The following is a 64,982-nucleotide window of genomic DNA, read 5'->3' on the forward strand; positions in this document are numbered from 1 at the left end:
AGTCCAGTACCTTAAGACTACTGTAAAGCGATCTTTCAAAGAGGGATTTTAAATGCACAAATAAAATGCCAGTATCATGTCACAAAAGTAGAAGAACGATCAGTATTCAATGGACAAATGAAATGGAGATGGCGTTATCGCCTTTTCTGCAAAATAAATAAACTACTGCAGATAATGCTGCTGAGCTAAATGTTATAGTTAATAGTGATTGTCAAATAAAGTATACTGGATTAAACATTACATTTACTGAATCACTGAGTTGAGTAGAGAGTAAAAGTTGCTTATATCTTGATACTCACTAAAACTATAAAGTAGGCAAATAAATCAAATACATTACATTATACATTATACATTATGCTCAAATACTTTACAACACTGGGTAACATACTGTTCCAGTTCCATACAGAGTAGGACAGCTATTGGTATAAAGGGGATAATCCACTGCTAGGTGTAATGTTAGTGAGTTCACTTGAATTAAAGTTAAATGACTTATTACACCTTTCTGTAGACCCCTTTGAACAATCATGCATGCATTACATTTAAATAAATACCTTGTCTCCACAGAGAGCAGACCAGAAATCAGTGCAAGAAGAATAGTAAACGGAGACACTCGAGGACAACCCATCGTTTATTTGATTTTCTCCATGGTTCTTTTATTTTTCATGTGACCTTCTGCAATTTTGACGATTATGGCACCAGCATTTCTAAAGTCAGCCACTGAAGTATTTGTAATGAGTGACCCAAAAGTTAATAATAAAGGTTTAATTTATTTGTTTAAAATAAGTGAGTTTGTCTTTATTGTTGCTGTGTTTTCATTGAAACAATAACAATGAACCATAAACTGAGTGAATGACATCTCATTGATAGCAGCTTCATATGTAATGTATCATGTAATTGGCTATGCATCGAGATTAGTGATGGGTCGTTCAACGATTCGTTCGTTTTGAACGAGTCTTTAGTGCAGGGGTCACCAACGTGGTGCCCGCGGGCACCAGGTCACCCGCAAGGACCACATGAGTCGCCCGTGGGCTTTTTCTAAAAAAATATCTGTTTCCTACCTTGTTAAATTATTGTTGATAATTATTGTGACAAATCATGAACATGATCAGTGTCTTTACCTAGATCAGGGGTGTCAAACTCAGTGTCACAACCGGCCCGACGTATAATTATATCCGGCCCGCGAGATGATTTTATATAGATCTATTATTATTGTTATTAATGTCCCGGCGATATGAAGCGCTGATAAACACAAACTACAGATCCCATAATGCAGCGCTTCAGCTGCCTTACCGAACACTAGACTACCTGGGAACATTCCAGCATCAATCAAGTCGAGCTTCTGTTGATGACTTTACCCCAATTTTACAGTTATTGTGAAACAGCGCCTCACAGTGGTGAAGAGAAAAGTTGATTCTGAGTAGATGTTTACTGACACTGGCGGTAAACACGTGTGTGTTATTAGTGGAGCGAATGTGACTGTAATTAAGGAATTGAACTAAGACGCTGAAGGAGAAGCTGAAGAACCTGAATGCAGAGCAGAAGATACAGAAGTAGAAGAGTTAAAGAAGAATCTGACATTTCAGCAGATGTTTTTCACCAGAGCAAAATCACAAAGTGAAGCTGGAGTGAAAACAGAGGAGAAATCAGAGTCTCATCAGCAGCTTATTTACTGAGGGAGAGTTTCTGAAGAGCTGCATGATGAAGCTGTGAGACGTCTGGTGTTTGACTGGAGATATTTTGATGGAGAGCCAAATATTTTAAGTTATTTAAAGTTTAAGATTATTTTTTATAAAATGGCATAAGAGCCAAGAAATCTGATTGTTTTGATTTGTTGACGTTTTTACTTTAAAGCACAATTTATATTTATTTGTTCAGGTTTTTCTGCAGCATGTTCATATTTCTAACTTGTATAATTTGGACAGGAGATATTTTTATGAAGAGCAAAATATGTCAAGTTATTTAAAGTTTAAGTTTATTTATTCTGGAATAATATTCCTGTCTGTTTTTATTCATATTTGTGTAAAAAAAAACATTGTTTTATTGTGTTCTATAAATGTTTATCCTGTTCATCCCGCGACCTAAAGTGTGCTTTGAGTTTGACACCCTGATATAGATGAATATAATTAATTATTAATAATAACTTATAATTAAAGGTAAATTGAGGAAATTTGGTATTTCAAAAGTGTGTATCAAACTGGTAGCCCTTCACATTAATCGGTTCCCAAGAAGTAGCTCTCAGTGTCAAAAAGGTTGGTGACCCCTGATTTAGTGTGACTCAAAAGAACGAGTCATCTCAAAGAGTGATTTTTTTTTTTTTTATACTGGACGCGGATGAGCAAAGCATCGCAAAAACTCAAATTTAGAATTGAGTAGTTTACTTCTCGACTCTTCTACTCCGAGGAATTCGTTCTTTTATAGCTTGACTCACATATACGCTATGCAGTTATATTTACAGATATAAATGATTGGCACTAGTCAAAGTTTGTATGTAGACGTGTTGGGGGATCTGTTTATTGAAATGAACATTTAATTTTTGATCAAAGGAACGAAATGAACTAAATGATTTGTTTATTTTAATAAAAGAGATTCAAAAAACCAAGTCACTAAAATGATCCGATCTTCCCATCACTGATTGGGATGCGAATCGCATCGGTCTCAGTTATGGTTTAAAATGTTCCTTTGACAACTAACCAGCAGTAGATGGCGCTCTTCACTCACAACAAATCAACTAAAGCAGCTCTGTTAACTACTGAGTCAAGTATATTCTGGAGTGAGAATTAAAGCTATCTAATCTAGCTAATCTATTATTATAAATAACGTTGTTCTTTTAGAGAAAAGGTAGATTGTGCATAATTTCTTATTTAGATTTAGAGCAACCCATTCTGTGTGTTGAGTGTTTTTCCTGCTCTAGCACACCCACTTCACCTGAGGGAATGCTGTTTAATAGGTAATAGAGTAAATTAGGAATGTTCAGGATAAGGATAGTGTTCCATAGCAGAGTAAATATTAATCTCTGATTCCAATGAAATTGTATTCATTCTCTGTTAAAATGAACACAATCAGTACTTAAGTTTGAGACAAATGTGACAACAGGGACACATCCGCTTGTAGGTTTCTGTGGAAATAATACAAGAGGTAAAAAAAAAAAAAAAAAAAAGGACTTTGAGGTGGTTACAAAAAGGTTTAGCTATAACCATTAGAAGTTCTTGTCTGATTGGGTCAAATCTATACTGGTTATTTTACAAATAAATAAGAACAACCAACTGGTGCAGTGCAGAAAATATTGTCTTATACTTTGTCAATTTTAGCATTTTGGTGCTATTGACATGAAATTTTTACCAGATGTCGGTAACAACCCATGCAATCCACACATGCAAATAAATCAAACCATACATGTCCATAAATTAGGTGTATTAATGTAAAATTACACAGGGAAAAAAGTATTAAACACAATGTTTTTAATACTTTGTACAAACCTCCATACCTTTGTTGGTAATGACGGCTTCAAGCCTCCTGTATGGAGAAACTGGTTGCATGCATTGCTCAGGTGTGAATTTGGCCCATTTATCCACACAAACATTCTTCAAATCTTGAATTTTCTGTGGCCTCTTCTGTAAACTCTGATCTTTAGTTCTTTCTATAAATTTTGAATGGTTTTAAGGCAGGTGATTCATTCTAGCAACTTTATTTTATTTCTCTGACACCTATTGAGAGTTTCCTTGGCTGTGTGTTTGGGATCGTTGTCTTGCTGAAATGTTTCATTTGTGTGTGTGTATTATGGCATCCAAAGAGTTCAATTTTGGTCTCATCTGACCAGACTTTATTCTTTCTTTATTTTACAGGCTTGTCCAAATGTTGTGCAGCAAACTTTAAACAAGCTTCAACATGCTTTATCTTCAGAAATGGAGTCTTGCTTGGTGAGCGTGCACACAGAACATGGCTAATGAGTGCATTACTTGTTGTTTTCTTTGAAACAATTGTATCTGCTAATTTCAGGGGTTTTTTTGAAGGTTTTCACAAGTGGTCCTTGGCTCTTGGACAACTCATCTGATAATTATTTTTACTCCTCTGTCAGAAATCTTGTGAGGAGCACCTGGTCATGGCCGGTTTATGGTGAAATAATGTTCTTTCCACTTCTGGATTATGGCCCCAGTGCTCACTGAAACATTCAGAAGTTTAGAAATCCTTCTGTAACCAATGGCATTAGTATGTTTCGCAACAATAAGGTTGCGAAAGTCTTGAGAGAGCTCTTTGCTTTTACCCATCATGAGATGTTTCTTGTGTAACACCTCATTAATGGGACACCTTTATACGGGCCATTAGTTGGGTGTGTGTGTGTGTGTGTGTGTGTGTGTGTGTGTGTGTGTGTGTGTGTGTGTGTGTGTGTTTAGTGGTATGAGTGGACCAGCCTCAGCGGTGGTGTCTTGTAAACACCTTAATTTCATTTCTGCCTTGAGAAACAGGGCACCACTCAAATCTCTCTATTTCACAGCTGGTCTAGAGACCATTTAACACTCATTCATTCACTCAAAGATGAGCTGATCTACTGCTGGTGTACCAGCACCATATACATACAAATTCTGTAAAGCTGCTTTAAGACAATGTCCATTGAAACTTGAACCTTGACAAACCATATTGACATAACACATCATCATACCAGTGTCATTGGTGTACTGATTCAAGAACTTTGAGGATGATTTTGACTGTAACTCATATCAACAGCCTGCTACAATGGCTCAGGATCACATGTTGCATGAACCATTCTGCATTTAAACATCAATCACTGTACAGCACGCATCAACACTGATGAAAGTGCTATGAATGGACATTCGTTGTTGAGGATGAAGATGGGTTTCCTTTTGAGTCTGGTTCCTCTCAAGGTTTCATTCTCATTCCATCTCAGGGAGTTTTTGGTCCTGGCCACAGTTGCCACTGGGATTCATTAGGGATAAACTTACAATTAAAAGGAACAAACTTATACATTCTTTATAACCGCATTATCTCTGTAAGTCTGCTTGGAGACCATTTCCTTTGTTAAAAGTGCCATACAAATAAAAATATTCATCATTCATTCATTCATTCTCTCCCGCTTATCCATAATTCGGGTCGCGGGGGCAGCAGTCTAAGCAGACCCCCGCCTTCGACTGCTGCCCAATCCTCACAGCACCGTCCCTCACGGTCCCTCCTGCAGGTGGTGAGCCCACAGGAAGGCGGCCCCACGTCACTCCGACGTCACGGACCTTGATATTTCCCTCGTAAGGGACCTAATAATAAATTAAAATAAAATAAAATAAACCAAATAAAAATAAATGTAAACAATTTGAGATATTCCCAGTCTTTATCCTGTAGAAACCCAGTCCAGTGTAGTTTTGCTCTAGCACCCCTGCTTCAACTGAAGAAGGGCTGTTAATAAGCTAAATTAGGTGATTATGGTGAGGTAGAGCAAGAAACATCTGAAACATAGGGCTCTCCAAAATAAAGGTTGGGACCTCGTAGTGCGGACCATCAGACCGGCAGTGACGTAGCACCAGTCACGTGTAGTGGGGTCATTTATTTTTTTTAAAAGACGCTCATTATTAAAGTAAGTGGTAATTACTATGATTTAATAATTGTGGCAATAATTCTTCTAAAGTTTATTCTAGTTCTAAATAAATGTAACGAAAAGAGAAATCAAATATTAATTAAACTTTGCGGATGTGACGTCCATTATTTTAAGCTCGTCTCCATTGTGACGTCTATGTAAAAAATAACCGTTACTCCCAGATAGAAATAATAGAACTTATTAATTTTACTTCAGTTTGTCGAAATGGACGTGAGGTACGTATCGGATAAAAAGTTAGCTGGATTAAATGAATGTTTAATATATAGCTCGTGGTGGCCTTGAGTCGGGGAAATCCCCTCGTCGTAGCATCGTTTAACCAGAAATTCTAGTAAGCGGAACAGGTTTAAAACAGGTTTAACTATCTTTGATTAACTTTAATGTATAAAAACGGAACTTGCTTTTTTTCTATTGTTTTGATTACCCAAACCACGCCTTGTTATCTACTGGGCCCATGATAAAAATATCCCATAATATTTCCCATCACCTATTAAATCCAGATGTTATTTATTTGTCCAACATCACTCCTTTTTTCAGTTGGCGTCGTTCAATATAGACACGAAAATGTGTGCTGGAACTATGGAGTTTGAGGTTTATCACCTTTTATCACCAGCACCTTATTTATTTAAAAGCAAGATTACAAAATTCTTATCACAAGCCTAAGCATATCCATTTCACCTCTCGGTCCTACTAGGAAAAGAGGTACATATTTCACAGGAAAATTTATTTATGTCTATAAACCAGGAATAATTGCTTAAAAAAAAAAAAAAAAAAAAAAAAAGAGAGATTAGCTTGGTGGTGACCCAAATATCTACCTGGCATTGATGAAGAACATCTGCCAGACACCTGCTGATGGTGAACACTAACACTATATACTTTGCAGTTGAATAGTAATAACAGTAACTGTAGTCTGTACCAGTTCTGTGCTTAGTCAAGTTCATGGTGCCATAGAGGAGGGTAGGCCATGTTTTATTACTTAAAAGTGATAATATCATGCTTAAATGACCATAATTAATAATAATAATCAAAAAATAATTGTCATCAACATTAACAATAGTTGTCATGTTATTTAGGACCAGACAGTTTTACCAAAACGTGTACATTTCTGAGGGCATTAAGTCACGTCAAGTTAATTTATATAGCGCTTTTCACAACAGACATTGAATATCATTAGAAAATATCATTGGCTAATGTGCAATATATACTAGTATATATGGACTGATGGGTTTTATTTGATGTCAAATTTAGACATTTACCATGACATAAAGCAACTAAGCGCTTTTAAACGTCTATATAAAATGATAAATCTAATGAAAAAATCGATAATTTCTTAGCCAGCACTTTAATTTACAACTCCCTGTGCATAGGGATAAAAAATAAAGGTCTCTCATTTATAATCTACAGAGGAGTTATATTAACTTTACGAATATTACCTTTATAAATACCATTATGAATATTCTGTAATTCCACTCTGTTGTTTTCTTCCTCAGGTGTTTAATTTTCATTGCTGTCCTATTGCTTAAAACCAAAGGTAAGCCCTCGACTAAATTATCGCTAGTTGTATTTAGGGTTTTTTGTCCTGCACCCAGAGCTGAGCTCCCGTGGCATTCGTTTAAAAATGCTGTATTTTGCTGTATTTTGTTGCTGAAATGACATTAAATTTGTTCCTAAACTAATTTTTGACCCATTTGAGCAAGTAAAAGTCCAGGTCCATGTCCAAGTGGTAACTTGGTGGTTAAAGCATTAGGCAACGGATCGAAAACTTGCGATTTCAAATACCTTGAGCAAGACTGTTTAGATGTATTTTATCTCCGTTTGTTTTTGCAGTTTCGACAAAGAGTGTTACTGTTGACGCTGTTGTTGGACGTAACGTCATCCTGCCATGTTCGACCGAACAGACTGCACAGAACGTTTACTGGCGACACAACGACAGCACAACTGTGTGCGACATCATCAAAGGCAAAGTAGATTTTACTGAGCAGCACTCTGAATTCCAAGGCAGAGTGGAGACTTTTCCATCGGAGTTTGCGAAGGGCAACTTTTCTATCCAACTGCGTAAACTGAAAAAGTCTGATGCGGGGATTTATACCTGCAACTTTCCAAAGACACTTATTCCAAATACAGTTTATCTCAAAGTTACAGGTATGTGTATGACTTAAATCTAATTATTACTCATGTCCCTCCTCTGCACATGTCCAAACCATCTCAATCTCGCCTCCCTCACCTTGTCACTAAAACGTCCTACATGCGCTGTCCCTCTAATAAACTCATTTCTAATCTTGTCCATCGTCGTCACTCCCAACAAAAACCTTAACATCTTCAGCTCTGCTACCTCCAGCTCCACCTCCTGTCTTTTACTCAATGCCACTGTCTCTAATCCATACAACATCTCAGGTCTCACCACAGTCCTATAATCTTTCCCTTTCACTCTCACAGATACTCTTCTATCACAAATCACTCCTGTCACTCTTCTCCACCCACTCCACCCTGCCTGCACTCTTTTCTTCACTTCTCTAACACACTCTCCCTTACTTTACACTGTTGACCCCAGATACCTGAACTCCTCCACCTTCTCCACCTCTTCTCCCTGCAACCGCACCCCTCCACTGCCCTCCCTCTCATTCACACACATGTACTCTGTCTTACTCCTTCTGACTTTCATTCCTCTTCTCTCCAGCGTGTACCTCCACCTCTCCAGGCTCTTCTCAACCTGCTCACTACTCTCACCACAAATAACAATATATCATCCGCAAACATCATAGACCATGGAGACTCCTGTCTGACCTCGTCAGATGCAATTCCTTCTGTCCTTCTCTATACTTCTCCATCAACATTCTCAAAGCAAATAATGCGTCTGTGGTGCTCTTCCTCGGCATGAAACCATACTGTTGCTCACAGATGGTCACCTCTTCTCTCAGCCTGGCTTCCACTACTCTTTCCCATAACTTCATGGTGTGACTAATCAACTTAATTCCCCTGTAGTTACTGCAGGTCTGCACATATCCCTTATGCTTAAAGATCAGTACCAGCACACTCCTTCTCCATTCCTCAGGCATCTTCATACCTTCCAGAATCTTGTTAAACAATCTGGTTAAAAACTCCACTGCTATCTCTCCTAAACATCTCCACGCTTCTACCGGTATGTCATCTGGTCCAACCGACTTTCCACTCTTCATCCTCTTAATCACTGCTCTCACTTCCTCCTTACTAATACTATCCACTTCCTGCTTCACCATCTCCACATCATCCAACCTTCTCTCTCTCTGATTTTCCTCATTCATCAGCTGTTTAAAATACTCCCTCCACCCTCTCAACACACTCTCCTCACTAGTCAACACATTTCCATCTTCATCCTTTATTGCTCTAACTTGCAGCACATCCTTCCCAGCTCGGTTCCTCTGCCTGGCCAATCGGTACAAATCCTTTTCTCCTCCTTTAGTGTCCAACCTCTCATACAGCTCCTTATATGCCTTATCCTTGGCTTTCGCCACATCCCTTTTAACCTGCTGCTGCATCTCCTTGTACTCCTGCCTACTTTTCTCATCACTCTGTCGATCCCACTTCTGTTTTGCCAACCTCTTTCTCCTTATGCTCTCCTGCACTTCCTCATTCCACCACCACGTCTCCTTGTCTTGCTTTCTATTCCCAGATGTCACACCAAGTACTTTTCTACCTCCCTTATCACTCCTGCAGTAGTTTCCCAATCATTCAGCACCTCTTCACCACCACCGAGCCCCTGTCTGACCTCTTCCCTGAACCTCACACTACACTCTTCCTCCTTAAGTTTCCACCATCTTATTCTTCTTTCAGTCCTCACTCTCCTCCTCTTCTTCTTCGCCTCCAAAACCATCCTACAGACCACCATCCGATGCTGTCTAGCTACATTGTCCCCTGCCAACACCTTACAGTCTCCAATCTCCAGGTTGCATCTCCTACATAGAACATAATCCACCTGTGTGCACCTTCCTCCACTCTTATACGTCACCCTATGATCCTCCTTCTTCTTAAAATACGTGTTCACCACTGCCATTTCCATCCTTTTAGCAAAATCTAACACCATCTGCCCTTCCACATTCCTCTCCTTAAAACCATACCTACCCATCACCTCCTCATCACCTCTGTTCCCTTCACCTACATGTCCATTAAAGTCTGCCCCAATCACCAATCGTTCATTTCTAGGTACACCTTCTACCACTTCATCTAATTCACTCCAGAATATTTCCTTCTCCTCCATCTCACAGCCGACTTGTGGAGCATAGGCACTGATGACATTTATCATCATCCCTTCAACTTCCAGCTTCACGATCATCACCCTATCAGAAACTCTCTTCACCTCCACTACACTCTTACTGTACGCTTCCTTCAGAATCACCCCTACACCATTTCTCTTCCCATCCATACCATGATAAAACAGTTTAAACCCACCTCCAATGTTCCTGGCCTTACTCCCTTTCCACTTGGTCTCCTGAACACACAACACATCTACCTTTCTCCTCTCCATCATATCAGCTATCTCTCTCCCTTTACCCGTCATAGTACCAACATTTAAAGTACCAACCCGAACCTCTACTCTCCTCCACTTCTCCTTTCCCTGCTGTCTCTGTAGACGTCTTCCTCCTCTCCTTCTCCTCCTTCGGCCAACAGTAGCCCAATTTCCACCGGTACCCTGTCGGCTAACGATACCTGTGGCGGTCGTTGTTAACCCGGGCCTCGACCGATCTGGTATGAAATTCTTAATCGTGACCCGCATATTTGATTTGGCACATGTTTTACGCTGGATGCCCTTCCTAACGCAACCCTCCCCATTTACCCGGGCTTGGGACCGGCACTAAGAGTACACTGGCTTGTGCCCCCCTAATGGCTGGGTTGTGTATGACTTAAATGACTTTCTAAAATAACCATTACTACTGCTGCTGCTTCAGTTAATAATAGTAAGACGCTTGTACCTAGATGCTTGTGCGTCGTGTTTGTACATGCAGGTTTGCAAAACATCTTGCAGGAATGCATGTAGACCAGAGCATAAAGTGTACATGAAGATTTTGAGATAAAAAAAAAAGTCCACAGTGCTTTCTGTGCAAACAGTCAAACCACAATGCAGATCAGCTTAATTACAACACTCTTGTGTGAACTCTAGTGTGAACTCTAGTTTTCAATCTTGAAAGTAAAAACAGGAAGTAATCCAAAACATTAACCCAATCATGTTGCTCAAGCTGCATCAGGAGAAGAGATCTTCCACAGACCATGGTTTTTAAGATTGATTCTCCAGACTATTCCTGGGATCAGAAATTGTCTTTCATACCCAAGAGATTCTGAGGACAAACATTTCTGAGGATTGTTTTTAAAAAAATGCACTAAAGTATTATGTGATTCTTGAAAACATAAAAAAAAGAAAGATTTAAATATTGCAGTCCGCACAGACACACATTTGTTCAGATCAGTGGGTGTTTTAGCTTGATGTAGTTGGTGAACCTGATCATGAAAAATGGTCAAGAAATGTAGCTTGTCAACTTTGTGTATTGAAAAAAACAGTTATTTTTTAGAACATTACTCAGTCAATTGTTTGTTTGTGCTACGCAGAGAACAGAAGTCTGAACCTGAGAAGACCAGACAGTCTTTTGCTGTTCCTGCTTGGATTCCTTCTACTGAGCAATTGACCCACCTGAAGAGGGTTAAAGATGCATCCCACTATTTATAAAATAGAGGCTTCTCTTAGTTTCTTTGCTTTTACTCCTATCTATCTATCTATATATTTTTAAGTATTTATGACAAGTATTTATTACATTTTAAACACACTTCCTCTTTGGAGGAAAAATGTGTGTTGAGAGGTCAAAAACATGCAAATAAATACAAAAATTGTTCGAATTCCACTACCTGTACATAAGTATTGTGCTCACCATAGGCAGTGTTGGGGGTAACGCGTTACAAGTAACGTGCGTTACGTAATAATATTACTTTTCTGGAGTAACGAGTAAAGTAGCGCGTTACATTATAAATTTACACACTAACATCTGAGTTACTTTTTTATAAAAGTAATGCGAGTTACTTTTCAGTTCGATTATTTTGCATTAAAATGAACGTAATCTCGTCTTCTGTTCCCCTACGTGCGAGCCGTGGGAACAGAAGCTGGTCAGAAGAGGAGATGGCAGGACAGAGCATTACATTACTGCGATGGAAGTATTCACATTATATTGAAATAGTCGAGGAGGAGGGAATAATCGTTAAGTGTAAATTATGTGTTGGTGAAAAGCTTTTGTCAACGGCAAAAAATACCACTTCAAATTAAAAAAACATCTGCAAGCAAAGCACAGCACTACAGATGTGGAAGAGAGAGAGCCGAATGAAACCTGCACCGCAACTCAAGATAAACAACAAAGGCTTGATTTCAGTTAATTAATATTTAGTAAATAGATTTTCAGATACTTACCCGAGCCACATCATACACATGGGCACACGTGATCATCACCCATCCCTTCCTATCTCTCTCTCACACTCACACACACACACACACACACACACACACACACACTCTGCTCAGCCAGATTTATTGTAAATGTCACACACCAACATAATGACAGAAAACACAGACTTTGTGTTGTTTTTTTTTTTATGTCGTGTTCGCTTGAGTTCAATACGGTATTTTCGTCAAATGCGCGTGTGCGTGAGATGAATATACCGCAAAGTTTCCCAGTAGCGGTGAGATCATTTAAGTCTTAAAAATACCGTATTGAACTCAAGCGAAGCGAACACGCACATTAAAAACAAACAAACACAAACTTCGATATGAACGTAAGAGCCGCATGAAACCAGCCATAAAAAGCCGCATGCGGCTCGCGAGCCTCGGGTTGGCCACCCGTGCATTCCTGCATTAAACACTAGTACAAGAACTTCTCACCTGTTACACCTGTAAGACCTGAAAGAGATCAAGCCTTAGCCAGGTAAGAAAAAGTAACGCAAAAGTAATATAACGCATTACTTTCCATAAAAAGTAACTAAGTAACGCAATTAGTTACTTTTTTGGGGAGTAACTCAATATTGTAATGCGTTACTTTTAAAAGTAAAGTTTCCCAACACTGACCATATGCATCCCTTCGTAGTCACAATTTTTATCAGCTCATCTCTGACTGCATGCGTCATGCCGCAAAAAAAGTACACAAGCCTAAAAGTGCACATGGAAAATCAGCAGGAATCACAATGGGCCATAATGGGGGAAAAACGTTTATCAACATCCAATGCCATAAAGAATTGAACGCTCACGCCTGACCCGCTATCATAGTGTCAATAATAAATAAAGTGCTCTGTGAAATTAGCTGAATTAAACATCTCATCCACATGTGCCCTTCAGACAATGACAAGTCATCATGCAGACCTTCTAGATCAGCGGTCCCCAACCTTTTTTGCGCCACGGACCGGTTTAATTTCAGACAATATTTTCACGGACCGGCCTTACAACAAAATAAAATGATACGGGCGGCATAAAATCTGGTATTTTCTAAATATAATAATAATAATCGTGAATCCACTGTGTTGTTTTTTGTTCATTTTGTTAGCTTGAGGGTTTTAATTTAGCGGTAATGTATTATGTGTTACTGGCCGGAGCAGCCCCTTCAAGAAGGTAGCGGATGTAGGTAAGACATATGACCAACAAATTGTTTAATTTAATTGTCCTTAAGAATGCAGCCACTTAAATATTTCACACACATTTCACACACCACATCCAACTATTGCCCTGCTTGTTTTTATTTTTTTTGTGTGTTCGTCCCATGTATAAGGTTTGACCCCATATACACAGTTTAAAGATTTTAAGTCCAACAGGTGATGTCTGAAAACAGGAATAGTAGGAAAATGATACATTTTCATTAAAAAATTAGGCACAATATGACATAAATAGTCAGAACTTTCATTTTAGGCTTTTGTCATTGTTGAAGATCAGCACTGCGACATTGTGTAATTTAATCAGCTAAACAAGAAGGCAACCACGACAGTGGAACAGAAACTGACAAACAACTGAAACGGAAACACCATTTCTCTTGTTTAGATTCGGTTTCTCTTGTTAATGTTAATTGTACCCCATTATTATAAAATGTTTAGAGCAACTAATTTGTCATTTCACCTGAGAATCTTAAAAAGTCCAGCTACTTACTCTGCTTTATTTCTTACCATCTAAAGCATGTTGTAAAAGTTTTTCCTTGCCACAGTTGCCACGGCTGCTCATCAGGGATAAACACACACCATTCACCTTGACTGTTGATTTCTGTAAAGCTGCTTTGAGACAATGTCTGTTGTAAAAAGTGCTATACAAATAAACTTGACTTGACCTAAAAGGCCTTGTAATAGTTCCCTTTCATGCACTCTAAGTGGTTCCCTCCTGTGCACTGTTTGTCGACAACTTTGCTAAACATGTGATATGCAAAATACTTCCTGTTCAAACTTTTTGTAAGGGAGGGTGACTCATGCAAATGTAAATTTGGGACAAAATGTGACTCTACAATGTGAAGTAGATGTAAAAAAATGTGTACTGGTTCCTGATGAAGCCGTCAGAACCTTCAGTGTTTATATTACGCCCTCCAAAGTAGGGAATGTCAGAAAAAAAGTGTAAGAACCACTGGATTATAATAATATAATTAAAAAGAGGTTTCTTGTGCCCTCTTGAGGTCATAAGTGGTATATCGTTATTTATTGTATACACTTGTCATTTTTTAAAACTATATTTTTAAAGCATTTAAAAAAATATTTATAATATTTTATTATATAATAAATTGGTGTGTAACCTTTTGTTTAATGAAGATTGTGTGCAACGAAATGAAGCAGCTTGTCTGACAGAAATGATAATAATTACTGTAAACATAATGCATGTTCTTATACCCGTCTATTGTTGTTAAATGATGAATGAATTGAATAAAACGTGACTTTGGTTTTTGATAATTTAATATATATTTTAGATAATGTACATTTATGTATATCTGTGTACATTTTAATATATCTTTTTATACATTTGATATGTGTATGTATGTATGTATGTATGTATATATATATATATATATATATATATATATATATATATATATATATATATATATATATATATATGTGTGTGTGTGTGTGTGTGTGTGTTTGTATTACATTTTTTATTTTATATATATTTACAAATATATATCATAAAGGTTTTAAGAGACACTGAAGATGTTAATACAGGATTGATGACGTATATTGTCCGCGACAGTCTCTCCTCTCTGACGCAGGATTTTTTACGTCAGTGTCCGAATTCGCTCACTTCTTTCCATCCCCTTCTTCCCATAAACTCAACTCACTTTTCGTGCACTATGTAGTGAATAAGTGAACGAGTCAGTGATTTAGGACACGACTCTTGTCTCCACGGTTTTTCCCGGATGTTTGTATCGCACTGGTCCTCTCTGAATGTGGTTATTAATAGTCCTAACGTTTGTGTTACTGTTGTTGTGTCACGTGTCTGTAAAAATAAAATAAAACCCTTTATCGCTCGATATGTACTCCGTTGTAGAGAAACGCAGTTTATTTTGTTATAAAAAAAATCATTAATAGATAATACAGTGACCATTATTATTTTATTAAAAAATATTATATTGCCAACTTTAAGTAATGATTTTTTTCCTGTAATAATGATTATATTATAAATAATAAATAATTATATCACTGTACATATATTTAATATAAAGGTGTGTATCTGAATGTTATTCATTTTATGAATCATACATTTTGTTAGACCTTTAAGCTATTGATATTTAAACAAGCAAACAAATACAAAACAAACAAACAAATAAATAAATAAATAGGTTTAAGGCTTTTTTTGTGTTCATCCAGAAAAAGTCCCAAATGCCAGATTTTGCAGGTCATAAGTGGTATATAGTTAATTATTGTATGCACTTGTCATTTTCTTTTTACTACTTTTTTAAAAGCATTTAAAAAATATATATTTGTACGCATTTTTACGCATTACACAAATTTATAAATCTGTGTGCAACCTTTTGTTTAATGAAGATAGTGTGAAACAAAAAAAACGAGCAATTCTTATTCCAAAACAGGTATATTTTCCTTTTAATTATATATAATATGATGTGAGTTCTGTAGTTAGATAAAGGCACTAAAGATTTGTTCAACACAATTCAACACGTCTCCTTTCACAGTAGCCACAGCTGCACTACCCTCATAAAATAACCCTGCATTTTCCCAGATGACCTCCAGTGATCCCTTTCCATCATGTTTCTAATTAGCACCCTATGATCCCAGGTACCTGTGGTAGTAATATAATCCAACGTTTACAACTTTAAATAATGTTTCCATGAAGAATATACCTCTCATTTGGAATAAGATCCTGTGTGGTGCTCGGAGGTGTTGCTTTAGACGTGTCACGGGGACGTGTCTGGAGGAAACATGCATAAAGTGTTGAAAAACCTCACAGTTGAGGTCAGACAACAGTTTCACTCATCTGATGTTTCCTGAGTGAGTGGCTGTAGAGCCTTCAGAGGCACCGCTGTGAAGATCATCGTGAAGATCATGATGAAGACCATACAGCTTTACTTCTGTGAGTGCACTTACATCAGTAAGGTGTTTACCTGTTATTTACTTTATTTTGTACAAATAAGTTCATGGTTGTATATGTGCTTTCTTTTCGTTAGATCTACTTGTGTGCTGTGGTGCTGCAAAAAGGTTCACAGAGAAGTTGGTAAATTTGGGACAAAATGTGACTCTAAAGTGTGAAGTAGATGTAAAACATGTGTACTGGTTCCTGATGAAGCTGTCAGAACCTCCAGTGTTTATATTACGCTCTTTCGCGACCAGGTCCCTGACGGCAGAATACAGCAACCAGACCTTCAGAAAGACTTTCTCACTGCAATACAACGGCAGTTTATTCATACACAATATCAGTACTAATGAATTAGGAGTTTATTATTGTAGTCAAACTCCAGCTGGTTCACCTCCTGTTATCAGCCCTGAAATCAGACTTTACATCCAGATTATTTGTATATAAAATGTTGCATATTATTAATTTGTATATTTAAAAAAAAATAAAAACAGTCTGATCTAATCAATTCCAGACAATCAGATGGGTGACATTAGACAGCAGCAGAATCAGACAGCTGGTGAAGATGAACTTTGGAGGAAAGTGGCGATCGTATCAGGAATAATAAACTGTCTTGTGATCTTTTCTGTCATAGGTAAAGCTTTTTAACTAAACTTTCTTTAAAATAAAAATACCTTTAAAAATAAAAAGAAATGTTTTTTCATCAAAATAATCTGAATAGTAGAAAATAATTAATAATCAGATTTAAAAATGTATTAGGATCAAGTGTGTACATTATTACCATTAATACGTAGTAATTATAATAATAATAATAATTTAAAAACTATTGTATTATTGTTATAATTGCTAAATACAGATTAATTGTATATAAATGATATAAATATTATATTGCCAACTTTAAGTAATGTATTTTATTCCTGTAATAATGATTAATATGATAAATAATAAATAATTATATCCCTGTACATATATTTAATATAAAGGTGTGTATCTGAATGTTTGTCATTTTTTGAGTCACACATTTTTTCAGACCTTTAAGCTATTGATATTTAAACAAGCAAACAAATAAATAAATAAATAAATAAATAAATAGGTTCAAGGTTTTGTTTTTTTTTTTGTCCTGAAAATGTTTTAAGTTCCAAGTGCCAGATATCGCTTTTTTTGTTGTTCAGATGAATAAAAAAATTATGGTTAAGTATAATTACTTCATAAACAGTAAGAATATATTGTAGATGAATGAGGTTTAATAACTTTTTGAGCTGAACAGAAAAACTCCACACTGCTAGAAGACTGATATCAGATGCGTTAATGATGTTTCAGTCTGGATCGGGAGCCGCTGTGGAAGATCAAATTTCCCAAAGTTCCAACCTCCAAACTGTAAGGAAGAGCAGCTCAATGGATCACAGGTTGATTTACACCACTGTCCCTGATTTAGTAACCAAACACTCTGTTATTCCTCTTTAAACTCCTCCCACATCCTGATATCTTCTGTGCTTTTCTGCAGAATTACTTCACACAAGTGCAGGACCACAGCATCTTCACCCTGGTAATCTTTACTCAGCTTTCTCATGAGGCCTAAAATACACACACACACACACACACACACACACACACACACACACACACACACACACACACACACATACACACACACACACACACACACACACACACACACACACACACACACACACACACACACACATACTGCTTCATTGTCACCATGAAGCTGAGGTTGTTTTTTAACCATCCTGTGAGACACACACTGACTTCTCTTTTTTGTTTTGTTTTGTTTTGTTTCGCGACCTTTGTTCTAAAATCAAACCGATCATTTGGTCCCATTGTACATTTTTTGTGATGTGATGTAATAAAAAAAAGCAATGTCATAAAAATAATGTGAATAAAATTTTTTATTTGAACAGAATAAAGTCTCTTCTTGAATCATCTATTTCTTAATCATGACTCTGTCTATCATCCTGACCCTAATCCCCAGTTTATAACCTCTAATTATGATTATGTTGTAATGAATATCTAAGAATATCTAAGTTTATATAATGTGGATGTTGAGTAAAACAAAGCAGATGTACAACATTAACTCAGAAAAAGGATGTGACAACAAAAGCAGAAAAAAACTGCACTCCTACTGTCAGAAACAGTCAGATGGGATAACAAGTGGGTGCCCTCTGGTAGTCTGGAGAGAAAATATCTAAGGTATCCTTGACCCTATCCCAAACTCCTGACTCTGACCACTAACCTCTAACTCTGACTCCTCACTCTAACCCTGACCCCCTTCCCCTAATTTTCACTGCTTACATGAAACCTAACCATTTAAACTGACCCTAAAGATATCACCTTTAATCCATATCCTTTACCCTTAACCCCTTACCCTAACCCTGACTCTAACATCATAATCCTATCCCTGACCCTTAACCCATAAAATCTGACCCCCAACCCTGACCCTAAGACTAAAACCTAACCCTAATCCTTTCTACCTTCATCTGCAGTGCCATTGTAAACACTAATAAATAATACATAAAATACATTAAAATTCAATTCCACATCATGTGTTATAGCACTCGGTTACCACTAGGAACATAGTTTTTAGCATTCAGTAAGGGTGTGTGTGTGTGTGTGTGTGTGTGTGTGTGTGTGTGTGTGTGTGTGTGTGTGTGTGTGTGTGTTGTGTGTTTTGGCATTCAGCTCCTGCAGCTTATTTAAAATGAACCCTCTTGAGTCATAGAAAAAGGTTTCCTGTGAATTCTCCAGTTTCCTCCATGCTCCCAAATGCCAGGATGTACATTGCTGACTCTAAATGACGTCTTTGTGTGAAAGAGTGTGAACATATATGTGTGTGTTTGTATATATATATATATATATATATGTATATATAATGCTCTGAGATGGACATAGGGGAAAAGTTCTTACATTTAAGATTTTGCAGTATAAAACTATTGACAATTAATTAACAAACACATTTAAAGTATGAAACAAATGTCTGAAATTTTAATGAGCTTTTTTTCTAAAGTGTGAAGGAGAATTTAGAAGAAAAAAAAAAGAAACGGTTGTGGTCGGAGCACTTCCTCTGTCTGTTGTTTAAAGCTTGACAAGAAGGTGTTTCCTGACTGTGGCAGAAAGCGAACATGTTAGTGTTTACAGATTACGCTGTTAGAGAGCAGCATTTCACACACAGCATGAGGATTATACAACTTCAACTCTGTAAGCATTATTAAAACATTCTTCATTTACTGATTGTATTTCTTATTATTTTGTGACTGGCTCAGATGGTTTGTGTGTTTGTTTGCTGTTTGCTAGATCTACTTGTGTGCTGTGGAGCTGCAGAAGGTTTCACAGACATGTTGGTAGATTTGGGACAAACTGTGACCCTACAGTGCGAAGTGGCTGTAAAAGATGTGCTCTGGTTCCTGATGAAACCGTCAGATTCCCCAGTGTTTATATTACGCTCTTTCAGAATTCATCCTGATGAGCCACAATACAGTAACCAGACCTTCAGCAAATCTTTCTCACTGCAATACAACAGCAGTTTATTTATACACAATATCAGTACTAATGAATTAGGAGTGTATTATTGTATTCACACTACAACTGGTTCACTTCTTAAAATCAGCCGTGGAATCAGACTTTACATCCGGAATCATTCAGCTGGTGAGTTTTTTATATTATTTTACAATAATTACTATAACAATAGTAATGTTTTTTAGTGGCCATGTTTTGATGAAAGTGACCTTTCCTGATATGCATATTTTTCAACACTCCACAATTTCTATTTTATCGTCATAAACTGTCTTTCTACTTAACTGGTTTCTTAAAGTGGTGTACAATTTCTTTTTTGTTTACACTGATCACAGCTATTATCATCAGTAGAAAGTTTTCAAAACCTAAAGCTATTAATAACCTATAATGAGCCTGATTCTTTTGAGAATCTTTGTGAACCTTTCGTTAATTTATATTAGTTCACCCCCTCATCATCTACTGGCCCAGTCCGTTTGTCAAAACACTGCGACTCTTTTGGGTCAATTATACTCGACTTGTTGAAGTTTCTGTTTCTGGTGTTAATATGATGGAATCCCAACAATCACACAGCTGGAACCAAATTCCTTGTGTGTCAACACACTTGGCCACTAAACCCGATTCTGATTCTGATCTGATATTTCTTTAATTGTTTCCAGATAATCACCAATCATGTCATATTTCACACAATAAAACAGAAGATAATCCAGTGGTCAGTTGTCAGTGTTCAAATCTTCTCTACATATCAGCAATAATAAACTGCGCTCTAGCCGTTATATTCACAGGTGAGTTTTATTTTAAGTCTATTCTGCTGGTATGGCGATACCTAGAATATTTTGAGAGTATAAATCTAAGTTAGTACTAAGTGTTGCCTTATATTGATCTTAAATGTCATTACTTAAAGGTTTAGATAGAACAAAAGCAGCAGATACTCAGATAATCTTTCATTAATTGCATGCTTGACATATTTATGTATATTTCTAACATTGGTGGAGTAAAAAAGTAGAGACTCCAGTAAAAGTGTCCCTTTAAACTTTCACTTGAGTAAAAGTACAAAAGTATTTGACTTCAAATGTACCTACGTATCCAAAGTACTATGATTTATTATAACTAAAATGTTCCTAGTATCATTTTTGTCACAAGACTCTTTACTTAATCACCTCAGTTAAGGTTATTAATGAGTCAAACACTGATTGAAATCTATTCAAATTATCATGAGCCCAGAACCTTCTTAAAAACTAAAAAACTAAATAAAAAACAACTTAAAAAAAATCACGCTAATAAGGCCACTGGTGTTGTGGCGAGTTCGAGTCTGGAGTTTCTTCCATCGTGCCTAGTGATTATTGTAGTTGATGTAGTTGAGTAAAAAGATATTTGACTTTGAAATGTAGTGAAGTTAAAGTAAAAGTCTCCCCAAATGGAAATTCTATAGTAAAGTACAGATACACAAAAAAAAAAAACTGCTTAAGTATAGCAACAAATTTAGTACTTCCTGCAGTAACTACATACCTTATCATATTTGATTACATTGTTATTAAATAAAGTTAAATATATATTATTAATATTATTTCAACCATTTACCACTGCCTAATAAAATTTATAATTCATAAAATGTTTTATTCATAGTTATTGCAACACAGGCCTCAGTCATGTGTATAATAATGACAGGGTGATGAAGTCCTCTCTGGGTTTATCTGCAGTTATTTTTTTTTTTAGTTTTTACAGTTCATCATTGCAGGAGACCTTCAAAAAAACATTCACTACCTCAAAATCCTGGTTTCCATCCACATCAGGACAACCTCAGCCCTGTGGTAGGCCAACTTCTCTTTGTTTATTTTTAAACAATGCTGTACATGTATATAATATGCACTTTTTGTAATGTAATGTAATATTGAGATTCTTCTAAGGTCATTTTCCCCTGATTTAAAAAAAAAATTATTTTTTAAAAAGAAATTCTGAAAATCTGTAAGATCTCAGAGTATGTTAAAATCTCTCTTGGACTGATCAACATTGTTTGTTGTGATAAACAGGGTTTGAAGCATTGTACATGTTTGTTTCTATAAACTTGGAAAGTCCCTTGTGTGAAAGTCGCATGATTCAACACTGGCTGAAATGTGTTAATGGGTGTGCGTGAATGTGCCACAAGACGGTTAAACATGACAAAGTCTATACTATAGAAAAGCCACAGCTGTCAAATGTCCCGGTGCATTTGCACTCAAAGTGGTGCACAATTTGTTTGTCTGTAAGTACATTCAAACACAGAAAAATGCATATATGTATAATTTTAAAAAATGCATTTCAAATTTGATTTGCACGAAGAAGAGAATATAATTGTTATATTACAGTCTGCAGCCAGAAGTAATTAGAGGCCAATGCTATTTTTTTTAATAATGTGAAACAAAATAAAAAAAAAATTGCATTGGCCTGTTCCAAGACTTAGTTGTTAGTACAAAAGTAGGTTCTTTCTTTACCATAACATTCTTAATTGTTGTATTAGCTATGCCCAATGCTTGTAAAATGGCTCTTTTATGTAATTTTCCCAGATTTAGCAACACTTGCAGAGAGCTCTCTGGTCTTTATGTTGGTTTTTCTTTGTTAACAAGAAGTGCCGGGTTTAGACCAGGGGTAATGTAGAAATTTAGAGCTGTGTATTGTTTAAACATTAAATCAAACAAGACTCACTTGGGTAATAAGAAACCCGTCATTAGGCGGGTTCTAAGGTGTACAACACATGTAGATCTTAAGCTAAATCTTAGTGGTCATCTTATGTTCATCTTCGGATCTCAAATCAAAAAGTCAAAACGATATTATAAATTATATCATTATATTATGATGATATTGAAAGAGCCTTGCTGTATCAGTGCATTGTGGGTAAAAACAACATGGTTAATAGACGGTTCTTCAGTACTGTGTGGCATCTCAAACATTTAAATGAACGTGTTAAAGGTTTTTTATTAATCCGCTCACATAACGTTGTTCTTACAGTATGAGGAAGTGCCATGTACCCGGACGAACGCTGCGAATGTTCAACCCCCTGCTGTTCGGAGGAATAATTTCAACAGCACATACATTCTTCTGCAGCCCGTTAACCCGTGACCTGGTGTGACCCCCACACAGCGAGCAGTGACCTCACACAGATGCAGGTTTAACCCCCATTACATGGACTTTATAGATTGTTCTATCACATCCATAATGGAGCCTTATTTTATGAGAATGCAAAGAAAGATTAATCAGTTTACAAGCAGGAACAAATCTTCTTCTTTTGTAAAGCCCAATCATATAAAGTGTGTTTCTAGTTACTGGTTACTAGAAACACTATAAACACAGACTAGTTACTAGTCAAAATTCGAATTTATTCATAATTCCAATGCTGAAAAACATATCTAGTCAGCTTTTTGTTGTGAGAAGGCCAGCCACTTTATATAGCCTTTAAAAAAAGCATCCAATTAATCACGATGATTTTTATTTATTTATAGTTTGTGATCATCTCGCTGGCCGAGAGCTTCCCATAACACACTGTTTCACTTTAAATGCTTATTTCTGTCTAGTTTATAAGTGTAACAAAAAATTTACTGTGCAATAAAATAAAGTGTAAAATATCCTCATTTTTCTTTTTTGATTAGTCCATGAACAAACATATACTGTTTAAAGTCACTCTCACAAATATTACATACTTCTTATTAAATAACACTATTCTCTCTTGACCAGCATTTGACAGACACTCTTATCCAGAGCAACATATATACACAAGTGAGCAGTTAATACTTGCTCATTGGTCCATCAGTTGCAGCTTGGCAATGTTGGTATTTGAACTCACAAACCTCCAATCTTTTTAGCATCTTGACCACTTGCACTTCAAGCGGAGACGTGCCCAAAGAGCGACCAGTTTTAAACCTTGTTTTTCATGCATTAGAAGTGTATAGTTTTCTGTGATCATAGTATTACATTAGTATCCAACTCAAAACCAACTTGCTAGCCAGAAGCCTATAACTAATGACTAGTGAACTATTCTAAAAGTTCAGTGTTCACTCAACTCTTTGTCTATGTGCTGCTCTACACTTTATTATTTGATATCAAAGATTATGGATAACGACATTTGAACCCACTGTATGTAAATGAAATGAAAATAATATATGATTAGCTTCTTAGCTCTGTTAAACCACATAGATTCTGTGCAAGAGCTGATTAGTTACATTTATGGCAGTGTGACATTGTTACTTTTTTTCTTTTTCATTAGTACCAGCTACACATAGTATAAATGGAAACAATGACAAACCTGCTAAGATGCTAAGAAAAAAAAAATTATTATGCATTCAGGTTATGCAATGTGCTCAATGTTTTTTTTTTCTCATCTGTGGTTTCACACCTTGAGCATTGAATAAAAATATGACATGAAGGCACTTTAGCCTTACAGGAAGTGGCAGGAAGTGCTTTGTGATGTGATTTGTGGCAAAAATGCATCAAGGCCCACTTTTAAAAAAAAATCGAAATCATTTTCTGCCATTTGTTGTGTATTTTATTGCTGTTTTTAATATCATCAGAAAGTAGATGTTTTAAACACACAGCTTCCTGATGCTCATAGAAAAACAGTAACATGGGATTCAACCACAAGCTGTCCAGCAGGACCGGGCGGGGTGAATTTGTGTGTGTGTGTGTGTGTGTGTGTGTGTGTGTGTGTGTGTGTGTGTGTGTGTGTGTGTGTGTGTGTGTGTGTGTGTTTCAGCTGTGATGCTAGTTTGTTCACAGTTTTGAGTCAGTAAGACACCAGTGCAAAACATATTTTTTCTGGGAATTCTAAATTATTGCTAATGGACAAAAAAACTAAGAAGTGATGACCAGTTGGAAAGTTTTGCACTCTGTGCTTAATTTACACAAATAAATAGCATAAGTATGTCAAAGTGTGATGTGGGTTTGCGACTATGACCATGCCCTTCACCACGCAAGTTCCTTTTTTTCTTTTTAACTAAAAACATGCACATGTGACTGCATGAAAACTGCATTTGGTAATACATAAACTTCATACTGACAAATGTTTTTTTAATCCATCACATGATTGACGGAGGAAAACATCTTTCAGGTTGAAGGTACCAATACGATTAAAGGTTCCGGTTAAACTATAATGTTGGACATGATGGGGTAAATAAAATTGTAGTTCCTGGGTTACACTGCGAGGGTTAAGTAAAACTTTAGGTTTTATTATTTACTCGATTACTATTTTATTGTTCAGAATATCAAAACCGTGTGTTTATTTACAAGTTCTCATCTCAAAGCTCTGAAGGCTGAATGGAGCTTACTGCAACAACAAAACAAGTGTTTCTAAACCACAGAGCAAAAGTTCTCGCATGAGTGCGCTGACCACATTGAAGAAGCGTCTTGTATTAAAAAACAGCATGTGGTGAACCAGTCTCTAAATGGATGCCAGTGCTGGGGTCCTAAAATAATACAGGATAAAGGAGCTTTGTTGTGGGTTTCAGATGAACAATTTTAGAAGACAAAAAGACTAGAAATATAAGCACGCTTGTTTGTGTGAGCGTACGCTCCTTTTTACAGTCAACTAGCTACTTCCTATTTTGGGGGTTTCTGATAACTGCCAAATAATAATAATTAATCATAAAGTCATTTGTTTCCTTTCCAGAAAAATGTAAACTTTTTGTTGCTGCAATTGCACACAAGAATATCTGTGAAAACTAAACCATTAACATTTAGTGCATTTAATTGCCATATTACATCAAACTGCGAATACAAATACAGTTGCGTTCAAAAAGTCCATCTGCAGTGGCCATGTAGAGTAGGTTATGGGAAAATATTAATTTAATAATACTCATAATTATTCTCCCTCGTGTATTTATTTATTAAATCTCGTACAGTATTGTGATGTGGGTTTCTTATCTCTTATAAGCTGCTTGGAATTTTCCACAAACTAAATCAGCTTTAAAAACGTGCTCCAATCAATTTGAGAGGATTTCAGGATGTCAGCGAATCAAGTTACTGCCCCAGACCCTCAAGAGAACCTTCCACTAGAGCTATGACAACATAGACACACTCAAGCCAGGTTATGTGAGGTTGCCACTGAGCCTTGCTGTTGAAGCTTGCACATATAAAATGCAGTTTGGTGTATGAGCACCACTATGATGAAAACCGCAAAAAAAACATGTTGGCTGAAATGGCTTCCATAATGGTTACAAAATTTCCCCACAGTGGTGAGCAGCAGTCTTCAGACCTTTGAACATGAAAAGTCTTTACTCACTGCTCCTGTAAGGCCACACAAGCTAAAAACCTAGTTTCACTGGTTCAGAAGACTTGGTAATCAGTCTAGTCAAGCAAACTTAATGCAGGCCCTACGTATGAGGTGGTTTAAAAATGTTTCGCGACTAATGGTGATAACTGGTGCATTCTGACCACGTACGTTATCACGTCTGTGATTTCATCATATGCAGCAAGTTAGAACAAAGAGCAAACGTGAAATTCTGCGTGGAACAAGTCCAACCTGCCACAGAGATGTTTAACATGACATACGTGTGACATACGGCGATGCAACAACGAGTCGTGTTTTGAGCGGCAAAACATTACTGGAAGATGACGAGAGATCAGGTTGAGTGTCGATTATGGTCAGCGCACAATCCACATGATTTCACTTCTACACCAACTCTACTCACCAGATTTGGCTTCCGCGGATATCGCCCCCCTTCCCCGAAGATAAAGTTTCAGCTCAAATGTCACTGTTTCGACACCAATAAGGAGATCTGGTGCTTGACTTGCTTCGTAAAGAAGACTTCCAGGACACATTGCAGAAGTGGGAGGAATGCTGGAAGCGATGTGTTGCTGTGCAAGGGGAATATTTTGAAGGTGGTAGTGTGTAAACGTGGATAAATCAAGCACTTCTTTGTAAATAGAGCTCGTCTTGAAACTTTTTGATTCCACCTCTTACATACATACATTGTTACCATCACGCTCTAGGAATTCTTTCCATCCTTAGAATGTAGAATTGAAGGGTGAAAGATTGGTGCTAAATACATGGGAATATTACAGGCTAGGAGGCCAATTAGAAGCAAATCTAAATATTGATCAGAATCAGATCAGAGTTAGAAATACCAGCAGTCAGAGAGGTATCAAACCAGAGCAAAATATCTAACAAGGTAAAACAGGTCAAGAATTCAGGGAGCTTATTAGATAGTAGCTGAAGAGGAAATGATTATAATAAACCATGTTAGGGGAAAGTACACTCTTGTGGTCAGGAAGATAAAGTCTGGGTTGGATATTACACTGTTTAAACACTGCAGCCATTGTTTTCCAGTCTGCAAAACTGGTATGAGATTATAATCGGGGTCCGCGTACACAGAAAGTTAAATATTTAAAAAAAGACCTTCATAAGTGTGAGTCTGCGAGCACTTTCACACCTATTCATCTGACTCATAGTGAAATTGACACCGTTTGGTTTTTCTATTATTTGGTTTGATTTCACACCACATGTAATTTCCAGTGGTGGAAAGTAGCAAATTACATTTAATGTTGCTGTACTGTTGCATTACTGTTATTGATTCTGAATTGTTTTGTTGTGCACTGAGGTATGTTTTGTTTGAAGTATTGTACTTAACTACATTTTAAAATCATATCATAAAATTTTTTTATGAAAAACTACTGGAAACTACTGCACTAATTGCTTGACTGATCGATGGCTGGAAAATAGACACACACACACTCACAAGAGAGATACCCAGCTGAAAACGATATGCAATTGATTCAAAAGTTGTTCAATGCATACGGTTACTGTCTGAATTCTGAATCTGTGTCTGTAATTTCGCTCATTATCATAAATAACTTCATAACAGAAGATTTTTTGTGCTGCAAAAATGCATAACTCACATTAGACTCAAGTCAAGGACTGTTATTTTGAGATTTAAATCCCTGTGTCCTTTTTGAACTACACTACAATCCATGACAGCGTCTTTCCTCAGAACTGTATATAAATGTAAAATAGAAGAGATTAAGGTATATATATTTGTGTTTATTAGATGAACGTTTGGGATGAAACCTCTACTTTCTGCTTTTATATTGAACTTTGACCTCTGTGGTGTGTATTCTTTTAACAAGGGTTCACGTGTACGAGATATACGTCGTGATATTGGTTTCACATAAAACCAGAATGTCAATTATGCCCTCTACTGGCTGCGTGCAGTATAGTTTTTAACTCCTGCGCATTCCCGTGTTAATAAATTATTTTCCAGGTGTTTATTCCTAAATCACAAACAATTTCCTGAGAAATTTTATTTTTTTATAAGGTGTTTTCATGTCAAATTAATTCACTGAACAGCTACTTTGGTGAGCAACTATTACATAATAAAACCACAACAATATTCAACAATAAAATGATTTAATGTACATTAAATGTCACTATTAAAGGAAGTTTAAATTTTCTTCTTTAAAGAAAATCCTTGAAAATGTCTGTGGTGTAAAAGGAATTAAACCCTTCAGGATGGATGGATTATTTTTTGACAATGTGTCACATTAATTCTTTAAAATATAAATAAAAAAATATTGATTGATTATTTTATATCTTAATTAAAAATGCAAAACGATTGATGATTTTATTCGTTAATTAGACTTACAGAATTATTGTTTGATTATTGTATTCCATAATCCTAAATGCAAAATGTATGATTGCTGATTTTATTCTTAAATTGTAAATACAATTAAATTGAAATGATTCGAATCGAATTGAATTTGATTCGATTTTCGACCGCTAGGGGCGCTGTCTAGCAGTACATATGTCAGGTGTCTGTCAGAAAGTGTAACCCCGCCCCCTTTACCTCAGAAAGCCGGTTTGTCAAGAAAAGCGCGTTTGCTAACACGAACAGCTGATTCACACGCCGTCATTTTGAGAAGAATGTGTTTGTTTGAACACGTAATAGTTCCTTTTTCTATGAAATGAGATGGATTAAGAGGAAAAGTTAGACCTTAAATTAAGTTTTCTTGGAGTGGAGACGAGCATGCAGTCAATTCTGAGGGAAAACAGGAATAAAAATCCATCCCGAAGCTCAGTTCAGGTAGGAGCCTCAATTTCAGTTGAATTCCAGCATTTGTATTAACATTATATCTCAAAAAAGTGATATACACACTTTATATGGGTAAAGGTTGGTGGACACCTGAGCATAAGGTTGGTATGTGTTCTTTATGAACACCCTGTTCCACAATGAGTCTTCATTTGCTCCTATAAGAAGCTCCATTCTTCTGGGAAGATGTTCCACTAGGTTTTGTGAAGATTTTGTGGAGATTCATTTAGCCACAAGGCTGTTAGTAAAGTCAGATAGTGATGTCGGTGAGGTGAGGCCACTCAAGCTCTTCCAACCCATGGAAAGCAGATCTTCAGCGAGCTGACCTTGGGCATTGTAATGCTGGAACAGGATTCTTCCACATTCAGTTGTGTGCCTCCAGTTGTATTGTAAAAGTCTGTCAGCTGTTCAAACCTAAAATCCTCATGACCTGGTGAGTGTGAGGATCTGGAAGGTCCTGATTATGGATTTAAATGTTCTGAACTACACAAATAAACTGCGCCCATGTATCTTTGTATTATTTTAGTCGGTCATTATAAATAGCTTATAAATCAGCTCAGGTCATCTTGTTCCAAAGTGTAGATAAACAGACCTCGAATGTTCGAATGTTGTTTCTTTACGATGTTTATTAAACACTGATATGTTTTTGTATGAGATATTTATTCCTGTTTCATGCTCCAGTGATTGGCAGTTATGTAAGAGCCCCTTTGAAAAGTCGGCACTGTGTGTTTGATTCACTAAAATACTTAAATGCACTAAAATTGGCACTTTGGCAAACATTTTAGATTCAGAATATCTTATTAGAATCACTGATTTAGATTTTAATAGATTTGTGTCCATTAATATATACACAGTAGTTTATTCTCTTCTTTTCAATGCTTTTTTTTCTTGGGTGTGCTGCCTTGTAGTGTCGGTTTCCATTAGAGTTTCTATCCAATCAGATTTTAGCCCTTAAAGAATCTAAAAAAGGAGGTAATTTTATGAGGTAAATATCGATGCTTCTACTAGAGATGATGTATGTGGGCAGTGCAGTTGTGGCTACAGTGAAAGGAGACTTGTTGAATTATGTTTATTCGGTTTCTTGCTTTACTAATGACATTCGTTCTCACTGTTCTCTACTGCGCTCATTGGGATGATGTTTGCGAGTTAAAGTGAAATGCCTGATCTCTGGAAGTGAAAAGAGAAACCTTTGTCACCAGCCTGTGATCCTTCCCACAAGTAGACCACATCAGAAACGAAAGAAAACTTCCTCTATGTTTGCATGTGGTGCATTCAGAAGGTAAAATTGACATTCACATGAGGGTTTATTGTTTTATTGGTGATTGTGGACCTGGAACATTGTGTATCAGTGGCCTGAGAGTGACATTGTGAAGTGGAAGAAACTATTTTTAGTGGGAAAAAATAGTAATAGTGTAATTTTTGCTTTTGAAGTACAAACACAGAGTTGCAGATTTGTTGCTTAGAGAAAGTGCACATTTTCATCATTAACAGGATCATTTAGCTATAAAACTGATAAAACATCAAAAACATGTTTTGCACGACTTCGCTTACATTCACTAGGACGTTTTTTCTGTTCGTCAGATTCTCATCAATGCTCAGTCAAGCCAACAAAGGGGGTTCAGCTTATTAAAACATTTTATTTTCTTTCTGATCAAAGATACAAAATAAACTAAATGACTCATTTTGATGAACGAGTTTCAAAGTCACTAAAATGATCTAATCTTCCAATCAACAGTGCTAACTTCTACATACCATGATAAACCTAGTAAGACATGCTCTGACCAAGTCTTCTAGATAGCACAATTTGGACCGTGCCAAAGAAGCAGATCCTTACACTTGCCCATTTTCTGCTTTCAACACTTCAACTTCAGAACTGAGTAACATTATTAGAAAACCATCTGAAAACTAAAAACATGAAAAATAATTTCACCTTTTATACAGGAACATAATGTCATTATTGCATATTGGCAAATATTATCTACAATATCTCAGAGTTAGAACCTGGTGAGACGGGAAAGAGTTTCAGCTTTTCTCCATGGACATACCACATGCAAAACAAAGACACTGTGTCCAGGTTACACACTTCTCCATAGTGAATTTCCTTGTGCTTTAACTTGAAAGCAGTGGAGAAAACAAAAGTGCTCCTCCTTTAAGTCTGCTTTTATTAATCAGGCCTTTAATAAGTATTTTGATGTAAAATGATCAGAGTAATGAGGTTCATCAGGTGTAAATTTCCACATAAAAACTGAACACGTGAATTGTACAAGCGTGAAGTTTATTATCGGTCAACAGAACTTTTGTAATACCAGCCTTTGTAAACACTTTGTAAATAAAATACACATTCATACAAATGCACACAATGCAGAATAAATAAACAATAACGATCGGAAGAATTCAGGTGAAAGAACCAGTAACACTGTGGGTTTAGAAAAGATGCCCACGAGTTCTGTTTCTGCACAAATCATCCAATTCACATTCAATTCAAATAAGGTTTTTTCCAGCTATTTATCTACACACAATAATCCATAACAACAATAGATACTTGCAGAAAAGCAGTACAAACTGAGTTTGGATTAAAACCTGACAGGAAGAATGGGAGAAAAGAACTAATTCAGGTGTTTAGAGGCTGCAGAGAAACACCATGAAGTTGATAAAATGCTTCTAAACAGTACAACATACCGGGGTGTGAAAACCTATGCTAATGAGTACAGAACTGTACAAAAATATTTTTCTGTATTATTATGGAATTTTGTGTGCAGATAAATGGACAAATTCTGTAAATTTTCAGTGAAATGTTCAAATAATAAATAATAAAATAAATAAAATTTTATTACAAATAATAAAATTTTAATAAAATCATTACAAGAATCATTATTAGTACATAACTGTACATAAGGATGCTTCAGATTGTTAAAATCTTTACTTCTGTCTAAACTTTCCTTTGCTTGGGTCCATAAATATTCAGATTTTCCAGATGTGGTGGTGGTGCAGCTGTTCACCACACTGAAATTAAGTGCAGATTTTCACTTTTATAATCAAAGGGTCTTTAACATCCACACCAGGTGAAGGTTGTAGAAATTAAAGCTTTTTGAATGATCTCACCCTTTTAAAGAAACCAAAAGTAACTGGAACGTTTCAGCTGTTTATTGGTGTGGCTACATGTGAAGAACCTCCTCCAGGAAGTAGGAATATCTGAGTCAAAGTCAACAATCACGAGTAGCTTTTACTGGAGCAAATACAGAGGGTTTACAACATATGGAAACCATCGCTAAGAAAGTAGAACTAGAATAACTAGAAGTCCGGATTAGAGATTAATCACGTGACACAACTGGACAGTTCTGGAGGAACATTTTTGAGTCAGATGAAGCAAGAATCAGCTTTCACCAGAATGGTTTGAAGAGAACAGTTGAAAGAAGGAAGTATGATTTTTCTATTACGAAACGTCTTCAATCTGACAGCGCGGGTGTGTACGCTTACTAGTGAAACAAGTCTATTCAGTGGAACCAGTACTCCCAGTAGAACCAGTACTGCCTTGTATTTATCAATGTGACTGATGAAAGATGATTTCTGCTCACATTCAGCTTTTTTATTTGGAATGCATCAAAACTGGTTGGACAGAACATTAACCTGAAACAAACTTGGAAATCAACACAAAATGTCTTGCAAGGCAATGAGCATCAAGATCACATGACCTGAACCCTACTGATACAGCTAAAGGTAAGACCTGGTAGATCATCTCCATTGAAGAAACCTGACTCCTGGCAGTTTTACTTTTGATTGATATTTCAATTATTTACTTTTGGAGAACTAGAGCTCTGATATAACGTGCTGTAGTTCCTACACCGTTCCTCTGATTTGGTGAAATGTTGAAACGCTGAAAAGCTCATTCATGATTTAAATTGAACTACAAGTTTACTTTGATTGAAAGGCTGAAAATACACTAAACCTGTCTGAATATTTATAGACCCATGTGTATGTTTTGCTACTGGAGTTTTTTATGAACTGATATTTTGGATATTTATGCAGATCGGTTTAACATTGTTGAAGCTCTTGGTAATGGAGGTTATAGTGCAATATGTCACTAAGTTCAGTGTAGATGAGCAATAAGAGGGTTCGGGAGAAGCTGTGGAGTGGTTATTAGATTTGAAGATATCAGGAAGCAGAAGTTCTGTGTGAGAACAGAGGGGAATGGCTTCTGATCTGTACAGTTTGTATAAAACTGTGCTCACTGTGGCCTCAGATTCATGTTCATGGTGGACAGGAGGAGAAACCGATATGGAAACTCAGCCGGCGGTTAGAAAATCGATTGATGTTGACTCGTTCACACCAACATAAATGCAGTAATGTGTTAGGAAGTAAAACTGCTGCAGCACAAAAACCACAATGATCTTCTGCATATCTGATCAGGTTTAAATTGTAATAATATTGATAGCTTACTTAGTACACTGCTTTATTAATACCACCGGAAACGATGGAAATCTTACACACAATTATACAAACACATGTAACAGAAACCTGTACAGGGAATCCCTGTGATACTGATAGCTGATGTTGGTGCACACGCTGTGCTGAGGGGTTTCTTCAGAATCTGAAGCTGTAGAGCAGAACACATCCTAGCAGGAACATCATCACGCCGTCCACTTGTATCTTATTTTGACCACTTCCTGGTTTCGCTGTTGAATCAGAATCAGAAATATCTTTATTACCAGGTATGCTTACACACACACACACACGGATTTTGACTTGGCGTCGGGAGCTTCCAGTGCAGGAGAAACTCCTTGAGGCTTCTACATAAACATACATTGAACATAAGATTCTCTATATGTTTTCTCAGCAATGTGGCGCTACATAAAGTGCTGCTTTACTCTCCAGAGCAGAAGTTGTGCAGATTCATCTAAAACCTGACTTTGGACAAAAACTGCTACTTAAAATAATTTACTTGGAAAATTAACTTCTGACAGACAACACGAAATATGTAAAAATCTTGTGTTTTTTCTTTTTATATATTAGTTTGTTTTAATTTATATAAAAAGTGATTTAAGGCAAACAGACACATTTTTGTGATTTGATTAGATCATTATAAATGATGAATAATTGCTAAAAAAGTTTAAACCCTGATGTGACAAAATTCATGCTTATGATAAAACTGCCATACACACCTTTCACCTTCAGTTGTACTTCCTGTTTATAATCTTCGGTGGGGGCATAGCAGGTGTACAGTCCTTCATCTGTATTGTTCACGCTGCTCAGCTTGATGGAAAAATTTCCCTTTGGAATTTCTGATGAAAAAATTCCCACTCGGTTTTTAAAGACTGAATCCTGGCCATCAAAATCTGCTTTACCATTATAAATGTCACACAGGGTCCTGATTCTTTCAAATCGCCAAAACACAGGGTCTGTCTTCTGTTTTATGAAACATGGTAAGATCACTGTGTCTCCTGTAAAGCCTTGGACAATCAGAGGGACAGACACCGACACTAAAAGAAAAAAGAACATATAAAATGTCAATAATATAAAGACAAACGTGTGCATCAAGATACATCAATAAGATGTAAAAAAGAGCTTCGTGCACTTTTGCAACAAACCCTCTATTCAGGCCGATTGCTCATGTTGCTTCTAGTTTGTTTGTTGTGGGAGTGAAACTATCTTCACTGACAAACCCTATTGTTGTGCTTGTGGGCGTGGTCTATCCAGCATTCCGATCTCAAGCGGTAGTAGCTGAACTGTAAATATTTCTTACAAGTCATGTTCACTGACCAATGATCTCTGCTTCTTCCTTTCCCAACTTTATTCTTCTCTGCAGCATCTCTACACATTAGGGCTGGGACGATTCGCTAATCTCGCGATTCAATTCTATCCCGATACTTTTGTGCCGATTTAATACATATTGCGATTCTGTAGCTATTGCGATTCATTGTTTAAATTGTGATTTTTGTTTGCTTAATAAAGATTAGACACTGACAAATACTTGATCATACCCTTCAAGAGACTGTATTTGAGTTATATTAACAAAAACAATGCATCACATTTTTCTGAATTTTTATTTCAGGAGCACACACATACATAATGTGCATAAAGAACCTTGAACCATAAAACTTGAATATAATATTTAAATGTGCAACAAAATAACTAAAAACAATGCTCTCTAAAATAAAATAGCTGTTTAAACTGTTCCAATGTCCCACTCAACTGCTAATATCCTTCTCTCTCTTCCTCACCTCAGGTGAGAGCAGTGCAGCTGGTACTGCAGCCTGTTGCTCCAGAAAACATTGAACCATGTCATAGGCACTATTCCATCTCGTTAAAGCGTCTGTTATAAGTTTGTGCACAGGGAGCTTCAGTAACGTTTGTTGGAAATCCACTGATGCGTCATACTCGTCCAAGTAACTTCACGGCAGCGGGCAGCTTCAGTGCTCGCTGTGAGGCCAGATTATGAGTGTGCGCGTAGCACTTAATATGGACACAGCCGGTTAATTGGGCAGCGATAACCATATTAATCGCATTTTCTGTGACTAAAGCAGGGTCTTTATGCGTTAAACAATTCTCAAAGAGCTTTACTCCCCTGCCTCTGCCATGGTTTTGATTTCTCTCGCCAGCTTAAAACGGATACGACGTCATCTAATACAGACACCAACAAAATACGTTTAGCCCTCTGTTGGAATAAAAGCGGTAACGTCTTCCCACCACCTCTCTGGAAAAGTAAAATAATTAAATATATATCGATTCTGAGGTAAGCAAATCGATCTCAAAATCGTTTTAAAAAGAATCGCGATAGTTTGGTGAATCGATTTTTTTTCTCCCACCCCTACTACACATACAGTATTAATAATAGATTGTATATGACTGAATTAAAGAAAAACATGGGTTATACGTTTCTCTTTGGGAACCAAACCTACTTTGTATTGAAATGAGAAATGTACAATGTGAATTTGCTGCTTGCTGTTGTGAATGAATCCTGAGTTTGTTGTTGAATCGTCTGTGTATAAAACCCATGTTCATTTTTTTTTTTCTCAAAAGTTTTCCATATAACACACACATCTGGCTATTGTGGTGCATTAAACACTCACCTCTGATCATCAGCAGCAGGAAAATGAAGTGTAAAAAACATCTGTAATAAATGAGAGAGGAGAATAAATTCACAACAGGAAAACTATATATTAGATTATATTAGATGAATATTAGAGGTATATTAGAGGTACAAATAGATTTAGTTCTTCAGGTGGGAAAACTCAAGTGCTGTGGATAATGGAGGGAAATCTGCTTTAGCTAGTTAGTCTGGTTTCTCCAATTTAAATTCTTAAACTGTAGTGCCAACACAAATGTACAGTAATCCGCCGCTTTACCGCAGTTGGAATCTCACGCCCCTGGTTAATCGCTGAATTGCATTTGCCACATAACCAATTAGTTTGGCTAATTTTCCCGGTCTCTCGCTGATAGAATTTAGACAGAACTAAAGAAAACTTTTGCGACTTGGAATATGTTTCCACCACTGCAGCTCTATGGACTGCTCAGAATAAAAGTTTTCCGTGGGAGACACATGTACGATGCCATCGCAGCGGAGATAGAGAGCAAATTCACAGCTCATTTGCTCTTTGTGGGAAGATAAACTGCCACGGTCACTGATAATAGCGCGAACTTTGTAAAAGCGTTCAGAATGTTTCAAGCTGATGATGAAGCAGAGAATGATGTAGACGAGGACGAGGCCATATTTACAGAATTGCACGAAGTTTTACGAGATGACAGCGAAAGGTATGTTCTCCCTCCACATCACCGGTGTGCAGCCCACACCCTTAACCTTATATACAGGAACGATAGTTACATTTCTGACGGTGAAGGCAGATTGAAAAGCAGTGTACAGAAGAGCGACTGGAAAGTGTTCAGCCTTGTGGTCAAAACTTAGTCGATCATCTTATTGTTCTCCAAGAAGTTATTAATCATTTTAAATGTTTAAGACGTCTTTTGCTCTAATAACTTATTTCTTAATGGCAATTATCTATATTACACCTGTTACACCTGTAAGGCCTGAAAGAGATACAAGTAACGCAAAAGTAATATAACACATTACTTTCCATTAAAAAAAGTAACTAAGTAACGTAATTAGTTACTTTTTTGGGGAGTAACTCAATATTGTAATGCATTACTTTTAAAAGTAACGTTGCCCAACACTGGATAGCACGATAGACCAAAAAAACGTATAGGGAATGGTTTTTATGGAGTTTTATGTTGAAATAATGAAATTTATTAATAAAAATATAATTATTATTTATAAAATTAAGTAAAATGTTAATACTTTACAGAAAGTAAAGAATGCGGTGACGTGGATCTTTAACTCTGCCTCTTTTCTGACGTATGACATATGACACTTTTACCATCATCTATCATTTATGGCTTAAACAATTTTTTTTTAAATTTTGGGGTGGCTCCAGTTTATTGCGTTTTTTTGTTTATTTCGGGCGGTTTTGGACTGCTACTTCAACTCTGGACTTGCACAGCACAGTCACTTTATATCACACTATTCTGCACATGGATATCTTAAGGACAAAACACATTAAATTCCTTTAGTGCTACTTTCATCTAACCATTTAAAGCTAAAGCAAATTCTCCAGACACGTCACACGCAAGCGTCCACTGTCAGTTTTTTATTTTTATTTTATAAAAATATATATATATATATATTTTTATATAATTAAAATATTTATTGACTGTTGTTACTTTATTGTATTATATAGAAGCTCGTTTCCGACATATAAAAAGTAGCTAACAGAAGTAACAACAGATTTCAACAGATTTTAGCTAGCATAGCTAGGCCCGGAGATTAGCTAACATGTTAACATACACCCTGTTTGTCTGTGAGGGAATTACCCTAACAAGCCCTGCAACTGAACACAGCTCTTTATTCAGAATAAAATCTTAAACTGGTACTGTTTTAGTCCAATTTACCTCTTATTCATTGCGTGCAACCACCACCGCCGTAACTTATCCAAAAAATTATAATAAATTGATTTACACAGCAACAGTACACAAAAGCTCACGTCCAACTGAACACCGGAAAAGGAGAAACTCCGTACACGTCACAAGCGACAACTGTCCCAAAGAGTTTTAGATTTTTATTGTATTTATTTATTTTAATTCATTACTTAATTTATTTACTTGAGTAAACGGCTGGCATTGCAACTCTGCTATTAAGTAAAATACAATTTACGGAATCTGCAACTTTAAATTTTCCACCTACAACCAGTAAAAACCCACCGAATACATACCCCCTCATGGCTTGTATGGTGACGTCAAATCAACATGGCCGCTTTCATGCAAAGGTTTCCATAGAAAAATCCCCCTTTCTATACAACCCCCTTTTCTAAAATTTTGGAAAAAATGTAAAATGATGCAAAGATTTGCAAATCTCACAAACCCACATTCTATTCACAATACAACATAGAAAACATATCAAATATTTAAACTGAGTAAATTTACCATTTAAAGTAAGAAATAAGGTCATTTTAAATGTGATGACTGCAACACATCACAAAAGAAAATTGTGTACATCACTGTGTAGCATCCTCTCCTCTTTTAACAACAGTATTTAACTTTTAGGAGAAGAATGTTGTCTTATTTGTGTATGATACAGGATTGTTGCTGCTCATGACTTCTGGGTCTTCTTTGTCATATTATTCGCTTCATGATGCACCACATGTTTTTAAATGGTTTCTGGTTGGTACTGTAGCCAGACAAGTTGAATACCCAGACTCTTCTACTATGAAGCCATGCAGTTGTAATAGATTTAGTATATGGTTTAGCATTGTCTTCCTGGATTTTGTAAGGCCTTCTCTGACAAGAAAAATTGTCTACATGGAAGCATATGATGCTCTGAAACCTGTATATACCATTCAGCATTAATATTTCCAAACGGGAAAGCTGTCCATTCCTTAGGCACTATTGCACTGCCATACCATCAGAGATTCAGATTTTTTTTAATAAACGCTGGAAAGTCAGAATGTCCCTTGTACTGTGAAGGGCATAGCATCCATGGTTTTTAAGAAGAATTTTAAATTTTGATTCATCTGACCGTAGAACAGCTTGCCTACCTTGTCAGTTGCATACAGATTTCTCCAGATTCTTCTAATCTTCTAATGATATTATGTACTGCAAACGTAGCCATTATCGTTGCACAAGCCAGTGCACTCTTAGTGCCGGTCTCAAGCCCGGATAAATGGGAGGGTTGTGGTATGAAGGGCATCCAGCGTAAAACGTGTGCTTCCACAGGGTACTGTTGAAAATTGGGCAACTGTTAGGCAACTGGCCAAAGGAGGAAAAAGAGAGGAGGAAGACTCCTACAAAGACACCAGGAAAAAAAAAAGTGGAGAAGAGTGGAGGTTCTTTGTTGGTACTTCAAATGTTGGTACTATGACTGGTAAAGGTAGAGAGGGAGCTGATACGATGGAGAGGAGAAAGGTAGAGATGTTGTGTGTTAAGGAGACCAAGTGGAAAGGGAGTAAGAGCAGGAACATTGGAGGTGTTTAAACTGTTCTATCATGGTGTGGATGAAAAGAGAAATGGTGTAGGGGGAATTCTAAAGGAAGAGTACAGTAAAAGTGTAGTGGAGGTGCAGAGAGTTTCTGATAGGGTGATGAACATCAGGCTGGAGGTTGATAATAAATGTCATCAGTGTTTATGCTCCATCAATTTGTCCACATCACTGCAAAGTCCACTTGCTGATGGAATTTATGTAGCCCTAACTCCAGTGATGATAAAAAAATGTCAGTGTGTGAGTTTTGCAATTCCCCAATTGCCCCATACACAGAGCTCCACTTTAGCATTTGCACTGGGGGAAATTTAGACTCCGGCTATCCTCACAGTGGTGAATTTCTGTTGTAAATTAAATGGTCTGCATCGACTGGCAAAAAATTCACCAGCATTGACTAGAAAACTAGAATGTGACTTTTCCTGAATAAAATGTGAGTGGTGCATTACAGTGCAAAACTGGACACCGGGTCCGACTCTCCTCGCTGTGCCGAGTGTTTAGACGTGTCACATGCCCGTGTAGCCGGACTTTTTTCGTTTCGTGGTTTCGCATGTTCCTGCTCACCGGAGATTCCCCAGACCGTGCCAAACAGTTTGAGGTGTCGCACGTCTGTGTCAGAGTGAGTTTAGCAATGCAGTTATGCTAATAGGTTTGCACGGTGTGCGTTGGTTCAGCCGAGGTTCAACTCCCCCCACTGTGCCGAGTGTTTTGACATATCACACGGCATTTCTGAGCACCTTGGTTTTTTTGGGGCTAATTGTGGGGGCGTGGCTTGAAGTGACGTCATGTAACGTCACTATATTACCCACAGTGCAACTCCCTACCCCCTTCCCCCTTTTGAGTGTGTGGTTATGGCATCTCCTGTTATGCAGTTCCCCCCCACTGGAATGTTTGGTTTGATGTATGTCATTCACGCTGTGTGTGTCAATGTATATAAACCTCTGTGTTTTCCCTATCATTTCAATGGGGGTGATTAATCGCCCTCTACCCATTGTTACTGGGGTTATTGATGTTTGTGGGGTGTACGGGCGCGATCTGATGCCCACCCTGGACAAGTGGATTTTTAATTCAATTCAATTCATTTTTATTTGTAAAGCGCTTTTAACAATGAACATTGTCTCAAAGCAGCTTTACACAGATAATGCGGTGATTAAAAATAAATATGTTCTTTATAAGTAAGTTTGTCCCTGATGAGCAAGCCGGTGGCGACTGGCGACTGTGGCAAGGAAAAACTCCCCGAGATGGCATAAGGAAGAAACCTTGAGAGGAACCAGACTCAAGAGGGAACCCATCCTCATCTGGGTTACACCGAATGTCCATTTGTGGCGGGTATAAAATGTTGCAGGGTGCAGTGATGATGATCAAAAGCGAAGTGTATTTCTGAGTCAGTGTAGGAGACTGTTGACATCAACTACAGTCCAATCCAGGCAGGCCTGGATGAAGTGGGAAGATCCACGGGGGGGCAGGAACAGTGGTCACTGGAGCCTCAGGAGCATGTTTAACTCGACAGACAGACAGAGAGAGAGAGAGAAAGAGAGAGAGAGAGAGAGAGAGAGAGAGAGCGAGAGAGAGAGAAGAGGGTGACAGGAAGAGAAGGATATGGATTATTAAGTGTACCTATTGTTGCATGAGAGTTAAAGTCACTGTGCAGTTTGGACTCCGGCAAGACTCGCTATAGCAGCATAACTAAAAGGGAGAACCAGAAGGCAACACAGACATGAGGGATCTCTGGGATAAGAGACGGCCCACCACACCACCATCAACAAACCTGAGTGAACACGTGAATGTGAGGGGACGACAGCGTACAAATATCCCAGTTCACCAAACACTCTATATCAATGTTCCCTCCAGATCTGAGCCTTTACCTGAGAAAAAATCTACTGATTAAAGGCTTGACTGAATAAATATGTTTTCAACCTCGACTTGAACACTGAGACTGTGTCTGAGTCCCGAACACTGGTTGGGAGGCTATTCCATAACTGCGGGGCTTTATAAGAGAAAGATCTGCCCCCTGCTGTAATCTTCATTATTGGAGGAACCAACAGATAGCCTGCACCTTTTGATCTAAGTAGACGTGGAGGATCATACTGGTACAGAAGTTCACTCAGATACGGTGGTGCGAGAGCGTTAAGTGCTTTATACGTCAGTAGTAGAATTTTATAATCAATGCGAGATTTGATTGGGAGCAGTGTAGACTGATTAATACAGGGGTGATGTGGTCATATTTCCTAGATCTAGTGAGGACTCTTGCTGCTGCATTCTGAACTAACTGAAGCTTATTTATGCACCTACTCGCACACCCAGACAGTAAAGCGTTACAGTAGTCTAATCTAGAATTAACAAAAGCATGAACTAGTTTTTCTGCATCCTGTAACGACATCATATTTCTAATTTTAGCAATATTTCTAAGGTGAAAGAAGGCGATCCTGGTAATATTATTCACGTGAGCCTCAAAGGAAAGACTCGGGTCAATAATCACACCAAGGTCTTTGACAGCCGTACACGCTGAAACAGAAACACCATCCAGAGATGTTAGGTAATCGGAAAGTTTGCTTCTAGCTGCATGTGGTCCTAGTAAAAGTACTTCCGTCTTATCTGAGTTTAGCAGAAGAAAGTTATCGAGCATCCACTGTCTAATGTCCTTTACACATTTTTCAACATTGTTAAGCTGATCTCTCTCATCTGGCTTTGCTGAAATATACAGCTGTGTATCATCAGCATAGCAATGGTATAATATATCTAATACCATGTTTATGAATAATTTCTCCAAGAGGCAGCATATATAAAGAGAAAAGCAGAGGGCCTAAGACAGATCCTTGAGGAACACCAAACTTTACCTCAGAGAGTGTGGAGAACTCACCATTAACATCAACAAACTGATAGCGATCAGTCAAATAAGACCTGAGCCAAGAGAGAGCCGTTCCCTTTATTTCAACAACGTTCTCAAGTCTAGCAAGTAGTATAGTGTGATCAATGGTGTCAAAAGCTGCACTAAGGTCGAGCAAAACAAGTAAGGAGACAAAACCATGATCAGAGGCCAATAACAGGTCATTTACCACCTTAACTAGCGCCGTCTCTGTGCTATGATGAGGCCGAAATCCTGACTGATACATTTCAAAAATATTATTCATAAGTAGATGTGAGCAGAACTGCTGTGCTACAACCTTTTCTAAAATTTTGGCTATGAAGGGGAGATTTGATATTGGTCTGTAGTTGGACAGCTGACATGGGTCAAGGTCAGGTTTCTTAATTAGGGGGTGGATAACTGCCAGTTTGAAGGATTTTGGTACAAAACCAGTGCTAATGGAAGAGTTTATTATTTTTAAAACAGGTTCAATTACCTCTGGAATTATCTGTTTAAAGAAACTTGTAGGCAAGGGATCGAGAATGCAGGTTGATGATTTTGATGAGGAAATTAATGAAATTAAGTCATTCTCGTGAATAGGAGTAAAACTTTGTAGTTGATTGTCTGTTATAATGACACTGCTGTCTACAGGGTTACTTGTAAAATAATTTGGATTTATATTAACCGTCTGGATTTCTTGCCTGATGTTTTCAATTTTATTATTAAAAAAGTTCATGAAATCATTAGTACCTATTGATGGTGTGCATGTGAGTGCAGTGCTTTTATTCCCTGTTAATTTTGCTACCGTGCTGAATAAAAATCTAGGATTATGCTTGTTATTTTCTATGAGGGTGGAGAAATATGCTGATCTAGCAGCACTAAGAGATTTTCTATAAATTAGGAGGCTCTCCTTCCATGCTATTTGAAATACTGTTAATTTTGTTTGACGCCATTTACGTTCTAATTTTCGAGTGGTCTGTTTTAGGTGCGTGTATGATCATTATACCACTGTGCTAATTTTTTCTCCCTGATCATTTTGGTCTTAAGGGGAGCTACATCATCTAGGGTATAACGTAATGTTGATTCTAGGTGTTTAGTGGCCCAGTCGAGCTCTGCAGGGTCAGACGGAGATCTATCTAATATCGTAATTTCTGGAAGATTGTTAATAAAACGCGCTGCTGTAGCTGACGTGAAAGTACGCTTAACACAATAACGTGGTGAAGTAGTAATGCAATGACTGAGGCAAATTTTAAAAGAGATGAGATAATGGTCTGAAATAGCTTCAGACTGTGGAATTATGACTACGTTTTTTATTTTTAATCCAAATGTTAACAACAAATCGAGAGTGTGTCCACCACTATGAGTGGGTCCTATAACATTCTGATTAATTCCAACTGAATCTAGAATGGACACAACAGCTGTTCTTAAGGAGTCTTCCTGATTATCAAAATGAATGTTAAAATCACCAACAATTAATGCTTTGTCTAGAGAAGTAGCTAATGTGTAGCTAGATATGTCGTACGGACTTGTGGGGCAAATGCGGGCTGAACGGTGTAGTGTCGGATTCCCCATAAATTTTCTACAGTGGCTGAAATGTCCTGGAATTTCCAGAATTCCGAGCTGGTCCAGGGTTCGGGGGGCATATGGTTGCGACCCACTCCATCCCCCCTACAAGTGAAAATGCCATATGTGCATGTTGGACCATCGAGGGCCGCGCTGTGGCACGAGTTTTATTCCCCATTAGTTTTTTTATCTGAAAAAAATTGCCCTTTTTGGTCATGTGTTTGAAAACAGCTGAGGCAAATCGTTAGAAAAGTATTAGCACACCTTCCATGTCCAGACCTCGCGATATGAGGTATCATTCGTGGTGCTGGGGCAAAAACTGCTAGATAATTTACGTGCCGAATTTTTGTCCGGAAGAATTTGCAATAGTTTCTAATGCTTTTCAAGCACCATTACCATGAGCCTTGCTGCCTGTCTGTTGACACAAAACAAGGTGAACCTGTCTAGCAGTTTACTCATATTTTTTTCTTGTTCATGTGATTATTATTTGAGGTTCCATTAGTCAAGTGTGTTTGATGCCAAATGGTTTTCCTGGGAAACATAAAGATATAAGAAGTGTATACAGCAAGGCTTTGTTCAGCATCTCAGTCTAGATTGGACATGGCATCAGTGCATATACTTTTTAAAAATTATCACTGTGGAAGTTTTCTCGAGGCTCTGTCTAGTTAAACCTGATTCCGTCTGGCCTGCAGATTTTTTTTTCTTTTCTTGCCAGGTTTATCAGCCCATTCCTGGTCACATTTCTGTTCATGAAGAGGATCCGGAAGGACTGCATGCCACATTTTCTTTAGTATATAAATGTTGTGCCTGTAAATGCATTGATAGAAATTTAGGCAAAATTTCAGAATTTTTTTTTTTCTTGTAATATTATAATTTTTTTGTGCCGTAAAAGGAAAAGATAAATGGGCACCTAAACATTATAACAGTTTGTAACATATACAGTCTGCATTTTGAGTAGTCAGTTTTTTGATTAAACAGATTTAAAAGCAAGTGTAATGTTGATATGGTGGATTATTTTGTGAAATGTTTATTTTCCATTTAATTTTTAAGTGACACTTGAAGTAAATTTTGCAATGAGAAAAATACAGTAAACGCTAACCTCCTCCCTTTGTCCCAAACATATACTATATATACATATACTATTTCATGTTTCTCTAAGACCATCTTTCTGATATGCACATGAGGATGAAATGCTCATTTCTTTTGCTCATCTGGTACAACTGAATGCAGGCCCAGCTTTGATGGACATAAAGCTAGGGTGACCATACGTTTTCGAACATTTTCCCAAAAAATGCTTCCAGCCGGGATTTCTAAATCTCCTCAAATGTCCAGGATTCGGCTTTTGCTTTCTATAGTCGTCATTAATTGTATGTGTTTTTACCTTTCTCTTTAGGCCATGCCTTGTTGCATGCAACCATTTGTCGGTCACATACGTACACAAACATTGGCCAGCGTGTCTCAATCGCTCAGCACCAAGGCATTAGTCGAGAGAGAGTGCAGCAGCTTACCTGTCGGTGGGTGGCACGTGGCACCCAAATAGTGTAAAAGCTGCCTAAACCCAAATGTAAATTCACAGATGAGTTACAAAGAAAATTCCTGTGTTTTCGTCTCGGTCGGGATCCGTTTGAATCTGAATGCATGAACTGCAAAGCTGGCACGTACGTCTCAGTGTCAAACAAAGGTGCTAGCGACCTAGAAGCCCACATAAGCTCTGCAAAACACAAAGTTGCAGCTAAAGGAGAGAGCTCTTTGAGTAAATTAACTGACTATGTTGCATCACAATAGCTTCACAATAGTTTTAGATCAATAGATTGCATGTCAGCCCTGTTGAAATAGGCATAAAAAGACTCGTACACAGACTGAAGCAATTGTTAACGCTGTGATAGCAACACATTCGGTAGACATACCTTATTGTGGTGTTTCTACTGATGGAAGCAATCACGGTGCTGTTAAAATATTTTTTTGCTTAATCAGTATTTTGATTGGAAGAATTGTGGCATACAAAGTAAGTTAATCGAAGTTTAAACCACTGATAAGCTGATAAGATCGTGCAATACATCAAAGAAACACTGGAAAAATTATTATTATTTTTTTTTTATTTTATGTATTGCGTTTACAGGTGACAACTGCAATACAATGTTCGGGGGAATCCGGCGTGATGAAGGAGGAAAGAAAGTTTTCGCAACTTGGAGGTCATTGCAGAACAAGTAATTAGTCGGTGTGGGCTGCCCAGCACACGTCTTGAACTATTGTGCTCATTACGGGGCAGACACACTAGATGTCGATATTGAGAACATCATCTTCAAAATATATCAATATTTTCACATCTACACTGTGCGCACTGAGAACCTGAAGGAGTGCTGTGAATATGGTGATGTTATTCATATGTTGATGTGCCAATTGGTGATGCAAAGTGCTTTGATTCACAGAAATTCACAGAATCGTGTAACAGTGATCTGAAAGTACACAAGAAGAAAATATTTTGAAATGTTCTAAAGCATACATTTTCATTCAGAGCTATTGAGGATTGCACAGTTTTTGTTTGCTATTCCTTCTCACAATGCAAATGTCGAGAGTTTTTTTACTGATGCAAAGCCAGTGGACAAAGGAAAGGAATCACTTGTCTGTTGAGTCACTGAATGTGCTTCTACGCACACAGTACAACTTTCAACACGTCTTGCAAAGACTTTTTGCCTGATTGATTGATAATCAGGGACTATTGGGAAAGATTTGTTCTTTAGGAAAGTATACCAGAGAACATCAGGAGGACTGAAATAGTTTTTTTGTTTTTTATTTTTTTCAAATTATTTTTATTTGACATAAATAAATAAAAAAGGACTGTGGTGAGACCTGAGATGATGTATGGTTCAGAGACAGTGGCATTGAGTAATAGACAGAAAGTGGAGCTGGAGGTAGCAGAGCTGAAGATGTTGAGTTGTTCGTTGGGAGTGACGACGATGGACAGGATTAGAAATTAGTTTATTAGAGGGACAGCGCATGTAGGACGTTTTGGAAACAAGGTGAGAGAGGTGTGATTGAGATGGTTTGGACATGTGCAGAGGAGAGACATGGGGTATATCAGTAGGAGAATGCTGAGGATGGAGACACCAGGTAGGAGGAAAAGAGGAAGACCAAGGAGGAGGTTTATGGATGTGGTGAGGGAAGACATGCAGGTAGTTGGTGTGAAAGAGGCAGATGTAGAGGACAGGGGGGGATGGAGACGGATGATCCGCTGTGGCGCCCCCTAATGGGAGAAGCCGAAAGAAGAAGAAGAAGCAATCTCTAAAAGTAAACTAGTGTCCCCCTAGTGGTCGAAAATATTTAAAACAAGAAACTTAGAGGTACTTATCAACTCCATGTAACTTAATTTGGACCTAACCTGGGGGGAGGAGTGTGTAAAAAAAAAAAAATAATAATAATAAAATAAAATAAAAATAGAGCCTTGATTGTAGATACATTTTATGATTCTGTAGGCCTTCTAAAAATGAAAACTCAAAAAAATAAGCTCATAGGGCAGAGGAAGTTACATCAGACATAAAGGGCAGGCCTAGGAAGGATAATCATTAGGCAAGAAAGCTAAAAAAAAATACTTAATTAAAATACTTAAATATACATGAGAAATTAAGACACAGGTGACAGTAATGACTCAGACCCCTTTGACAATATATAAAAAAAAAAAAAAAAAAAAAGCTGAAATGCCAAATATTAATTAGCCAATCAGTATTGAGCCTTCAACTGCAAAGTTTTATAAAAGGTAAGTGATGAGATGTTTGTATTTTTCTCTTAAATTTGCACTTGAATGCTGTGATTGCATAAGATGCTGCTTTTTACCACTTAAAGAGTAAAGAAGTTGTGGTCAGAGAACTTCCGCTCTCCAGCATCTAAAACACAACTGAAGTGTTTCCTGACTGAAGCACAATGATCTCAGAGTGCTGCTGAACCGTGTTCCAGCTACAGTATGAAGACCGTGCTTTTGTTTTGTGAGTAAAATTGCTACTATTAATCACTATTTTACCTTAAACGATATGATCCAATTAAACAGATGACTGGATTGTAAACTACTGCGTGTTTGTTGTTTTTGTTTTTGTTAGATTTACTTGTATGCTGTGGAGCTGCAAAAGATTTCACAGAGAAGTTGGTGGATTTGGGACAGAATGTGACTTTACAGTGTGAAGTGGCTGTAAAAGATGAGCTCTGGTTCCTGATGAAGCCGTCAGAACCTCCAGTGTATATATTACGCACTTTCTCACATAAAATTTTGGTGCCACATTACAGTAACCAGACCTTCAGAAAGACTTTCTCACTGCAATACAACAGCAGTTTATTTATACACAATATCAGTACTAATGAATTAGGAGTGTATTATTGTATTCAGTTTGATTCACCTCCTGTTATCAGCCCTGGAATCAGACTTTACACCCGGAATCATTCAGCTGGTGAGTTTATTTATTATACTTTATATAAGTTCAATATCTAAATGTTTTTGGTCACATTTGGCAAGAACATTGTGTATATTATTTTATAGTTTTAAATGAATTGTTTGTTTAGATCAGTGAGTCTGAATGTGGAGTCTGGGATTTTTTAAAATAATAATAATGAAATGTAATAATACCTCCCCATTATCACAGTTATTGTGTATCACAAAATCTTTTGATTATATGAACCTGTTTGGCTGTTCTTGTAAATTAAAAACTTAAACTAATACGTCAAATTTAAACAATTAATGTTATTGTATACATTTGAATAATAAGCTTAAAATTGTATTGAGGGCAGTGACTTGGAATTAGATTTTACTTCTAAAGTGGTTACTGTCTGTGTGAGACAGGACTTTACACGGGAATATCTATGATGCATTTTTGCACCTTACTTTGTAAATTTGTAATTTAGGACTTGTGTCTTTTTTCTTTCTGTCCATTATAATTTGGAGAATTTACACAGTAAGTATTTTATTGTACGGTGTAAAAAACTGTTTACAAATGAAATATAAAAACTTAAATCTTGAGGCTCAAGATCTCGAACCCTGTCTGATATAAAACAGATTAACAACAAAGGTTCTTAAAGTATTTCTTTAACAATGAAGTGTAAATATTCTGTTTTTTTTCTATTTTTAGCTTCGGGTTTAAAAAATCAGACGAGTAAACCTGACCATCAGCAGTCTCAAGAGAATGGATTGACCCTTTTGCCGTTTCTCATCGTATCAGTAATAATAAACTGCACTCTGGTCATCACAGTTACAGGTGAGTTTTATTTGCTATTTATTGTAATAAGCAGTAATGAGGTATAGTCCTGCACAACTGTAAAAATACGATCTTTAATGTAAACATCTCTAATAACTTATAAATGCTGTTGTTTTGTTTTTTAAATTGTAAATGCTAAACTGATCTTTTTTTTTTTTTTTTTTTGACCTGCTTGTGATAAATGTATGTAGTTATAACAGTTACTGTCCGGACTAAACCATGTGTGTGTGCACCTAATATTTGGTCACACTAGTGTACAGTACAATGCAGTTTATATATTAAATAAAATAAATTCCTGTTAGACACGCCTAACTTCCTTAAACTGTCTTTCTATTGTCTGTGTGAATTTACTAGATTTAATCTTTATCTAAAAAAACTACAATAAATATAATTTTTATTAGAAGTTTTATATCAGTTATATATTTATGTTGAATCGGTTTTATGATGCAACGACCACTAAAAGAATTCCTGGTGGTCTTTGGGTTCATTCTGTATTTTTTCACTTTAGTTTATGTGGGCCGTCGCTGTCGAAGGCCTCCGAAAACCCGAGAGCAGCCTTCAGATCCAGGCGTACAGTCGGGTCAGAACAGCGCCGAGCTCGTGGTAGGCTGCCTTCCTTTTCATTAGCGTTATATTTCAAACACTCTGATTTTCCTGATTATTGAGATGAAGTGATGAATTAAAATGATTGAGTGATTGGAGACCTGTAGATGAGACACGGTGCCTTTTGCAGGGGAAAGTTCCATGTGTGAAAACTGCGTGGTGCAACGTGCGCTGTAGCAGACGTGTTAACTTGTGTGTGTGTGTGTGTGAGAAAGAAAAACGTGTTGAATCTGGTGTTTTGAAAACCCCTCTGCTGTGAAACCACCTCATGCACCTGAAACACACATTATATCTTTATGTAATGACCTCGACCCTTTAAGTGGGATGATCGTTAGTAATTAAGGTTCGTTCAGGTAATGAATTGAGGCTTATTACATTCTCACAATGAATATAAAAGTTCTACTTTTCTAGTGGATCAAATGTGCAGTAATAATTATAATAATAATAATAATAATAATAATAATTCCAATACAAGTAATATGTACACATGATGCACATGAATCACTGTAGATCTTTTCAAGTATAGTTTTGTATTAAACTGCAAAGTAAAGCAGTTGCATGTCTCAGGACGTTACTGAGGAAATAAACATCATGGTTTAACATTATCATTAAATCTATTTTTTTAATGAGTTGTGGTGCATATAAACACTGTGGTAACCTGTACAATAACAGCTCAGTTCTGTTCTTCAGCGCAGTGTGAAAAGCAGGGTTTCGTTAACAGGTGTGTGTTCAACATGTTGCCATCAACGACCATGCTTCATTTTCACACATTAGACCACTGCGTTTTTTTTTCTTTCTTTTTTCTGCACCACCACATTCTGCACCCTAAACCCATGAGTTAACAAGTTAAAAGTGTTTATTAATGTGATCAAAGATTAATCACGTCATTCTTTCAGTACTCACAGGTGAAGTTCGTCTCGAATAAAAGACGCGCCAAGACCAAGAACCTCAACAGCACGTACGCTCTCCTGCACCTCCCGAACCAGTGAATCCCGAGAGATCTCAGAGTGATCCCCAAATGATCCCCAAGTGATCTCCAGAGATCCTTAAGTGATCCCTGAATGATTTCCTAGTGATCCCCAAAATAATCCCCAAATATCCCTGAATGATCCCCAACTGATCCCCGGAGATCCCCGACTGACTCTACACAATGAACATATGAACTTTATAAAATGTATCTTGTAGAAGCTTCATTTCTTCCGCTATGTAACAGACGATTCATGTACTGAAAGTAAATGTAAATTTTTTTTATAAAAAAACAATTTCAGACGATTTGATTCACAAGAACAAACTGATCAAAATTAATCCAAAAGAAACTAAATGTATCTTTTTTAGATTGTTTTTACTCCTTACTATTACGAACATCGACCATTTTGCTTAACGTATTGTAACGTTTTTTTGTGGTGTCGCGTGTCGTCTGGCTCGTCCCGAGAGATTTCCCATAATGCACTTAGAAGCTGTTCAGAATGTAAACTGTACAGTTACGCTGCATTTCAGTTCAGACTGAGTTGGAAGTTCAGGAAGTTGAAAATCGTGTCACTTCCTTACCAACAACGTGACGAGAAAACCACAGACTGCTGCCGCATGCCATCAGACTACAATGAGTATTTAAATGTAAACGTTTACGACACGTAAGTGTGTGTACGTTGACTGATCTGTAGCAAGCATTTGTATATTTCATTATGACTCGTGTGAAGGGAAGAACATCAGGGCATTTTGACACGACGCTCCTTGTTGGACTCTGAGAGCAGGAGCTCCATTCTGATATGAGGGAGGGGTCTGTCGTTTTTTTTCCTGATTATGAGCTATAAAGTTATAACCTGTTGTTCGAATGCAGCTTTCGGAGAACGCTTACAATAATCTAAAGTTCTACTAATATTGCTTTATTCTACTCACAAATCTTACAAATAAAAGCTCATTGTCTCAATTTACCTTTTACTTAAAAATAAACAAACCAAAAAAACATTCTGGTTTCTGATGGTTGTACGGATGAAACTCGGTTAAATATCTTGGCTCGTCCAGATGATAATGGGTTCGCTATTAATTCTGGTTCCTCTCACATTTCCTCCTCATTTAGTCTCCCAGTCATCACGTCTGGCTCTTTATTATAAATAAACATCTAAAACAGTGGAATATTTATTGAGCAAAAACAGGAAGGTTAAAAGGGCAGCGATCTTGGAACATTGTTTGTTCCACTATTTGGTATGGTTCAATGCTAAAGGCGGAGACAGTAATGGGTTAGTTGATTTTGCTTTCCCAAGCCCCGCCCCCTCAGACTTTGACTAGACGCAAGTAATAGATCATATGGAGACGTGCTAGCTCAGTGGGTAAAATCAGCACTTGTAAATTCAAATCCCAGCATCACCCAGTTCCAATTGTTGGGCCCTTGAGCAAGGCCCCTGACCCTCCCCTGCTCAGGTGTATAAATGAGAATATCATAAATCACTCTGCATAAGGACGTCTACCAACTGCGGTAAATAAGTAACACAGATGCAAAAAAAATAATCTGTTTGTGCAACATGTTTAGCAACCTTTTTCTTTTTTCTCTCGTTTGTGGTTTTGCACCTTTAGCTCTGGGTAAGAAAGTCAAGAAGGCACACTTGCCTAAGAGGAAGTGGCAAGTAAAAACTTTGCTAAGTGTGATTTTTGCGGCTTCAGCACGCCCCGAAATCCTCCTCACTGCAATTGTGATCAAATTTATTTCGTAATCCTGGATTCAGCCGTGTGTGTGTGTGTTAGTTTAAATCAAGTCGGTCGTGAACATGTGCTGAACCCTGAAAAAAGCAGACTTTCCGTACATGCTGCTGCTTGGTGCCCGTGCAGACGCTCGAGTCACATGGCACAACCACAGAAAGCACCCAAATAGACTGTGTGTTGTATCTGTTTATCGAGCATGCAGTCTCAGAATTCATATTTTTTCTAAAAGGACAAGGGTCACCTGCGTAGGCGTGATGTCTAGGTAAAAAGCGGCCGAGTCTTAATTCGTCTCCTAAACGGTTTTATTGAGTTTCAGATGGACAGAAAACAACGTTTCATGGCAATGTGAAATAGTGATGTAGTTTTTAATTCAACGCATGCAATTCTGGTCAAATCAGCCCACTTTTTTTACCCCACGCCAGATATTATGGTCCAGTGTATCAGGAATTAAAACAAAGACAATAAATACAGATGAATGAGGGAATGAGGTGGATCACAAACACAGTACCTCACATGAGCACAATTCTACAGCAGAACCTTCACTCCAATAGGAGTGCAATTAATGGAAGCTAAACACATGTTCATCCGTCTATCATTTACTGTATACGTAGATGTAATCTTTTTTTTTCCTCGCCAAAGATCAATAAATATTCTTCATCCTATATTCACAAAATGACATTTTTATCTCTGTACACACACAATATACTCGATGTATGGAAATGAGAAACCTGTACACCCACACAAACACACACACGCATAACAACGACACACAGCAACCGCACTGCGGCACAACACACGGTTTAGTCCATGCGGATCTTCTGATTGGTCATCCTGTAGATGATGCTGTCGTAGCCCGGGTCCATGTTCCACAGGTTGTAGGAGATGACGATGACGGCGAGAGCCAACACGATCATGAGCCACAGCACGATGTTAAACACCACGGCGTAATCGAAGTTGTACTTGTAGGCCAGGTTGTAGGGGTTTCCTGGGTTACTCTGGGGGGAGAGAAGAAGCGCTTAATACACGGTTGATTTATTAATTGTTTTACTTTATGGAGCTACTTTGGGAAGCGCCGGACAAAAAGAAAAAGACCGTCTCGAAGCGCTTCACAGGATCTCATGCACCTTTGCGAGTTTCTGTTTTAAAAGTAAAACGAGGTCAGACTTTGGTGTGGGTTTTTTTATACGCAGGAGACAAAGAAAAACAGAGAGTGCCCTTGACTCATTTGCATCATGTAAACTGCTGGCTGTGGGTAAGCATGCTCTGGCCAGACACTTCTATTTATAGCCGGCTAGCCACTTCCTGGCTGGGGGTGTGGGGGGTTTGCTGGTTTCTGCAGCTCGCCTATTTGTGCAACACGACTGAATAAATTTCCCAACCGCAATGCATGCTGTAATTCCACTATGTATTCCAAAGTCTGTGGGCGGAGCTCTAAATCCGTACAGGCTCTCGATTGGTCAACACAGTATTGTAGTGGCGTGCGGTTTCCGTCATCTTGCGAATATTTGTTCAGATTTGCACTTTGATGATTCTAAAAGTATTAGCGCCCCTTATGTACTTTAACCTCCTTGGAGAAGCTCCAGGGCCGGCGTACGGGGTCGGGTTTGGCATTGTAAACCACAAAAAAAAAAAAGCAGATTTCCGGAATGGTTACACAGGACCCCATAGTGGTTATCAGCAGTCTTCTGAACCTTCAAACACACATTATACAGGTTGTTTTGTTCTGTTTCTGTTGTACGGCATTGCGAGCAAACAATGAATTCCACTGGATTGCTAGAGGTTTTGCTCGTCAGGCGTCGTGGTGCCAAAGGTTTCTTATCTGGTGCACTGAACCACAAGTTCCCAGGTTGTACAGGCAACCGCTTAGCGATAAAGGGCAACGATTTACGAGCGTTTAGAGAGACGCTGCTAAGAACCTTTTTCGTAGGTGCCGAAAAAAACGTATTTATGCAGTTATGCGTATTATTTTCAGAAGCGTTTAAATTTTATGTTGTGCAGTGCTAAAATATGTATATCTACATGTGTGTGTGTGTGTGTGTGTGTGTGTGTGTGCGCGCGTGCAGGATCAGGAGAAATATCTCAGCAGAGAAAGTGCGAGTCTGTGGGACGTCCTGCGGTTTACAGAGAACGAAGGACAGAATAAACAAAAAGGTACAAACGTATGATATAAAAACCTTCGCCTCTTCACCCTGGTGCGTTTTTCTCTTCTGCACGTTTCCAACACGATGGCGCTAAATACACCGACGTGTTCGACACGCTTACCTGTTTAGCCTGCAGGATGGAGCGTGACTTCCTGATGAGCGGCTTCTCGAACGTTTTCACCGTCACCACCTCCACCACCGCGTTGCTGCTGTACACGCCGAAGACGTCCTCGGCGAACTGGAAGACACGACGCAGACGAGGAGGAGGGTTTGAACAGGGTCCCTTCTTTATTCATGTGCAATTTACCAAGAAACTACAAAACTAAACCGGGTTTAAGACCTTTTTTACGACATCAACAATACATTCTTTTTCCAAGCTAAGTATCGATAAACATGCACTTGAAAAAGGTGTTTGTGGTGAACGCACCGGGGTACCAGTGCAGGTTGAGGAAGCGTGTTCCCCTCCTGTTTAACCGCACACAGAAGGATCTGAAAACTCAAAACGTGTGTTGTGGGTTTTTCTTTTTTTTTTTTACCTTCTGCAGCGCAGCTACCAGAATCTCACGGCCGTCCTGGAACTGAGGGGAGTCTGAGCCGTAGCGGCGGGAGAGCTCCTCCATACCGGCCAGCTCCAGACTGAACAGATCAGGAGCCTGGTCTTTAGCCAAGTGCCTGTGTCTCATCAGCTAGACAGGGGGGGGGAGGGGGGGCGCAGAAGAGACACAGACGGTCAAAGCAAAAAAAAATAAATAAATAAAAAAACAAAGAGAGGGGGGGGGTGAGAAAGAAAAAGACACAGGAACCATAGATGAGAGAAGAGACAAAAACAAGAGAGAGAAAAGCCACAAAGAGTGAGAGAGAAAAAAGAAGGGCGAGAAAGCGAAAAAGGTGAAAGGTTTAAAAAAGAACATGAAGGGAAGGAGAGAAAGTGAGAGAAAGAGGGAGGGGGCAATAAAGAGGATTAAAAAAGAGAACAAGCAAAATGATAGAAAGAGATAGAAAGGAAGAAAGGAGTGGAGAGATTGAGAGAGACAGATATAGAGGGGGGAGTGAGACAGATTGCACGAGAGAATCATAGATGGAGTTTGTTGGAGATTGAAGAAGAAAGAGGGAGGAATGGAGGGATGGAAATGTAAAAATGTGTGTGCATTAGTTTCGAGTGTCTGATGTTGACGTACCAGAGCAGAAATATCATGTAGGACTTGTATCTCGGACAGGAAGAGCAGATCAGCCTGGACATGAGGAACAAGAACATGTTTTATTACATACATATATAAATAGTAATATTAATAATTAGCTGTGTGTGTGTGTGTGTGTGTGTGAGAGAGACCTCATTGTTACGGCTCAGTGAGTTGAGTGGGAGTGAAGGCAGGACCGAACCCTCCTGTGATAGACGAGTGCGGATCTGCTGCAGAGTGACGGGCAAATCCTCAAACACCGTGTTGGCCATGCCCATCATGTACAGCCTCTACACACACACACACACACACATTTAAATAAAGATCCCAAGTGTCTAATCAGGGACAGGATGCAGGGTCGAACCCCGGAATCTGTAACCCAGAGGTTAAGGGTCGACTGGACTCAGAAATTCACACACCAGCTGCATACCAACTAAAGATTTCAGAGCACGGTTCCTGTTCCCATGACAACCGCTTTAAACCCGCGGTAACCCTGCACTCCTTCTGGCAAAACACGCAGGGGCAGAAACGTGTTATTTATTTAGACCTCTGTATAAATGTGTGTGTGTGTGTGTGTGTGCTCTCAAAAGATTTCCTGCCTTTCTTCTTTATTATTATATTTCCTTTCCACTAAACAGAGTGTGAGGTGAGGAGTGTGTACCTCCTCGCTGGGAGCGAGCTGCAGGACCACCGGAGTGCTCTCAGCAAACAGGGTGTGGATGGAGTTCGCAACGCTGTCCAGGGTGAAGGGCACCGACTGCAAAGGGGAGGTGGTAATGAATCAGCAGGAAAAAAAACTTCAGGAAACCACGTTAGAGTCGCATGACTACAAAATAAAGGAAGTTCAATTCCACAACTGTGCAACATTAAAAAAAAAGAAGTGCAGAGGAAGTTGACGAATGGAAACGAGAAGACTTGTGAAAAATGCTCACATTTTCCAGGGGGTACGAGGAGATATTAGAGGGGAGATCCAAACTGTCGATGCCCCGGACCGTAATCAAGGCGTTGGCGCGCGGACGCTGGAACAGAGAACCTACTGCCAAACCGGGCCATTCCAGATCCTGCACAGAGAAGAGACTCCATCAAAAATCACATACTCACACAAATCATGTTGAGAGATCCTTCAACATACAGGAAGTGTCGAAATCAAAACCAGAAGTGAGCAGTTGTGTAACTATCTATCTGAGTGAAATAAATCACTTTAGATTTTGATTTTGTTCCACTTTGATAAGCACAATGTGTATGAGAATAAATACTTCGCGGATCGAGAAGCCCATGGTGAGCGCCACCAGGTCCGGGATCTTCTCTCCAGCAAGCGGCCATTTCCCTGATCTGAAGTTCACATACTGGGGGCTCCGCAGCACCGTCAGCTGGTCCCCCAAAACACCTGCTGAGAATAATAATAATAATAATAATAATAATATTAATAATAATAACAAGTTTTACTTTTACAGAGTAATAACACAGAGATCAGGTGCATCATATCTCATTTCCGCACAAGTTTCTGTCTTCTTGCTTCTTATAAGCGCATTAAATCACAAGTTTTAATTCAACCCAATAAATCAGATCAAAACCCGGAAGTAAAACAGTAAAAAAAAAAAAAAAGCACGTGATCAGCTGGAGACTGAAGGCGCGGTCACGTGACCAGCGCAATCACGTGACTCCAACGGTGTCAAACAACTCTAACATTGCGTTTGTGTCTATTAATTGTTTTTTTTTTTTTTTTTACATGAATAAACATCTGTTAAAGCATTCGCGCTGAATAAAAAACGTGAACGACGATTATTTCCATTGTAAATCTTTCAATCTGAGTGAAAAAGCGGCCAAATCCTGAATAACCCGTTCACTATGTAGTGCACTTCACAGGTTATTAACAATATTAAACATTATTTCTAGAACCCGGATATACACCAGGAAGTGCACGGATACAGGGAACGTGCAGCTGTTTGGGATTTAACCCTTCAGCCGGCTGATGGATTAGCATCCTATGCTAGCCTGGACTGATTCCGACGTTCACACGCTGATCTCTTCAAATAAATCACTTTTCAGACAAAAAAAGAAAATGGAAAACTTCGCGCTTTTACCTGCCAAAGCAGCAAACGTGACGAAAAGCGCTGCGCTGTTCATCGTCCGTGAAGAATCCCGAGATCCGCGACCTGACACTTCCTCCCTCACCGATGATCAGCTGACCGTCTTACTGCACGTCGTGCGTGATGACGTACAGCAGACACGTGACAACGGAAAGTTTAGCTGCGTCGCCCCCTAGTGGACGCGTTTGTGTATTAACCTGGAGTTATAATGCCGGGGGGTTTTGTTTGGAAAGAAAAAAAAAGGACTAATATTAATAATAACAACTTCTGACCGTGTAAAGGGAATATTCGTGGCTGGGGATCTCCAGGAGAGTCATTCTGAAGTTTAAACACTTTAAACAGCTGCGAATCAGAAGTGGAGCTCAGTGTTCACCCTACACACGTGTTTGGTAAATATCTACTGCACATTCCGGAACTTTTCAAAACATCTGACATGGTTTTAAATAATAAGAATTATCTGTTTTTCTAGGGGTTATTAGTTATTTAAAGATTACATTCATTTAAAAGTCCTGTAACTCATGTACATTAGAAAGTACAGGGTACTGAACAGGACTTTTCTGTATTTCTGGGGTCTTTCCCTTTAAAATATTAAGTCATTAAAAGTGTCCAAATTTCTCTTAATGACCAAATATACACCTGAAATCTTTTTTAATTTATATAATACTGTACATTCACATAACAGTGTAAATGTTGAACCAAGTTTTCACTTGCTGAACACGAGAAATGTCGTTTTTTATAAAAGATTTGAGAATGAAATGTGTTTTAACGAAGCTTGTGTAAAGGTTGGAAAAGAGAATTTTATTTTAGATGTCAATTTTTTTAAATGTAATTAATTTAGGTCATGCATTTATCAGAAAATAGTCTGGAGGTGTCCAGACTTGGGACTATTTTTATTTATTTCTCTCAATGTATTTTTGTTGTATATTTGTACTTAAATCTCTTCCTAGTATAGAGCAGGTTGTAAAGTGGGCGTGGCCTACAGCTTTTTTCTCAAAGTTACAGATAATGACAATAAAACGCAGAAAAGGACAACATGCGATAATTAAACATTTTAAGAGTGAGACTTTTATCAATCAAGATTTCTATAATTAGAGAACCTTCATGCCCGTAATGTTAATCTGGACATGCGCGATTCTCATTGTTCAGGAAGTGTGAAAAAATGTTTTATATTCTCTGAAAAATATATTTTCTATAAATGTGATAATGTCAGAAATGTAAAAAAAAAAAATTACGGGTTTGAGAAGAAATTACATCAATTTATGAGGTCCTGTAATAATAATGATTTTGTCCTGCAGTACTTCTTTTAGCCACATGAGGGAGCTCTTGCTACATTACTATGTTTTCGATCGGCGTTGCGTATTCGCGGTGGTTTCTTTCTTTTTTGGAGTCGTTCTCTTTTCTCTCTTTTTTGTTGTTGTTGCTAGAAATCAATTTAATTAACTAAAATAAATAGTATTGAATTATATTGCATATCGTTGAAACCGAGTGTGTTCGATTTTTGCTGCTAACTAATATCTGAAGCTACAAGCATGTTTCTCATTTTTCGAAACTTTTTGTTGTGAGTCTGAGATTGCACAATCCTGAGATGTTCCTGCACATAGGATGATAAATGGTACCTGGTTTATGAGTTTACCTAAAGGGTGTGAGGTCCAATCCCAGGTCTTTCGCAACCACACCCAAGTTCTGGTTAGGATTCAGGAAGGAGTGTAATGTGTTGGATCGGATTCTGATTGGTCAGAAGGTGTAAATAGTTTTCTATAAGAGCAGCTCAGATAGGAGTGAAGCTTTCACATCAGCACGAATGTTTAAAACCAGATATGTCTAAAGAAATGATGCCCAGACGTGTACAGAAGACAATTTTAAAATATTCTGCTAAAACGAAAGATACAAAATTTGTGATGTTTTCTCTCAGGACATGTTTGTTTAACATTCATGTCTTCAAGTTTTTCGTTTTGAAGGAAACCAAAAAAAGAACGGACGCTGTTTAAGAAAGCGGGAAGATGTTCCACTAGATTTTGTGGAGGTTTATTTGCCGACGAGGGTGGTAGTAAAGTCAGGTGATGTATGTGAAGTGAGGAGGTCTGAGGTGCAGTCAACGTTCTAATTGATCTTAAATGGGAGGTCTCTAGCAGAAGATCTTCCACTCCATCCCATTGAAAGCAGATCTTCATGGAGCAGGCTTTGTACACAGGTTTGGGTCTCCTAGTTCAAATGACGCCCCAAACTTTTCCATCATAGTCTATCGAGTTTCCTATAGAACCGTACACGACGACGTGGAAAATATCCGCACAAGAACGTTTCCTCTTTCGAGCGTAGACTCCGTAGACTTTTGTTGACAAAACGAAAAGAAAGAAAGAAAGAAAGAAAGAAAGAAAGAAAGAAAGAAAGAAAGAAAGAAAGAAAGAAAGAAGAAGGGAAAACAGCGAGGCTTCCTGAATGGCAGTGAATTAGACATGCCCTTTTCCGTTTAATCAAAAATGTCATTACATGCCGCGTGAACTATGAGAAGGGTTCGTAATGGAATTACACTCAGGCTCGTGGATTGTAAAAGTGCAGCAGTTTTAGAGTGTTGAGATGCTTCAGAGTGCTCCTACACCCGGAGAACATTCAGGATCACCGACATTCAGGGAAACCCACCTCTGTGCAGCACGCTACAGCAGAGTTACCCGATCGGAAAGCTTTCCAGAACGCACGGAAGATGCGATTATTCAATAATCCTATAAAGAACCCTGGAAGACCCCTTTTCTCTGGAGAGCATCAAGAACCAGGATGAATATATTTTTTAAGTTGGTTCCTCAATTTGACCCAGTTTCTCCACTAAACCAAATATTTCAACTGGAATGAAATGGTTCATCAGATTTACAATCAGAATTCTAGGCTTGAATTGGGATAATGAAGTTTTCTTTACATCCCAGAACAGGTCTTCATTCTGAATCCTTCAAAGTTTCTCTGTGGAACATTTTAACTTGGTGTTTTCCAAGTAGAACCCTTAAAGAACCTTTTTATTTTTTATTTTTACTTAACAACCTTTGTGGTGCAGGCTGTATGAATGAGTTTACCCAAGAACTCTTTTTCAGAACTCTAACACTCTGGATTATCCAAAGTTCCTCATGGGTTCTGTGGTAAATAAGGTTCTTCATCCAACTTACAAAAGGTTTCCAAGTAAATCACGAATTTTATTCTTTAAGTATCTTTAATTATCCAAAGGTGTTTCGAATGAGGAGTCCTTCACTTGGAACCATTTATGGTTCTTGGTAATATCCTACAAGTTTTTTGTTTTTAGAAAGGGTTACTGGTAGAACCTTCTTTCTTGAGGCAATGAAGGTTCCTTAGCTTCCAAAGCAATGCACTTTTTGAGAATTTCCCTGTCGAAAAAACAGAGTGGATTTTTTTTTTCTTCGCTTCTCTGAACACGTAATAATCTGGAGTTCCATGGAGTTCCGTAGATTTGTACCGCACACCAGAAAAACTGTTCTTTTTTTGGGGTTCTATAGGAAGAAAATAGAGATTTTATAGGAGCTCTTTAAATGTTTCCGAGCTGAGGAATTAAGGAAAGAAAAAAAACCCTCCTAATATCACGAAAAACAATCTTATAGAATTCTGACCTCACATTCCTTTTTTTTTTTTTGGGGGGGGGGGGGGGGGGATTTGGGTTCCTTCCACAATCCGATCTCCCAGAATTCCATGCACGACATTAAAGGGTGATGCGATTAGGGAAATCGAGGGGACGTGAATAATTCATTAGCATTTACGGGCGTCGTTTCTTAATTAAGATCCTGTCGGAAAGATTTCAAAGGGCCTCGTTTTAATCCCACGACGACGCCGTGTAGTCGCCTTCGCCTGGCCACGCCCACATCGATCTCCTTCATCTCCTCCAGGAGGTTTTTTATTAGATGGAAACACGAGTTTAGCTTGAAAAATGGAGACCATCACCATGGTGACATTCGTCATAAGCAGTAGAACTGCTGTCCTGAAGTCTAGAGATATTTTTGCTGAAACTGGATACTCCTTCCGTACTCATCATTACAGAACTTCATTCTAATGAGGTGGAAGAGTGTGAACGGGCAGGTGGAACGAAGGAGGAGGGTGGGGGGGGGGTGATCTTGAACGTAGCTTTGCTCGAAGGAACATTTAAAAGGAATAGTCATCGAGGGAATTGCCCGTAATGCTCGGCGTGGGGGAAAAAAGGAAGCATTAGTCATTAGAGTCAGGGTTTTCAGACAGCACTTCACCACAAGATCTGTTTTTTTTTTTTTTCTTCTTTCTGTTTCTCGCTCTCTATCGATTAGTCATAATGTCTGTTAGTCATCATACAGCATCGGGGAAGCGCTGCTAATCAGTTACTGATAACTGAAAACCTTCTCAAACCTCTATCTACTGATACTTAAACCATATGAACTTCTAACGTCTCATACACACTGTGAACACTGGTTTTCAGACACTTTAAAAACTCCATTCCTCATTTGCTGTTATATTGAGCTCCATTCTCCTGAGATGTTGTTCCACTAGATTTTGTGGAGATTCCTTCAGCCACAAGGGTGTTGGTGAAGTCAGGTCCTGAGGAGGCCTCGGGTGCCGTCAGCGTTCACATTCATTGTTCAGGGTTTGAGCTCTATAGCAGGAGATCTTCCACACACTTCTGCTCCATTTAAAGCAGATCTTAATGGAGCTGACTTTCTGCACAGGGTTTGGGTCTCCAAGTGCAAGTGAAGGCAAAATTCCAAAGTACCAAGTTTTGAAATTCATCTTTTTGTGAATGTATTTATGTATAATTTATTTATTATAAAAAAAATTATACAAATAATTGATGGTGCAGAACTGGACCTTAAGGACCACCGAGGCACCTTCCCAAGCTACTAAAGGTACCAATGGTACTTCATAAGGTATAGGGGAAAAAACATTGGTACCCTTGTATTTGTGTGCACGTGCCAGTTCACGTTATTTTCTCATCTAAATTAATTATGCACAACTCATTACACCCCCCCCCCCCTTCATCCATCCCTCTGAGTAAAGCCTGCGACCACTAGGGCAGTAATGGAGCAATTTGGGACGCGACCCAAGTTCCCAAGCCAGTCGTTGTTTTTTTTTTTCCCTCTCGCTCGCGCCAGCCAGGGACGGTTTTCGTGGTGAGCGCGAGCGCATGCACATTAAAGCACCGACCGGGCTGTTGCATTCAAGTAACCACCTCCCTCAAGCCCCCCTCACCCCGACCCAACCTCATTGGGTTTCTTTCTTTTCTCTCTCTCTCTCTCTCTCTCTCTCTCTCTCTCTCTCTCTCTCTCTCTCTCTCTCTCTCTCTCCATCTTTCTTCCCGTCGCCTTTTTCCGTCTTCTTTTTCTCAGCGGGAATCACGGAGCAGCACAATGGGGAGATGGAAGGAGGGAGGGGGAACGAGGGCGCGCGAGGGGAGATCGGATTAAGTAGCAAATCAGCGCGCGCGCGCACACACACACACACACACACACACACACACACGGTGCATTTAGTTTGCATTTTGAATGGAAGTGTGTTCCAAGCTCCAGAATTGGTGCTAGAAATAAAACGTGGAGATGTGGATTGGTTGTGCTCGCGCGTGTGGATAATGATGATGATGAAGCATATCGTGGAAACTGAAAATTTGGACATAAATAATAGCCGTCAACTTTTTACTGTCCGGACAAAATCATTAATTTATGAATTTATGAGGTAACACAAAAAGACAAAAAATGAAGAAAGTGATAAAAGAAGACACCAGTAGAAGTGTGTGTTTGTGTTCTCTGATGTTCTCTTTGGTAAACCTGCATGTGTTAAATTATCCACCAGCCCGAGAGGCCCAGAGCTCCACATCTTCTGACTTTAAACTTTAAACCTGTATTTTCTCTCATGATTTAGTTTATCTTGTTGTAGTGTACACGCTCACGTACACACACGCTCACGTACACGCTTCATCTTTTCAGAATTCTTTTTTTTTTCCTACATGTAAATACCTTTTCTGGTGGAGCTGCACGTGCAATGCTTTCCCTTTAAAAACAACCAGAGGGGCACAACGTCTTGCCCTCAGCTCCCCTTCATTTGGCCTTCGAGTGCTAAAATTCATTATAAAATATGAGGTGTGTGTGTGTGTGTGTGTGTGTGTGTGTGTGTGTGTGAAGTACAAACTCAGCATTTTAAGAGGAACATAAAGAAGGCTGATGTACACCCCTCTACTGTACATTCCCTTATTCATTCCACTATGTTCTTCCCTCTTCACACTCCCCTTCTACACCACACTATACACTCCCCTTCTACACCACACTATACACTCACCTTATACATTACACTATACACTCCCCTTATACACCACACTATACACCCCCCTTATACACCACACTATACACTCACCTTATACACCACACTATACACTCCCTTTATACACCACACTATACACCCCCCTTATACACCACACTATACACTCCCCTTATACACCACACTATACACTCCCCTTATACACCACACTATACACTCCCCTTATACACCACACTATACACTCCCCTTATACACCACACTATACACTCCCCTTATACACCACACTATACACTCCCCTTATACACCACACTATACACTCCCCTTATACACCACACTATACACTCCCCTTATACACCACACTATACACTCCCCTTATACACCACACTATAAACTCCCCTTATACACCACACTATACACTCCCCTTATACACCACACTATACACTCCCCTTATGCACCACACTATACACTCACCTTATACACCACACTATACACTCCCCTTATACACCACACTATACACTTCCCTTATACACCACACTATACACTTCCCTTATACACCACACTATACACTTCCCTTATACACCACACTATACACTCCCCTTATACACCACACTATACACTCCCCTTATACACCACACTATACACTCCCCTTATACACCACACTATACACTCCCCTTATACACCACACTATAAACTCCCCTTATACACCACACTATACACTCACCTTATACACCACACTATACACTCCCCTTATACACCACACTATACACTCCCCTTATACACCACACTATACACTCCCCTTATACACCACACTATACACTCCCCTTATACACCACACTATACACTCCCCTTATACACCACACTATAAACTCCCCTTATACACCACACTATACACTCACCTTATACACCACACTATACACTCACCTTATACACCACACTATACACTCCCCTTATACATTACACTATACACTCCCCTTATACACCACACTATACACTCACCTTATACACCACACTATACACTCCCCTTATACATTACACTATACACTCCCCTTATACACCACACTATACACTCACCTTATACACCACACTATACACTCCCCTTATACATTACAC

The 64,982-nt window shown here is 38.1% G+C and overlaps 3 protein-coding genes and 4 long non-coding RNA genes across 20 annotated transcripts in view; 6 read left to right on the forward strand and 1 right to left on the reverse strand.

Moving 5' to 3' along the window:
* LOC310731161 overlaps positions 1 to 683 on the forward strand; it is a 2,618-nt gene extending 1,935 nt beyond the window's left edge. For both annotated transcript variants that reach the window (XR_014535087.1, XR_014535088.1), the window contains one exon: positions 565 to 683. This is a non-coding gene — a long non-coding RNA (uncharacterized lncRNA). The remainder of the gene's footprint in view (positions 1 to 564) is intronic.
* Positions 684 to 5,303: 4,620 nt separating this feature from the next.
* Positions 5,304 to 11,357, forward strand: LOC310730712 (CD276 antigen homolog). Of its 4 annotated transcripts, none has more exons than XR_014534923.1 (4): positions 5,304 to 5,581; positions 7,090 to 7,130; positions 7,427 to 7,741; positions 11,177 to 11,353. XR_014534923.1 is itself a non-coding variant. In XM_083549775.1 (4 exons), the coding sequence occupies exons 1-4, from the start codon at positions 5,807 to 5,809 to the stop codon at positions 11,251 to 11,253; spliced, it is 444 nt and encodes a 147-aa protein (XP_083405901.1). In that variant the 5' UTR covers positions 5,792 to 5,806; the 3' UTR covers positions 11,254 to 11,353. The 4 variants fall into 4 exon arrangements, 1 of the variants encoding a protein (XP_083405901.1); XR_014534924.1 differs by having other exon boundaries at positions 5,304 to 5,540; XM_083549775.1 differs by lacking the exon at positions 5,304 to 5,581 and adding an exon at positions 5,792 to 5,817.
* A 4,452-nt stretch (positions 11,358 to 15,809) lies between these two features.
* Positions 15,810 to 16,449, forward strand: LOC310731543. Its single transcript, XR_014535252.1, has 2 exons — positions 15,810 to 16,157; positions 16,252 to 16,449. It is a non-coding gene; the product is annotated as an uncharacterized lncRNA (long non-coding RNA).
* A 209-nt stretch (positions 16,450 to 16,658) lies between these two features.
* LOC310730638 (uncharacterized protein) lies at positions 16,659 to 51,718 on the forward strand. 9 transcript variants are annotated; one of them, XR_014534871.1, is made up of 6 exons: positions 16,659 to 16,791; positions 17,425 to 17,563; positions 17,662 to 17,703; positions 20,345 to 20,470; positions 21,402 to 21,496; positions 22,671 to 23,287. XR_014534871.1 is itself a non-coding variant. In XM_083549674.1 (6 exons), exons 1-5 carry the CDS (start codon positions 19,298 to 19,300, stop codon positions 50,489 to 50,491), a joined length of 741 nt encoding a protein of 246 aa, XP_083405800.1. In that variant the 5' UTR covers positions 19,236 to 19,297; the 3' UTR covers positions 50,492 to 50,509; positions 50,576 to 51,718. The 9 variants fall into 9 exon arrangements, 3 of the variants coding, with proteins under 3 accessions (XP_083405800.1, XP_083405801.1, XP_083405802.1); XR_014534872.1 differs by having other exon boundaries at positions 17,478 to 17,563; XR_014534873.1 differs by lacking the exons at positions 16,659 to 16,791; positions 17,425 to 17,563; positions 17,662 to 17,703 and adding exons at positions 19,230 to 19,373; positions 19,470 to 19,820 and having other exon boundaries at positions 22,671 to 22,787; positions 23,025 to 23,287.
* Positions 28,246 to 44,509, forward strand: LOC310730648. Its single transcript, XR_014534882.1, has 2 exons — positions 28,246 to 28,729; positions 44,378 to 44,509. It is a non-coding gene; the product is annotated as an uncharacterized lncRNA (long non-coding RNA).
* On the forward strand, positions 29,505 to 34,207 carry LOC310730646. The gene is made up of 2 exons (XR_014534880.1): positions 29,505 to 30,014; positions 30,094 to 34,207. It is a non-coding gene; the product is annotated as an uncharacterized lncRNA (long non-coding RNA).
* Positions 51,719 to 52,483: 765 nt separating the features above from the next.
* On the reverse strand, positions 52,484 to 57,760 carry atp6ap2 (ATPase H+ transporting accessory protein 2). 2 transcript variants are annotated; one of them, XM_083549669.1, is made up of 9 exons: positions 57,603 to 57,760; positions 56,775 to 56,908; positions 56,451 to 56,579; positions 56,180 to 56,275; positions 55,671 to 55,808; positions 55,519 to 55,572; positions 54,877 to 55,026; positions 54,462 to 54,578; positions 52,484 to 53,194 (listed from the first exon to the last, which is right to left on the reverse strand). In XM_083549669.1, exons 1-9 carry the CDS (start codon positions 57,643 to 57,645, stop codon positions 53,000 to 53,002), a joined length of 1,056 nt encoding a protein of 351 aa, XP_083405795.1. In that variant the 5' UTR covers positions 57,646 to 57,760; the 3' UTR covers positions 52,484 to 52,999. The 2 variants fall into 2 exon arrangements, with proteins under 2 accessions (XP_083405795.1, XP_083405796.1); XM_083549670.1 differs by having other exon boundaries at positions 56,775 to 56,905; positions 57,603 to 57,756.
* Between the last annotated feature and the right edge of the window lie 7,222 nt (positions 57,761 to 64,982).

The sequence above is a fragment of the Silurus aristotelis genome (genome assembly GCF_946808225.1).
Source record: "Silurus aristotelis genome assembly, chromosome: 9".
In the NCBI taxonomy this organism is placed as follows: domain Eukaryota; kingdom Metazoa; phylum Chordata; class Actinopteri; order Siluriformes; family Siluridae; genus Silurus; species Silurus aristotelis.

Coding starts and splice junctions, on each gene's coding strand:
- LOC310730712 (XM_083549775.1), top strand. Junction 7,131..7,426: donor CCTATTGCTTAAAACCAAAG/GTAAGCCCTCGA, acceptor TTGTTTTTGCAG/TTTCGACAAAGAGTGTTACT. Junction 7,742..11,176: donor AGTTTATCTCAAAGTTACAG/GTATGTGTATGA, acceptor TGTGCTACGCAG/AGAACAGAAGTCTGAACCTG.
- LOC310730638 (XM_083549674.1), top strand. CDS start 19,298: ATGTTAGTGTTTACAGATTACGCTGTTAGAGAGCAGCATTTCACACAC. Junction 19,821..48,773: donor CATCCGGAATCATTCAGCTG/GTGAGTTTTTTA, acceptor TTCTATTTTTAG/CTTCGGGTTTAAAAAATCAG. Junction 48,900..49,407: donor TCTGGTCATCACAGTTACAG/GTGAGTTTTATT, acceptor TTTTCACTTTAG/TTTATGTGGGCCGTCGCTGT.
- atp6ap2 (XM_083549669.1), bottom strand. CDS start 57,645: ATGAACAGCGCAGCGCTTTTCGTCACGTTTGCTGCTTTGGCAG. Junction 55,573..55,670: donor CACTGAGCCGTAACAATGAG/GTCTCTCTCACA, acceptor CCTCATGTCCAG/GCTGATCTGCTCTTCCTGTC. Junction 54,579..54,876: donor TGGTAGCTGCGCTGCAGAAG/GTAAAAAAAAAA, acceptor CGTGTCTTCCAG/TTCGCCGAGGACGTCTTCGG.